General features: G+C 36.2%; 2 pseudogenes; one reads left to right on the top strand and one right to left on the bottom strand.

Annotated features, from left to right (window-relative positions):
* Positions 1–270: 270 nt before the first annotated feature.
* LOC149221471 ((+)-alpha-pinene synthase, chloroplastic-like) lies at positions 271–3,619 on the bottom strand (annotated as a pseudogene).
* A 15,515-nt stretch (positions 3,620–19,134) lies between these two features.
* LOC149221470 (alpha carbonic anhydrase 7-like) lies at positions 19,135–66,600 on the top strand (annotated as a pseudogene).
* Positions 66,601–72,089: the final 5,489 nt, after the last annotated feature.

Here is a 72,089-nt window from a genome sequence, read left to right as displayed (position 1 = left end):
GAGCACAACAAACTATTTTTGTTTATACTTCATAAAGAAAATGACACATTTACCAATTAAAAACTTGAGACTTCAACTCCATTAAAAACTTGAGACTTCAACTCCATTCTCGATTGTAAAATTCGATTTTTACTAAAAGTTTCTCCTCACAGTTTTTTGTGCAGTCATTGACTATTTTATGCACCCACCACTTTTTCCTCCACAATTTTCTTGAGGCTCGGGACCTTCTTAGCTATAAGAAAAACTCAAAACCTTTTCAACCTCTTTCCTCTAATGAAGAACACAAACAAAAATTCCGTAAATGTCAAACGCAGGCTTCATGTAAGAGATGGGAACACTGCCGTCAGGTGTAAGTAACTCCCAATTCAGTGCCTTGGTTAACTCATTGACCATAGCATTGATGTGATAGAAAGAAACTTCCTCTGTTATTCCAGGATTGTCTTTCATATAACACGATACAGAGGAAGCTTCCTCTCCACGCGCCCTATCCGCGTGCATTCACAATGCCAATGTCACTATCATATGCATTCCAAGTTTAAATTGGAATAAAGAATGAATAAATCCGCAACATATTCCATTTGATTTGCTTTTCTATAAAAGGTTATGAGGAATACCTTGTAGCATTGAGTGTCACTCTTGAGTTGAACGATGAACATATCAAGTCATTGAACTTCAAGGGAATTTTTATTTTCTGTAGGATGTGACGCAAAAGTGTTAGAAATTTATATATTACAGAGCAATGGAACACAAAAAATATATTGCAGAAATATAAACACAGAAAACACATAAAACAAGAGAGACACATATATATGTGGTTCACCAAATTTGGGCTACATCCACGGAGAAACAGTGAGTTCTTCCTTTTATATTATCCAACACATTGAAGAGATACAAACTACAACAAATCCATTGTAATTCCTTCTTCGCTATCACACAATCTCCTCTCTCTTTCTCGCTCAGAATACATATCTACATACATGCAATACAATTCCCTCATATATAGCGAGGGGTTGTTTTCTAACTCAAAAAACCATAAATTAAACATAACTTCTACCGTCAGATCTCCGCCTAATGAACGGCCCAGATTGACTATGAAATAACAAATATTACAGCGCAAATATTACGAGCAGCATTGCCGCCACATCACGAACTGGGCTCGAATGCAGTGATACCTATGAATAAAGAAGATAATTAGGCTCCACACCCAACAGAAAGAGGAAACCCCAACGTGAGCATGGGTCGCAGTGTCATTATGCTAGAACTGACACTGATTTTCCCATTCTCCAGGTACGTCGAACGTAGGAAGATAACCACTAGAAATCGACCGCTTCTACCATATACGAATCAATATAATCCTCCCACTAGACAGGCACATGAACAAGTGAAACCAAGTTAACTGATCATACTTGGTGAAATATTTCCCCAAGTTAAGGTTCTCACAAAGAAATATTTATTTGTATGACTTGTATGCTTAATCATAATTGTTCATACAAATTTTCGAACATAGGTGACTGTGTCTCGGCCTTGAATCTTTTGTGCCTCTCGTGCCATTTCGTTTATGTTGTTGTAAACCGCCATTTACACTCCTCTCATATAATCTGGAAGACGCTCTATTGACGCTGGGTCCCATCTGGTCATTATATACACAATTTATGCAAAGGTAATATTCGCTGACTCACTCGATTAGTAGAATGCATATTATTAATTTAAAAGTAAAGCTATTTATTTAAAATGGAGAAGGATTAGCATACTTTTTATTGATTTGAAGGTAAATTTATATATATATATAACAGCTCTCTCCTCGTACATGCAATTATCTCCTCTTAAATGTTGTGGTTAAGAGTTCTAACTCCTCGATTGTTCCGAATGTGTCGTACATATCGCCGAAAATCATGATCATATAACATATTTTGGCCAATCCAACTCGGAACGCAGAATGTTTAAGATCATTTTCAATGCAAGATGCTAAAGTGCAGTATTCCACGTGACAATGCCGTGTGAATGTTACTTGAGGTAACCCATAATCTTTCCACCATCTACACATAAACCTCACACTTTTACGTTCTTGAAATTTTCAGGATTCAAATTCAATTAATTTGGAGATGATATGCAATGACAACTCATCACCTCACCTCGAGAGAGATTGTAACTCTCTCTTGTATAGAGTGAAACATGTTGAATTCCACTTTTCACCTCACCTCGAGAGAGATTGTAACCCTCTCTGGTATAGAGTGAAAAATGTTGAATTCCACTTTTGAAAGTTCTAATAGTTTCTCTCTCATCAAATATGGTGTACTAAACCAAAAATTATGGCAGGATTAATCAATTCAATATTCTACATAGGTACTAACTTATGAAAAGAAATATTTCCGGGAAGACAAACAAACGTCACATGGCTTAGCACAGCTTTGTTTGTTCATGTATGTAATAAAATATTAACATATATTAGGATCCATCAATTCTCAGTTCGACCCTTATAATAAGATTTTGAATTTCTCTCAACAAATTCGAGTAGTATTTGTGCATGCAACTACACATAAATTAAAAAAGAAAACATTGTAATATTCAAGATATGGAAATAAAATTGACAAGCCTACTCAAATATAGTGTCCTCTATGAATACATTGATGTACATTCTTGTTTCCATTCTTTGAAGATTTGTGTGTTAACCATATTCCAAAATATACTCTACCTGCAATACACAAATATAAACTTATAAAACAAAGATCGCGACAAATAATGAAATAAAATGCTAATTAGCAGATCTAGTATTTGTATTACTTCCTTACCTCTTGTGAAAGACCAGAGACCATAATCTTTTGTAGGGTGACCTTTAAATACGTTATAGAGAAGATTTCAGCCCCCTCCATAGCTTTTTCCCTGAGAAAGGCAAGGAGACATGCCTGAAATAAATTTAGTATGCCTCTTATCTCTCCCTCTGTTTGAGTGGCAGAGTAGGTAAATTGCCCCTCATAATTTTTGAAGTTTTCCAAAACATCTCGTATCAATGTATCAAGTACCGTCAGCCAATGTATTATGGGATGTTTCCGCTGAGTTTGTTGCTAAAGAGGTATAAGAGGGACAGATTGGTTAACATACCAATAGAATCTAGTATGCTTCTCATAAGCCTATTGTCAGACATATCCAACGTCTAAAGAAAACACAATTATCCCATAGACAGAGGAATGGAGCCACTGAGCAGGTTGCCATGGAGATTGAGAGTAGTGAGGCTGCGGAGACTGGTTATAGAGGTGGGAATCTGACCTGTTAAATGGTTGTTGAAGAGATCCAAAATGCAAAGTTTCCTGAGACCTCTAAAAATGTTGGGAATGGTTCCGTTGAGCCTGTTCTGCAATAGGTACAATTCTTCTTGATTGTGGAGGTTTCCGAGAGATTGAGGAATAGAACCATTGAGCCCATTAGTTTTGAGAATCAACTTCTTCAACTAGTGGATCTTCCGGAGTGACGAGGGAATGGAACCAGTGATTTCTTTCAAGTCCTCCACGTTCAAAATTTCCAGAAACTGTAGATCTCCCAAGGACTCCGAGATTATGCCCTTCATCTGGGTATTCGATATGAAATCATCGCCGGATATGACCCCAAACTCATCCTGCTCCATGTCGAGTATGTTTTGAAAGAATGATCAAATATCACACTGTCTCATCTAAATAAAATGCATAATGCATGAATTTTCTTACATAAACTACCCTTGTGTGCCAAATGAAGTGTCGTGCATGTTTCTACATGGTTGTGCAAAATTTTAATTGCCTCTGAAAAGATTTGAAAGGTTCGTTTCATGTAATTTGGGTATATGCTCTCTCCGAAATATATCCCAAAGAGTGCCTCCAAATTCGGAACTTTCGGTTCCCATCTCCCCTAAAACCTATGGCAGCCCATCTTTTCTTTTGTATTCTTCTCTCAATTTCTCCATTTGCTTTTGTTGGAAATCTTAGAAGTTACTGGAAGCGCTGTAAGGTGCAGAGCCAATACATATCATAGATTTCGAAATCGTCTTGGGGGGTTAGTGGGTATCGTTTCTTCAAGAAATCGTTGTCAAACTCGGCGGCGCTCTTCCTATCCGTATCACTGCGCTTGGATCCTCAGCCTCCTTGTCCCTGGAGCTCCATCTTACGAGAGACAATGTATGCAATTTTTCCAAGCAGCTCAATGTCCCCTTTGAATTCGAGCTCCTACATATCGACCACATCAAGTCCCTGACGCTCCATGAGCGGGAGGCCGTGGTGGTTAATATTTCACTGTTGCCTTCTGCTTTCACTTCCCCGGACTCGATCTCATGACTTCTCTGCCTCATCAAGAACCTCGCGCCTAGGGTCATGTCGGTGGTGGACGCTGAAACCACTGCCACCGCCGATGCATCCTCCCCTGCAACCACTTCGTCTACCTCTTTTGTTCACCATTTCTTGGAAGTGCTGCAGATCAACCATTCGACGACCAGGTTCGCTTCGAGCTGGCCTTCTGGAGCCATGGGCTTCAAGGGAAATACACGCTTGGATGTCAAGAATAAGCCAAATGCATATCTGGTCCGTAATAAACTCACAATATTTGACACGTGTCTGGAAAAAGCATATTCATTGGACCGACGAATCTACTAGAGTGTCGTGAGGAGGACCTCATCATAAAAAGGCCATCGGTTTAATTATGTTGTTTAATTTTTCTTTATATAAATTGAAGTGAATTAATATTCATTTTATTGTATTTTGCAGGGTTATGATCAAAATGATAGACCTATCCAATCCTTAAATGGAAGAGTTGTTAGCATTTACAGTCAAGAATGAATTTTTTCTTCAATTGGAAAAATGTTGCATCTTTATAGGAATATATTATAGATATTTCCTAAATTAACAAAGCATGACAAAGTATAGTTAGTTACAGTAAATGTAATAGTTTTATTAAATAAGGTATATCAAGTATATGGGGTTGTATGAAGTCTTTTTTATGACGTGTGGAAGAGTATTATATTTGAAACTTGGTTTATTGAGTGGGCACTCAATTTTAAGAGGCAAGTGAAATGTATTTTTTATATGAAAATAGCATTGTATGGTATAAGAGCTTTTTATTTTATTTTATTTTATTATGGTGAGATAATGTTTTAATTTACTTTAATTTTTATTCTCTAAGTTTTCAAAGGAAAAAAAAATATGGCAAGTTAATATTTCAAGAGATCAATTGAAAATATGAGTTTCTATCATAGAAAAATATCCATATTAAAAAAAAAAAACATTAAAATTCAAATTTATAAAGTGAAAATATTGTTTATTTATGATCATTGATTTCATGATTTTTAATGAAAGTCATGTCGTGCATGTATCTTGGGGTAGAGTGCCAAGATTTATACCTAGTTTAGTGCCTATAGATGCCATGGCCATGGAGTTTCATAATTGTAGTTATAATCAAAATTTCAATAGATATTAAAGGAGTTTTTGTTATTTCAAATTTTTTGTCTCAAAACCCTATCTCTAATAATTAGAATTTCTTATATTTTCTTCCATGGATATATTAGCCATTATTAGTGAGGACTATATAGTGTTATATGTAGACTATGTGGAAGAAACAAATTCTTTTTACACATTTTCTTTAGCTTGTACATGATGAAATTAAGCGTTTGGAGCACCATTCTTAGCTATGTATTGAGATTAGGTATCTTCTATGGGGATTCAACATGAGCACTTTGACATGAGACATAGGGTTATGCATAATCTCCGTAGATTACTCCAACATTGTAATTAGTACTTAAGTGTAGTAGTCAACATGATCCAGGTGGATATTTGTGGCCACTCGCCAAGTCCACTTGGACCCCCACCATTGTTCCTTTCAGCTTTTCAGTTTTCTTAATTGTAGCACAATTTACTATTTTTAGCAGTTTTTCGGGTCCTGAACTTCCATAGCCGTTTTTAGGCCCTAAACGATGTTTTTTGGGAAAACTTGGAGCAACATGGGTCCATGGACCTATGTTTCTCTTCCCAAAGTTGTAGTTCTCAGATAGATCTTTCTAACGAGATATTGTGTGCGTCAAACGGAGAGCATATGCCAAAGTTACGACCCGAGGAAGTTAATGTACCAATTTACCCAAACGGGGTCCACAGTTTGGCGTTTCATCTTCTGGGGTTAGGTTTTTGGATTTTTAGGGTTTTCCATTGTTTCTCAATAATAACTAGGCCTTCGAGCCTCATTGTAACACAGTTCATAGGCATGTAGCCGCCACATCTCTTCTCAGAGATAAGCTACCATCGCCCTAGCTACCATATTTCCATTTCTGTTTGTAAGCATATTTCAGTAATGAAATGAAGTACTATTTCCGCTGCATCTCTATGTTTATGGTTATCTCTATAATTTGTTGTGTTCTTGTTTAAATCCAGATCAGTGGTATGAGAGCGGTATGCTTTTTCTCTGTTTTTCTTTGCACGTCTATAACGAGGTCGGGATATAAGGAGTTAGACCTTTAACTGGTCGAACCTTTGCCTCCCATGGCAGATGAAAGTAAAGAAGCCCTCGACCGACAAAGGAACGCGATGATGGACAACTTTTTCCAGATCCTACCTAGGGGCAACACATCGACTTCCAACAGCTACTCTGGAAACGCCACATCGTTTAAGGTACAAGTTAATTTTGAAATCCCCATATTCGAGGGTCAGATAGATGCAGATGTCATCGATAAATGGTTAAATATGCTAGAGGGTTATTTTTCTGTTCATGATTTTTCCAGTCCAGAAAAGATTGTTTTCGCTCTTCTCAAAGCAGCCCCCCATGTCAAGGATTGGTGGGAAACCTACTGCGAGCAGAAGGATGAAAGTACAGGCTCACTATTTTTATCTGCACCCACTTGGAGTTCATTCTGGGATGCCATCAAGGAGCAGTACTACCCTGTCGGAAGCTATGAGGATCAATACATAAAGTGGACCACGCTGCTGTAGGGAAGGGACCACGACATGCCGGAGTTTACCAATATTTTCCATACCCTTCGCACAAAGTTGGGTATCAAGGATTCAGAGTAGCATTTGGTACTCAAATACCACGGTTGTCTGTACAAGTACATCCAAGAAGAAATAGAATTCCTGAACATCTCCTCGCTCGGCACGGAATACTGATATGCCGTCAAGGTCGATCAAAAGTTTAAACAGAAGAAGCGAGACTTTGAATCGACGATGGGTTAGAACGTGGCTCTCCACCTTGGCACTTTGAATTGATTATCCTAGCTAGATGTACACTATATCAAGACTTCTTGTCAGTGTGCCACCATTGCCTCGTATGTGGTGTTAAACCTCCAGCTATCTTTGTGCTCTGACAACAGATCTTGGAGCCTATGTTAAGAGGAGTGTACATTGTTGATCTTCTGACCTCGCATCAGACGGTACTGAGATCATTTGGATCCATTAGGGTAACGAGACCTATCCCCACTATCGGAATTTCACTCATTTCCCTCGTTGTCTGGCCCAGATGTGCTCTGCAACATCTGCTTATTTGGTTTGGATTTTTTATTATTTCATTGGCACCCTTATGCTGTAAAATTGTTGTTCCTTATGGTCCACACGGTTGGCTACGTTTTGCACTCCCGGAAAGAGTTGGTTGGCAACGTTGTGCCTTCGAGAGTTGCTTTAAATTTTTTAGGTAAGATAATGAAACAACATGCTAGACTACAATTCTATTGTTCCAGTTTATTCTTTCTTATTTTCATGGTTAATTAATCAATTCTACCATTGATGTAGAGGTAGCTCTGCTAACACGACTTATAACGGGGTCTGGAGAGGTTGGAACCTCCACTGCTCGGTCAACTTTTTTCTAGGTTACTATTCTGCATTTTCTTGAAGAATGACTTGTCTGCGGTTTTATTTGCTTTAGCAAAAGTTCGTATCACCTGGTTGAGACACATGGGGTGTCTTGTTTATCAATTTCCCTACTTTAATTTATGGGATTTTCATCAATTTAATGTAAAGATTGTTTTTAAAGCTCGATAATTACTCTGGTTGAATATTACAGTCCTTTTGTTTAAATTTGTCGATTTGTACTGGACTATTAGCACCATTTACTTCCGAGCTAGGATATTTTGCTTCAAGGAAGTCGTTTCCTGTATATTGTCTCTATAGACTAAGGAAGTTTCGTCAAGAGAGTAAATAATCCTTTTTGCATTGTTAAACATTTTGTATTGATGGTTAAGAATTTTACTTAATTCGCATGTGAAATTTTGAAGAGGTTTCTTCCTAAAATAGGTAACGGGGTATTCTCTGAATTTAGTTTAGATGTCCTTCTTTTTAGCTTTTTAAGAGAGACTTATAGGTTTTGGGACTGTTCCGACAACGAGCCCTTGATCGACGTTGAAATTAACCCATTCCTAAGATGGTGGTCCTCTCGACTTACTATATCAATTCCTATTATCTTAACTACTACACGTATTTATTTAAAAGAGCCATCTTTGTTATTTTATTGCTGAGAGTGATTTTCGTACTGTTACACAACCTCCTTTAAACGTTATTGATTTATTATGGTTTACCTAAGATTCCTGTTATTTCTTTTAATGCACATAATTTGTACATTACTTCTTTTATTCATTCTCTTAAATTCCTATTCTAGTGAGAAGTTCTTCAAATTTCTACGTTGGCTCATTTCATTATTTTGAAAGGAACCTTACTATTGTAATGTGTTCAAGATTACTATTGCTTGTGAATAGAATTTCCATAACGATGGTGAAACACTGTTTTTATTTCTTCTTTGTAACGTGGTTAACAACAGGGTTATTGACAATGTTTAGTTTTCTTTTGGAATCATATTACTTTAGTCCATCATCTATATCACTACAAGGAAATGTTGTACATGAACCTATCAAAAATAGATTTCGCATTTGAGTTTTCATAATAAAGAATACAGTGCATGAACTTGTATAGATATTGCATTTAAATTTCAGAATAAAGAATACATTGCATAAACTTGTATAGATACTACATTTGGATTTTTAGAATAAAGAATTCTTGCTCATAATGAGCCTTTCCTGTTTCATAATTACCAGTTTAAACATATTAATAACTCACAACATTATACTCTATGTTAAAAATCAATACTGTAAAATCTATAATTCTAATCGTTCCAGTACTTATCTGCATTTTGTATATCTGTTGGGAAAAACTCCTCAGAAACTACCACACCTCCCTTCCAATGAGAATGGCCTTTGCATCCAGTTCTCCCGCCGAGCTCTCCCAACTTCTAGACAACAGGTACAATAGAGAGGTTTTCTTTCCATATTTTCTAATAGCATCAGGGTCTCACTTGACCTAGCCTGAACTCACAATAGTGATAGGGATCGAGCCTTCCACTAGTCCTTACCAACTTAGGAACTTGGCTCTTGGGTAGCATATTACCTTAGACCATGTCTCTGTTCTTACTTCTGTCTTTGTAAAAATTGCTAACTCCCTCCTTCTCCCAGATTTTCCGTTTTAAAATAAATCCTTTGGTTAAGGAATAACTGCTTTCTCCAGCTGCATGGAAGTTAAGAAATCTTTTGGTCATCCATGAGTTTTTCCTCTTCAGATAACAAAAGCATTATTTTAAATCATAACCATTTCTTTTAAATAAAAAGTCTTTCCAGCTCAATTAGCTTTTTAACTAACCTAAAAATTTGTCAACCTCTACCTAATGTAATTAATTAACAATTCTAACTTTTTTTACAATAAAACCAAAATAACTGGGCGTGTTACACACCATCATTAAAAGAAATTGATAAGAGAAAACCTCTATACCGCTAAGAAACAACACCACGACTATCAACCTAAGTTGACTCTACCAAAAAGCATAACCAACACAACTCACGAAAACACCGTAAAACCAAAAACGGGGTGAGGTGCAACTCCTCACCTCCACTGCAACAAATATCATAATTCCTCCACCACCCCACGCGCATGCATTTAAAACAAAAAGATATCAGGTATAAAACCCAATACCAACCTTCTCCATTGTGCCACACCATTCCAAACAATGGACATATGTACACCTCCATCTTACTCTCCAAGGGAATACTAAATATCACCAAATAAAGGAGTCATGATATATCAGGTCACTTCTTATTTATTGAACACATTACACTTTCTCAAACATTAGATCATGGTCACAAAAGACGAAATTCCTAAACTTTTACACATTAAAAAATAATTACTGATTATTAATCCTATTATTTTTTATGGAAAATTATATATTATTAATTTTAGTAAAATTTAACCATTCTTCATTCTTCAACCTACACGTGAAGTCTAGTGTCATTTTACACGTGCAGCACGTTCATAACCCTCTAGTGTTCATTCAACATACGTAAGTTGAAAATTCTTGATGAACATGGTGATTAAGATATGGTAATAAAAAATTATCCTATTAACGTAATACATGATGTGGAGTCATGTAGATAACGTTTGATATATATATATATGTATATTTATTTTTATTGGTTGTCTTTGAAAAAAATGGAAAATACCCTAAACGAAGAAAAACCCATAGAAAACTTGCAACCACAAAAAGTACGAGATTAAAAACATGTTAAATTGAATTGATGTGGCCTGTTCTACGTAGACGTAGGACTAAAATCATGTACAACTTATTATTATTTTATTGTTATTTTTCAAAAATAGTAGACTAGGTCACGGAGGAGAGGTTAATTTTAAATTGAATATAAGAGATTTTCTATACATTTTTTTGTGGTACATAATATAAAGTAATTATATAAATTAGTTGTCAATTTATAATAAATATTAAAATATTTAATAGATTTGGTAGATTTATTTTATTATAGAAATTATTTATCATGAATGTTTATATGTATTTTTTAACCCTATTTCTTAATATAGTTATTATGTTTTTATCATGAATGTTTATAAGTAATTTTTAATCATACTTTTTAGTGTAGTTGTACATTTGATTGATATATGTGTATGGGCGTATATCAACCATATTTATTAATATGGTTGTGTTAGTATATAAAGTAATTATACAAATTAGATATCAATATATAATAAACATTAAAATACTTAGTGTATAATATATGATACATTAAAACACTTACTATATAATATAAGATTCTTTTTTTTTTAACAAAAGCGATTAAGTTTTATTCATAAGAAGAGGTTGGCTGTGGCCAAACAACCTTGATGACATTCAGTTGTAAGATTTCTGTCTTTATAGAGGCTTCATATTCTGGCATTAGTGTCAGAGAAGAGCTGTTTCTTTTGACGCTTTTATCATGGCTTAGAGTTCCTTGGTTTGTTGATGGCATCTGAGTGGACTATCTTGCAGTCCATTTTCCTTCCTTTCTATGAAAATTTCCTGACTTAAGTTAATTCCATATTTACTTTAAGTTAAAACCCGCATATATTGCGCTGTTTTAATATATACCCTGTCCCCACCTTCGATATTGAGCTTCTCATCTGAACCCGACCCCACAACAAGGTTAAGACCCTGCCTTAATCAATGCGCGATGACTGTCAGATCTTTCTCTGCCCAGATCCGACGCATTTCATGTCCAACATTGACCGACCGATAATTCATCAGGGGTGCGCGATATGGGCGATTTTGACCTGCCATGCGTTAGCCCCTGAGTGGAGTCGCATTCATTTCATTCAAAACAGCCCAAGAGCCAGGAGTGGTGCGACGGATACCTCTTACCACTCCCAACATAATTAAATCCCCTCCACTTGCAATGCCTGCCCCTACCCGGATCCGACGCATATCGCGACCCTCCCTGTCTAGCCCTTAACTTGACCCCACCTCCGAAATTCCAAGCCTCCTCCATGCCCGACCCCTCATCAATGTTAAGACCCCTCAATAACCACTGCGTGATAGCCAACAGATCAAGCCCCACCCAGATCCTACGCTTATTGTGACCTTCTCTGACCAACCCTTAACTCCTCAAGAGCATGCAATAAGAGCAGTTTTTCCTTGCCACGCTTCTGACCCTGAGGTACATCGCATCCAATTCATGAAATATTACACAGGGACCTGAAGCGATTCGATGTATATCGGTTACCTCTCCCCATGTCATTAACTCCCCTCCTTTTCAAGCGTGCGATGACTGTCGGATCATCTCCCGCCTAGATCCTACACATCACATCTTTCATAACCTTCCTCCGAATGAAATCAGTTCTGCTCCATGCTAAACAACCCAAAACTGTTGTCCCATGCTTAAGACCAATTACCTGGCTACTCTGCACGAAGAAAGGCCAGTGAGGAGTTTCCCATTCTCTCGTCAGTGAAAGTCAACTTGTGCCAGCCTATGTTCTACAGAGTTTTTCCCTTGACCAGTTCTCCTTTACTGTTAAGGAATTGGTTGCCTTTTAGCTTCTTTGTCATTCTTTACCAACATACCTTGAACTAGAAGACATCCTTTGTTAGCCATTCTATCAGCTTCCTTATTGTGAGATCACATGACATGCTAGTATGAGCAGGATGTGAAGCTTTGAATAACCTTTCTTACTATTTCAAGGGTCTTGTTTAGAGCCGAGTTTTGAGTTGATTACTTGCATTGAGAGTTTTAATCAGGATTGCAGAATCCCCAATGATTTGAAGATTTTCCCCTCTGTTCCTTTGAGCTAGCTAACACGCTTTGAGCATTCCGAGGATCGTTGTCTGGTTGTTGGTGCTCTGACCTAGGCCCCAACTAAAGTTGTCCTGTTTTAGTCCATTTGTGCAGTAAATTATTCCTCCTGCCCTTGATGTCCCCGGGTTTCCTTTGGAGGCTCCGTCAAAGAAAATTGTGACTTTTCCCTAACTTTTCCACCATTTTTTAAAGTCCTCCTTAGAGATCCGCAGGTGCCACTCTGGATTGTGGCTGGACGAGGAAGTTTTCTTTTTTATACTAGCCCGTCTCTGGGAAACCCCTAACCAACTAAGCTCTTCAGGGAGGAAGGTATTGTCTGAGTTGTGAGGTCTATTCTCAAAAGTTTCCAACAATAGAGCTTTGGCCTTGGCATCCACTGTGTTGGAGGATTTTAGTCTGTTGTTGAAGATGGCTTCATTCCTAGCCAACCAGATTCCCAAACAGATATATTTTGGGATTGCATTCCAGATTTTAATCCATATTGATTTTCTTTTCAAAGAGTGAGGATAGAGTTCTTTCCAAGTTGCAAAAATACTAACAACTAATGTTTGCTGATGGATTTGGGCATTGAGTCCCATGATTGCTTTATTTCAGACCTCTTGAGAAAAGGGGCAGTCTATGAATAGATGAGCGATCATTTCCTGGTCCTTGCAGCAGAGAGGGCATTTATGTGGTCCAATGGTTCCTCTTTTCTCTAAGTTTTCCCCTGTGAGGGTCCTTTTGTTTATTAGAATCCAACAAAAGAAGTTGATTTTTGGGAGTCCAAATGGGTCCCAAACCTGTTGCCAAAGCTTTGTAGTATGGATTTGTTGTTGTTGTTCTTGAAGAGTTGCAAAGCCTAGTCGAGCTGAGTAAGCTCCGGTCTTCCCCTAGCCCCACTTGTCCCTCGAATGGATATGCATTGGGGTAAGACTAGTGAGTTTAGCTAATAGTTGATGGAGTTGAGGGAGCATCCAATCAGGGGGGTGATGGAGGGCCCAATTACTCCAATTCCCTTCTAAGTCCCATATGCATATGTCAGCAAGTTTGTGGATACCTTTTTGGATGAGCCAATTTCGCAAGTCTGCTATTTCCGGAGCAAGATTTAGGGGATTAAGACCCATGATCTTGTCCTCCCACAACCTAATTATTTTCCCATTTCTTGGAATTCTGTAGAGTTGAAATTTGAAGAAATTCCAGCCTTGGCTTCACAACTTCCACAGTGTGGTTCCTTTATGGGAGACTCCTTCTTCCATATTCTTTATTGTGAGTCTATGCATATATTTTTTAATTATAACTTGACTTATATGGTGTCTTTGGTTTGAGAATATTTTCCAGAGGATCTTCCCTCCCATTGCCAAATTGGCCAACTCAGGATCTCTCACCTGAAGACCACCTTCAGATATTGGTCTTTTCATTATGTCACAACTTAGTATATAATATTTTTTTGGTTCCCCTTTCCTCCTTGCCATAGAAAATTTTGAATCAACTTTGCTAACTGTTTAGTGATCATTTTTGGAGCTAAAAGGAATGAAGCCTGGTAGATAAGTAGGGATGAGAGAACTGACTTGACCAGAGTGAGCTTTCCGGCTGTGGTAAGCCACTGGCTGCCCCAAGCAGTCATTTTTGCCTTGATTTTGCTGATGATTTCCATCCAATGAGGGGCCTTTGTGGTACCCAAGGTTAAAGGCAAACCAAGATACTTGAATTTATCCCATGAGACATGACCGGTGAAACCCAAGGCTTGGGCTATCCTGAGTATAAATTGCTGGTCTGCCAACCAGCCACACATTACACTTTTTTTCTTGTTGAGCATAGCTCCCGAGACTCTGCAGAAGCTTTGCATAACTCCATTGAAGGCTCCTGAAATATTAACAGAGGCTCCTCCTATAAGAATAGAGTCATTGGCAAATAGGGCATGATTGATTGGGTTTGTTCCGGGTATCACCCTAATGTTAGGAAGTGTCCCATTGAGATTCTCATCTGAGAGCTTTCGGCTTAGAGACTTCGGCATCAGAATATACAGAAAGGGGGATAGAGGGCAACCTTTCTTGATTCCCCTCGAAGCTTTGAAGTAGTTTTTCAACCTACCATTTACTAGAGGGGGAATCCACGGTTCTCCAATGCATGTCTTAATCAATTTTACAAATTTAGAACTGAAACCAAATGCAAAAGGTACGTGGAGGAGGAAGAAGTGACTTACTCTATCGAAGGCGTTCGCCATATCCAGTTTGATGAGCATACCTTGCTCTTTGCGTTGATGGCTGGAATGGATGATTTCCTGCACCAATATCACATTGTCCAGGATATGCCTGCCTTTGACAAACCCTCCTTGATTGGGAGAGATGAGTTTGTCCAGCAGAGACTTTATTCTGTTTGCAAGTAACTTGGAGAGTATTTTGTAGGATGCATTGCAAAGCGATATTGGTCTGAATCTGTCAAGAGTCTCCGAGTTGGCTACTTTGGGAATTAGGGCTAGGAAGGTGGAGTTTATGCTTCCTCCCACTTTGGCTTTTCGAACGAAAACTTTGATCATTCGGAACAAGTCAGCCTTGACGATGTCCCAGCAGAGTTTATAGAAGTGTATTGAGAATCTGTCAGGTCCGGGGGCTTTGTCTGGTTCCATCTTCCATATGAAATTGTTATTTTCTTCTTCAGTGGATGGAATCAGGAGTGTTAAATTGTCCTCCCCGTTGTCCATCCTTGGAACATGCTTGAGGAAGTCATGTGCTTCCTCGTCATTGTCCTCCCCTTCTTCTCTGAATAGCTGCTGAAAATGAGAGGTTGCATCCTCTTTTATCAGAGTTAAGTCTTTGAGAACAGATCTATCAGGCAGGGTGATTTCAGCTATGTGGTTTCTAGAGAGGCGGGTTTGAATTTTCTTATGGCAGAAGGTTGTATTTTTGTCTCCAGACACAAACCAGAGGTTGCATGACTTGAGCCTCAAATATTCTTCCTCTTCTCTAAAATTCTGGAGGGTATTGATTTGGTGTTCTTCCTCTCTATGAATTTCTGCTCTGGTTATGTCTTGTATCTCCAGGCCCATTTGGAGATCCAACAGCTACTTTGTGCTCTATTTTCGAAGGGAAGTGGGAGTGGCTGTGGGATTTTTTATCCATTGCTTCAGGGTTGTTTTGGTGGCTTTTATCTTTTGCTCCCAAACATAGTTGGGTGATCCAAGAACGTGGTTGGACTAAGCTTTGTTCATTGTTTCCAAACACCCTTCTCTATTTTCCCATAATGGGCAGAACTGGAAGGGGATCGGTCCCAGGTTTTCTTTTTCTTCCAGCAAAAGGAGGATGGGTTTATGGTCAGAGTTCCACTTAGGCAGAATTTTTGTGGAGATAATGATCTTCTCGGAGAGGAATGAACTCTAGAGAAGGAATCTATCCAGCCTGTCTTAAATATGCTCCTCCCCTATTCTGTTGTTTGTCCATGTGTATAGCCCTTTTTTTGGCTTGAAATCCATTAAATCCCATTGTTGAATCAGATTTTCCACTAAGGGAAGGGAGCAATCCCTACTGCTGGTTCCTCCTCTTTTTTCCTTTGGTTCTAGGATTAGGTTGAAGTCTCTAGCAATAATTATGTTATTGAGGGAGTATGCGTCCAAAAAATCAGTTAGAGTTTACCGACATTGTTCCTTTTCTACATAGAGGACAGGTACATAGAGATTAAAGAGTGCAATGTTTATCTTACTTGGTAGGTGTCGAAGTTCCATGTAAATCTAGTGTTGCGTCGGAAAGGAGCTCTCTAGCTGGAATTTATCTGTCTCCCAAATAGTGGCTAATCCGCCACTTGTACCTCTTGCACTAAAAACTTTCCCAGTTTTTGTTTTCCATTTTTCTTTACTGAGTTCCAAAAGGGCTTCGCCTTCTATTTTAGTCTCTTGGAGCATGAGGATCTCATGCAGTTCTGATTTTATTAGGCTCTTGATTGCTTCAGCTTTTGACAAGTTCCCCAGTCCTCTGCAATTCCAAGATATTAATCGCATTATTTACTAGTGGGGGTTGGGGCAACACCTTCTTTTGGAGACCTGGTTCTATTATTTCTGTCGATAGGCATCTTTATAGTGGCCTGGATGGCCTATATTTTTTGTCTTTCTTCTTCTTCTTCCCTGGCCTATCTATGAGATTTCCTCCCCACTCTTTTCAAGGGCCTCTTAGATGTTTCATCTTCCGAGGATCTTGATATCTCAGTGGTCTTCTTTCTTATCATTTCTGCATAGGAAGGGGCCAGAGCCACCTTTTGGGGTTGATTTCTCTTGCCTTTTGACTTCTTCCATGTTTTTAGCTTGCTCTGCGTCCTCGTTATCTGTTGTATCTTGGAATTTTCCTCGTGTGATGAGAACTTCAAAGGGATTTGTTGATATGTCTACTATTGGTGGGACTGAGCTTCCTTCTGCTTGGGTTTCTCTAGGAGGAACCTTCCCAGTGGAGATGGCTTTCCCTTTGTTCCTGTTGCTCTGCTTAGTTGGTCCTGATTTCTATACCTGAGTCCATTGATCTCCTTTCTCCTTCTCTATTCCTTCCTCTGCTTTCTTTCTACAATGCTTGTCAAAATGCCCATAGCCATGGTAGTTCTAGCATTTAAATGGGAGTTTCTCATAGTCTAGTACTTGTATGTGTGTCCAATCAGCCACCATGAGTTTAATAGCTTCAGGGAGGCCTTCCTCTAGGTCTGATTCTACACAAATTCTCGCACAAGAGTATTGGTCTCTTATTTCTGCTCGATCGATGTATTTGCCTAGCTTGTTGCCTATGGTTTCTAAGGATTTAGGGTTCCAAAAGTGCAAAGGTAGATGGGGCAGTCGCACCCAGACCGGAATAGCCGAGGGCACATCTAGGGTCGGGTCGAAATCTGGAGTCCATTGATTCAGATAGAGACCGTCAGACCCCATGAAATACGGGCCATTTCTGAAAATGAGAATCCTATCTTCTGTTGCTTCAAATCCGAATACGAAGAAGCCTTTGCCGACGAAATGGCTTTTTATTCCTTCTTTGACCAGGGATCGCCAGTTCCTTTGCACTCAGGCTTCTACCGCTTTAGGTGAGGGCCATAAGCCTGTGAACTAGCCACTAAGCCCATGTAAGATTCTTAACTATGTACATTTATTCTTATTTTATTATAGAAATTCTTAATTTGTAAATATGTTTTGCTACAATATTAGGATTAATAGCATAGTTTATTAATAACATATGTACAAAATTCATAACTCATCTCAAGTGACACCATTTCACGTAACTCAGCTGTGTGACACTAAGAGAATTGAAGATGAAAAACACTTTCTCTTAGATTGTACGAGCTTGAGAATTGAAGATGAAAATCATTTTCTTGGATTGTATGAGCCTCACTCACATGTGTTCTCATTTCAAAAACATTTTCCAGACTTCCAACCTTCTTGACGTGTTCAACCAAGATAACTATAGTGATCATAGAAGGATCTTCCCTTCTATTTGATTATAGAAATAATATTTTAAAAGTATCGACTAATTTCTTTTCTTAATGTCTGATAGACCTCATCGGTCTCATGTTAATCATCATCATCATCATTATATATATGAAAATATTATTAAAAATATTTCTACATAATATAATAAAATATAATAAAATATATATATATATATATATATATATATATATATATTTTTAATCTAAACCTCATTCAAGTTAAAATTAAATAAACTTAAAAATATGTAAAAGGAATATATATATATATATATATATATATACACAAGCTTTCGGTTTTGTATGACATTTTTTCAAATTAATCAATTTAATTTATAAGGTAAAAAGAGCATAACTATTTAAATAAATCCTAACATTTTATTGATATATTATTGTGAATATTCTAAAATATTCCATAAAAAATAATTTTCTATTATCAACTAATAATTATTAATATTTTTTTTTTTCAAAAGAGTATTCTAAAATATTTTTTTTTTAAATTACTATCCACTATAATATAATTTATAGTGGATAATAAAAATATAAATATAAAAATTTAACAAAATTAATATCCACCCAAATTTATCCAAATTTTTATACAAAATTTAAAAACCAATTAAAATTCAAGGAATGCGTTAAAAGATGAATCAAATTTAAAACCTCAACAAGACCCCCACATTTATCAAAAAAGATTTTCCAATGGTCTCCCATAGACTAATTCACATGCCATTTATGGATTCCAATCACCTATAATTTCCAAACAAAACCCACTCCTTTCCTCTTCCTAGACCTATGTCCTTTCCACTTTCACGGTACAACTGATAATGACTTGAAGCTCTACCAATGCTCTCTTTCCTTCACAAACGTGTATTTCGTGAATCACCCATTTCACAATAAGACAACCGAGTCACAGATGAAAGTTGTAGGAAATTCTATAATTTTTTCCACTAAATCCCATTCCACACCCTACCAAATGAAGAAATAAATAGGGGGCGAGGCAATTGAGAAAGCCATCCCGGTACTAGGTAGGCCTCACTGTCTGAGTTTATATTACTTCATTTTGTATATCTCATCTCTTCCCCCAGACCTACTATTATCCCACTCCTTTCTTTCGTTTCCCAACTATGGTGCGAAATGTAATATAAGTATTCATTGCATTTGCCTTGATCTTCTTCATCGCCGGGGTTCGAATTCAGTAAGTTGGTAATTCATCTAGTGCCCTTTATAACTATGTTTTTTAAAATCTTCATATTGAAATTTGCAGAGATTAATCTGAAACTTCATTTTGTTTATGTGAACGAACAGAGGACGAGAAGGAGTTCAAGTACAAAGAGGGTCCCAAGGGGCCTGAGAATTGGTGGAAGCTCAAGAAATGGTGGGCCTGCGGGAACGAGATGCAGTAGTCTTCCATCGATATGGTGAAGAGCAACGCCATACTATCTCTAGATAAGGGCACACTCGACACAATCTATTACCGTGAAAATGCAATCCTTGTCAACAGGGGTCACGACATCATGGTGAGTAATGCAACCTTCTTTTAAAGCTTCTGCAGAAAGGTTTCAGGTTCGATTCCCTATTACTCCTATGGCTGCGTTGCATCAGGTGAACTGGGGTGAAGGCGTTGGCAGTCTTGAGATAGAAGGGAAAATATTCACACTGTATCAATGCCATTGGCATCACCCGGCCGAGCACACCATAAATCGAGAGCAGTAAAATCTCAAAACCCACTTTTCCGTTTTTGCTACACTAAATTATAGTGTGCTATTTTGCATTGAAATTACAGGCATCCATTAGAAATCCAGCTAGTCCACCAAGCGGAGGACAACGAAATTACCATGATTGGAATCATTTACAACGATGGCCCGTCTGACCCTTTCCTGGCAGAAATATATTTGTGAAATCTCATTTCACACACTCTCTTTATATATATAATTATGAAGCGATTATATTCTATTGACTATGTTGGAGTATAACGAACAGTTAATGGATGCAATCCATGCCATTGCGCATATTGAACCGCCAATGGAACCCCTGGGCCCTGTGAATCCGAATGACATAAAGGTCGATAACAGTAAATATTACAGGTACATGGGATCTCTCACCACCCCTGCTTGCACACAGGGAGTCATTTGGACCACGATTGACGAGGTATTTCTATGATCGCCCTTCTCATTATCGCCAAAACACAAATGTGCGTCCATGGCTATCGACCCTGTCACCTGAGATTTTTTGACTAATCGATGTTAAATTTGTAATTTTACAGCGCGCGGTGGTTTTTGGAAAACCGCCCAGTCTCCCCGCACCGCCATTCTCCAAACACTGTACGAACAGGAGGGGCTCCGAACACAGTCACTTGCCGCCACGCGTCCCCTGTACGAACGCCCCAAAACCACTTTCCCCGGACGGTAAAAGTCGTTTGGTTTACCGGAGGAGGGTGTGCGAACCACGTTGGATCGGCTCAGCGATTTGATCGCGTGATCTCCGCCGTTGACTTCCAGAATGTGCTGTCCACCCACGTCACATCAAATTTTTTCATTTTCTTGTTGACCGCCGTAGGTGAAAACTTATGATTTTAATGTGTTTGTCGTAGTTTTTGGTGAGGCTTTTAATATGTTATGGGCATACGTCCAATGCCTTTAATATTGTTGTGGGCATGTATTTAAAATAGTTATGGGCATACGTTTTTTTATATTTTTTTTATATAACACGTTGTCATATGTTGAATATAGTCTACGTGCTGTAGTAGTGGAGTTTAGTTTTTTTTGGTGAGTGGAGAGGCTACGCACGAGTGTGTGCATTTTCTTTTGGAGGCACAGCAGTGCTGTAATGTTTATCTGCAAATGAAAAACATAGGAATGTTTTGAAAAACTGTTTATGTAATATCCACAGCAGTGGAAAATCTGTGAGAGTAGCAGAGTTTTTTTTGTGATTCCCTCTTTGCACAGAGGAAGAAATATGTAACAGAATGTTTGTTTTAATTAATAGAAATGCTTTGTGACTGTGTAATGCTGTGTTCTGAGTGAGTTTTTTTTTTTAAGAGGTTGTCTGCAAAAGATCCTGGACAGAGTAAACAGAGCATTGTCTCTGTGGTGAATTTTTATTTGCTGGTTTTGGTATTTCTCCATTCAAAAATACCCAACAGTGGTATCGGAGCAAGGCTTAGGCTCTTTGTAGGAGACAAAGAAGCTGAAGGGAGAAGGTTGTTGCTGCAGCAAAACTTCTCAGGCAGACAGAAGACTCAGACAGCGAAGGATTCAGGTATTCCCCAAAAGCATTTCTCTTGTTATTGCTGAAGACAGTCAGTTTTTAAAAAAATCACAGTCAAGGATTTAAAACCATAGTTCAAGATGCAAGGAATGGCAAGCACAAGCATGGGTATGTTCAACACCCAGCTCCCACACTTTAATGGGAAGAACTATGACTACTGGTCTATAACCATGAGAGCTTTGTTCATCGCTCAAGATATATGGGAACTAGTAGAATATGGGTTTGAGGAACCAGCAGATGAAACTGAGTTCAATGCATTAACTCAGGGAGAGAAGGATCAGCTGAAGCTCAATAGGAAGAAGGATGCAAAGGCCATTGTCTTGTTGTATCAAGCAGTGGACCAGAGTATATTCCCAAGGATAGCAGCAGCTACAACATCACATGAAGCATGGCAAACTCTCAAGACAGCCTATCAAGGCATGGAGAGAGTGAAGACAGCAAAATTGCAAATGCTGAGAAAGGATTTTGAAAACTTGAACATGAAGGAGTCAGACAACATTGACTCATTCTTCACTCATGTGATTGGTGTAATCACACAAATGAGAACTCATGGAGAAACAATTGAAGATAGAAGAATAGTGGAGAAAATATTGAGGGTCTTACCCTCAAGGTTCGATGCCATAGTCACCACCATTGAAGAGACAAAGGATCTCTCAAAATATTCAGTTGATGAGCTACATGCATCACTGATAACTCATGAGCAGAGGTTGAGTAGGAATGAAAACTCATCCCTTGAGCAAGCCTTCAAGACCCAGATGTCCTTTGGAAGAGGAAGAGGTCAAGGAAGAGGAAACCGAAGAGGAAGAGGCAGAAGTCAGAACAGAGGTGGAAGGAACAGCCCATCAAATGCACAAGGAAGAGGCAGCAATCCAAATCAGAACCAAGGTCAAGGCAGCAGCCAACAAAGAGATCAGTATCATGCTCAAGGACAAAGGTATGATAAATCTAATGTTCAATACTATTATTGCAAAAAGTATGGACATTATGCTAGTGATTGTAGAAAGAAACAGCATGATATGAACAGCAGACAAAATGCAAATGTTACAAGAGAAAACAGCAGTCAAGAAAATGTCCTGTTAGCTTGTAACATGGCTGAAACACATAGTGAGGACATATGGTTTTTAGACTCAGGTTGCAGCAACCATATGACAGGGAATGTAGCCCTCTTTTCAGCCTTAAATCAGAATTTGAAATCAGAGGTCACACTAGGAACTGATTGTAAAGTGTCTGTTATGGGAAAAGGGGAGGTAAAAATATTTACAAAACAAGGAGAAAGGAAAACCATAGCAGATGTATACTATGTCCCCGGAATGAGATGTAACCTATTGAGTGTTGGACAGCTTATCCAAAAGGGCTACAATGTTTACTTTGTAAATGATGTGTGCACCATCATGGACATACCACCCAGCAAAAGATGCATTGCTGAAGTGAAGATGACAAGGAACAGGATGTTCCCTCTCCGGATCCGGGCAGACATGAAAAACAAAAGGGAAATGGCAGCAGTCACCCAAGAGGCCTTCCAAAGCGTGCCAAAGGATGAGAACTGGTTATGGCACTTGAGATTCGGGCATCTAAATTTTGGAGGTCTAAACTTATTGAGCAGAAAAGGAATGGTAAGAGGATTACCATTAATAGAGAAACCGGACAGCCTATGTGAAGGCTGCATTTTGGGAAAACAACACAGAGAAAGTTTTCCATCAGGGAAAAGTATAAGGGCAAAGGCACCCTTAGAGATTATCCACCCAGATTTGTGTGGACCAATGCAAGCTCCATCATTAGCTGGCAGCCTATATTTCTTGACATTCATTGATGATTTTACAAGAAAGACTTGGATATATTTCCTCAAGAACAAAAGTGAAGTCTTTGAGAAATTCCAAAACTTCAAAGCACTTGTGGAGAACCAAAGCGGGCTGCACATAAAAGTATTGAGAACTGATAGAGGAGGTGAGTACATCTCAAATGAATTCCTAAAGTTTTGTAGAGAAAATGGAATACATAAACAGTTCACAACTCGGTACACCCCACAACAAAATGGAGTTGCTGAAAGGAAGAACAGAACCATCATGGAGATGGCAAGGAGCATGTTGAAGGCAAAGCATTTGCCAAATGAGTATTGGGCTGAAGCTGTACATTGTGCAGTTTATATTTTGAACAGGTGTCCTACAAAGGCAGTCATGAACAAAGTGCCAGAAGAGGCATGGAGTGGGAGAAAGCAAGTAGTCACCCACATGAGAGTTTTTGGGTGTGTGGCCTATGCACACATTCCAGATAAACTAAGGAGGAAGTTGGACAGCAAAGGGGAGAAATGCATCTTCATTGGATACAGTGATGAATCCAAAGCCTACAGGCTGTACATTCCATCTACCAAGAAGTTCTTTGTAAGCAGGGATGTTCAATTCATTGAAGAGGAAGCTTGGGATGGAAGCATAGAGAAAAAAGTGAACATTAAAAGCTGTTTGCCTCATGATGAAGATGAAGAAGAGGTGGCTGAAATGAATCCCCAAACAGCAGCACCAACACAAGGACAGCAAGGGACACCATTGAGGATCAATGAGAGTGCTTCTCCAAGCACACCACAAGGAGGAAATTCAAGTGCATCTTCAAGCACTTGCACACCAAGTGAAAGAGGTAAAAAGTTTAGAAATCTAAGTGACATTTATGATGAAGGAATGAATTCCTTATTTGCCTTGTATTGTCATGTTGATGATCCTATTCATTTTGAAGAAGCTATTAAAGATAGGAAATGGATAGAAGCTATGGATGAAGAGATGAATGCCATAGAGAGAAACAAAACATGGGATTTGGTTGAGCTACCGAAAGGCAAAGAAGTCATTGGTGTGAAATGGGTCTACAAGACCAAGAGCAATGCTGAAGGCAAGATTGAAAGGCATAAAGCAAGGTTGGTTGTCAAAGGCTACAAGCAGCAGTATGGGAGAGATTATGTGGAGACTTTCGCCCCGGTTGCAAGAATGGAAACCGTGAGAGCAGTGCTGTCCATAGCAGCTCAAAACAAATGGAAAGTCTACCAAATGGATGTGAAATCAGCATTCCTAAATGGAGTGTTAATGGAAGAGGTCTATGTGGAACAGCCTCTCGGATATGAGAAGAAAGGAGAAGAGCACAAAGTGTGCAAATTGAAGAAAGCTCTTTATGGGCTGAAGCAAGCGCCAAGAGCATGGTACAGCAGGATAGATTCATATCTATTGGAGAATGAATTTGACAAATGTGAAGGAGAACCCACAGTCTACATCAAGGAAAATGATGGTAAAATTTTAATTGTTGTCTTGTATGTAGATGATGTTATTTTCACTGGAAATGATATTTATCTTATTGAGAATTTTAAATCAGTCATGAAGAATGAATTTGAAATGACTGACTTGGGTTTCTTGAGATACTTCTTAGGCATAGAAGTAGATCAAAATGAAAAAGGAATTTTTATATCTCAAGCAAGATATGTAAATCAAGTTTTGGGCAGATTTAAGATGCAAGAATGCAAGGCAGCCATCACTCCCACAGTGATGGGATTAAAACTCAGCAGAGAGGACAGCAGCAAGGATTTTGATCCTAGCCTGTACAAAAGCATTGTGGGCAGCCTTATGTATTTAACAGCAACTAGGCCTGATATTATGTATGCTGTTAGTTTGATTTCCAGGTTCATGGAGAGGCCAAAGGAGGCACATTGGCAGGCAGCAAAGAGAATTTTGAGGTATGTCCACTAAAATGTTTGGAATTTTATATCATGCCTCAGAACATTCAGATTTGATTGGGTACACAGATAGCGATTGGGCTGGAAGTGTAGATGATCGGAAAAACACTTCCGGTTATGTTTTCAATATGGGTTCAGGAGCCATTTCATGGGCTTCTAAGAAGCAGTCCATTGTAGCATTGTCTACAGCAGAGGCTGAATATGTGGCAGCGACAGCAACAGCTTGTCAGGCAGTTTGGATGAGAAGGATGTTGAGAAGCTTAGGCCAAGAGCAGGCAAAAGCAACAGTGGTCTTTTGTGACAATAGCTCAGCTATTGCCTTGTCAAAGAATTCAGTGTTTCATAAGAGAACGAAACACATCGACACAAGGTTTCACTACATCAGAGAGCTAGTGAACAATGGAGAAATTGTCCTAGAACATTGCAGGACCCAAGAACAGGTTGCGGACATCTTGACAAAGCCACTGGTTCAGAAGAGTTTCGAATTTTTGAGAAAGTGTTTGGGAATGACTGAACGCGCGGCTGTTAAAATTAAAGGGGAGTGTTAAATTTGTAATTTTACAGCGCGCGGTGGTTTTTGGAAAACCGCCCGGTCTCCCCGCACCGCCATTCTCCAAACACTGTACGAACAGGAGGGGCTCCGAACACAGTCACTTGCCGCCACGCGTCCCCTGTACGAATGCCCCAAAACCACTTTCCCCGGACGGTAAAAGTCGTTTGGTTTGCCGGAGGAGGGTGTGCGAACCACGTTGGATCGGCTCAGCGATTTGATCGCGTGATCTCCGCCGTTGACTTCCAGAATGTGCTGTCCGCCCACGTCACATCAAATTTTTTCATTTTCTTGTTGACCGCCGTAGGTGAAAACTTATGATTTTAATGTGTTTGTCGTAGTTTTTGGTGAGGCTTTTAATATGTTATGGGCATACGTCCAATGCCTTTAATATTGTTGTGGGCATGTATTTAAAATAGTTATGGGCATACGTTTTTTTATATTTTTTTATATAACACGTTGTCATATGTTGAATATAGTCTACGTGCTGTAGTAGTGGAGTTTAGTTTTTTTTGGTGAGTGGAGAGGCTACGCACGAGTGTGTGCATTTTCTTTTGGAGGCACAACAGTGCTGTAATGTTTATCTGCAAATGAAAAACATAGGAATGTTTTGAAAAACTGTTTATGTAATATCCACAGCAGTGGAAAATCTGTGAGAGTAGCAGAGTTTTTTTTGTGATTCCCTCTTTGCACAGAGGAAGAAATATGTAACAGAATGTTTGTTTTAATTAATAGAAATGCTTTGTGACTGTGTAATGCTGTGTTCTGAGTGAGTTTTTTTTTTAAGAGGTTGTCTGCAAAAGATCCTGGACAGAGTAAACAGAGCATTGTCTCTGTGGTGAATTTTTATTTGCTGGTTTTGGTATTTCTCCATTCAAAAATACCCAACAATCGATGTGCAGATAAAGACAGTGTCGGAAGACCAAGTGAAGGCCCTGCAAGCAGCTGTCCATGGTGTAAGTACTCGGTACTGGCTTCTTTTTAATTTATGGCCAAATACAATTAACTGTATAATATTATTGTTTGTGTTATCACTGCCGCTCAGATTTATTAATGTTTACACAGATTTAATATTTGACATATTTATTGTTTAAAAATAGTAAGTTTAAAATCATGCATTTATGAGATAAATATATTAGCATGTGTACTAAGACGCCCATGCGGACTATGAATTCATCACTGTTTTGATATCAGTGGTTTTAACCCGACATGCGTCCAATATGCGTCACAAATATGTGATATTAGGTAAAGTTAAATTGTTGGGAATGGCCCGCTAGTGTTAATGTGTTGGGATGGGCGATAACAAATTAACAAAAGATTTGTGTGTAAACCGAAAGAAGATAGGGTATTTTCTTTCTCCTCCCAAAGAGAGGCGAGGTAGTAAAACATTGTATCCAATAAGAGACACTGCCAATGGCATGTCAACAAGGTTGATATATGGAAGATGGATTCGGTAGTTTCAAACTTCACAATAAGCCAAAAACCGGTAACACATGGCATTACTCAGAAGGTGACAGGTGGCAGATACTTGGAAACAATGGCTTCATGTATGGGATATCAGAGATCAGAGGTTGAGGCATATTGTGCATCGAAGTGAAACCTCCGATTGATAACCTCCAATTGAAGGGTTCCGATATGGGAGCTAGACTGTAGTCACGTGAAGATCTATAAGACCAAGGGCCAAATGCAGAAGGTGATCGGCAATCAACATATTGACATGTTGTCCACGAAGGTTACACCTCCGAATGGAAATGCGAGATGGAGAGGGGTCCAATTTGGGGGCTAGCACAATGATCACAAAGAGTTTAAAGGATGCAAGGGCTATTGGCATATCACAATCTGAGATCGGTAAATGAAGCGAAGGATTCATTCCAAAAGTTGCGATGAACGACGGATGCGATATTATATTAAAGATGATTTGATAATATAAATCGGTTCTAGAGATAGACGAGATCGCAAGTTTTTCTAAGACAACCATCTTATGTTTCCAATAAAAATATTTAGTAAAGTTGACGCGTACAGTTAGACATATCACAATAGGAGGTCGGCGGTTCTAAGCAAATGTTTGATTCGATAAGTTGTGATGAAGGGCGAATGCGATTTTATATTAAAGATGTTCTCATAAAAGTAATCATCCCTAGAGACAGAGGAAATTGTAAGTTTTGCTAGGACAACAATGTGATTTCTCTGATAAAAGTGTTCGTTAAAGTTGACGTGTGTCGAAGGCCACGTGGATTCATGATAAACAGAATTCGCGAGAAATGTCTCGACTGGATAAACTCAGAAGGAAAATTCTCGTTCAACAATAGCCAATTGGTCCTCCTCCTAAGGTCATAGAAATCCCTGGGCTATTTTTCAACATGACATGCATGACATGCACCCCTGATGCAGGGGTCTGTCTTTGGGAGGCCATGTATAAGCTTTTTGAAGATGAAGGGCCAAAAGTCAAGTTGTTGAACTCACCTCTTCTGGTGTTTTGACCGTGCTTGCAATTAAAGTGACTCACATAGTCGAATTTAATGGAAGAACTATTGGGACTATCTCGACCATCAGCTTTGTGCTAGTTCCCGCCATTTTAGACACTGGAACAATTCCAATAATGGTTTCATCAAAAAGACCGCTTGGTTGCAAAGTGTTCCAAATCCTTGAAGAGTAAAATTCTTCCGAGATCTGAACCCTAAATATTTTGATGTATAAAAATTCATTTTCAACACACTTGTTAATTAAATTGTCTCAAAAGAAAATAATAATGTTAATATTATTATTTTTTTAGTAAAAATATTAATTATGCATTTAATTTGATACAGAGATTATTGAATTTCATTTTGATTAAAAAAATTTAAATCATTTTAATTTTAATTTTTTTTATTAAATTTTTTATAAATATAATAAAGTCAAAAATTAAAAATAAAATTATGTAATATAATTTTAATTATATTTATTAAAAATAAAATTGCTCCGCAAAATTATACATACAAATCAGAGAGAAATCAAAATTTTCGTAAAGTATATATCCAACAATTTTTCATAAGACATATATATGATGGTCGAATATGTATCATTGCATACTGGACGGAATTTCATTCATATATATATATATTTCAATGTAATTCAAATTTATTTTAAATTTTTTTAAAATTAAAACATTTTAAATGCTAGACATCCTTATTTTTTTAAATGTACACATCTTTATTAGTTTTTAATTTTTCTCTTTATTAATTATTGATTGCTTATTTATTTTCTATTTCCCCTATTAGTTCTTAATCTTTCTCTTTATTAGTTATTGATTGTTTTTTTATTTTTTATTTTTTATTTTTTATTTCAATAAAATTTACATCAATGGGGTAAAGTTACCCATTTTTTATCCATTTTACACTATTTTGTAGTAGATGTTTGACCAATTTTACTATGTCCTTTTATTCATTGATTATCTTTAAAATGGATCTTTCTTGTTACAAATTTATAAGTTTATTTATTTCCAGCGTATACGGACATGAGTAGGTAATTTTGGAAAAACATTTTTATATCCATGAGGAGAGGGATAAAGGTATGTAATGATAGTGTTAGGAAATTGGGCAAAATAATATTTCTCTTCTGCTCTGTAATGGAAGACTTTAAAAGTTTTGTTTTAGTTTTTTTTTTCGCTTGATATAATATGTATTTTTTTCCTTTTTACTAGAATGGGCCAATATAATATTTGGTTAAGATTAAATTTTAGTTCAATTTGATTGTTTCCACTGGATTGTTTATTTTTGAAACACAAATCCTTACTTTTTGGAAAAGGTTTTCGTTCACTAAATATTATAGTGCATTTCAACACCATTTCAGTGACTATTTTGTTTTTGTACTATCCAAAACTTATGAGGTTGGTCAACTCTCATCCAAAAGCCACGTGTCATTTCATATCAACTATCAGAATTTTTAAATATATTGTCATGCCAAAATCCCGATAACCCGATATCATCCAACCCGATATATCATACAATCCAATTAATACTAATATTAGATCCATTCAACTATCGGGATTTTTGTAACAAATACAATTCCGATAAGGTCCACACCCGATTTGTTTCAAAAGTCTTATACACACAAATCACAATGTAATGATATTTCTCTTAATTATTTATTTCTTCTTGTTATCCCTATAATGCCAAACCTCACATTATAAATACAAGTAATTTCATTATATTTTGTTTTTCCTAAAACATTGTATCATTTGATATTAATAAATATAATTTAATCGGTATCCAACAAATTTTCATAAAATATATATCTATTTTTTTTTATAAAGTATATATATGATGGTTGAATATATCTATGCATATGTAGCGCCCCAAAAATAGCATTTAAAATTACTCAGAATTATTAAGTAAATCTTTACTAGATGTGTAAATGAAGTGTTAATTCATTTTGATATTTAACATTAAATGATTGAGGTTGAAAGATCAGGAAACATCTATTATGGTTATTTGGTGATTACTTAAATTATTGGTAACATTATTTTAACATAATAAAATTGTTTTGATTTAGTTAAAAGAAATGGTTACCAAGAAACAATTAACCCTCTACTTAAAAAAAAGGGAAATATAGAGGGAAAAAAAGGGAAAATCTCTCTTAGAGTTGGATGAAATAAACCAGTAGCAAGATTACCTAAGACAGTGAACACAGAGTACTGAGATGGACGCTGACCAGTAATCCCGAGGCCCTTAGTAATGACTGTAACTGAATATAATCTAGCCTGAAAAAGAGAAAGTGCTCAGGGGAAGTATTGCCAGATTCGTGGATGGGAGGAGAGACTTTTTGAAAAGTATTATTTTTATCATTATTATTTGCAGGATAATAGGTAAGTAATATAAGGAACCTCTAAGATCTAGTGCTAGCATGTATATTTTATTTTAGACATGCAAGGTCATAAATGTGTAGTATGCAATTTTGTCAAGAATGTTAGATGGCAGACGGTATAATTAACTTATCGGTTAGATAAATTAATCAAACAATAAAATGTTATTAGAGATGATAGATCTCATATTTATAGCTAGCTTATAGGTTAGGCAATTAAATAAAAAACATAAGATTCACCTCTGTGTCAAAATCCTAAGTTATATGATGAACATAAGGGAAGTCATTACGAGCCTGAAAATAGGAGATGAGTTCTACGTAGCATTACTGAATATAGCCTAAAAGGTAAACAAGAGATATGCAAACATATTTCTTAACATATTCCGGAATAAGGATAGATGTTATCGAAACAGTGGTTTGAAAAACTGAATACATGTCAGGATTTTCCTTTACACTGAGTCAAATAAGAGCAAATCAATATATATATATATACCTTCACTGTAAAAACCCTCGAGATAAGATTTCCCGATAAAACTCTATTTAATGAATGAAATGCATGTTTACGCAGCAAACTTCCAAGAAACTTAGCTGGAACATTGCATCCTGATATGATGTATCTATTCACAATCAAATGAATATACTATATATTGTGCATATAGGAATAAGGTCGCAAGACCTCAAATTTGGTAATAATAAAACGAAATGCATGTATCCCAATAACCAGTGCGTAAATAACAATCCATATGAATTACCAATTTAGAGTAATTTTAACAAGTATCAAATGCTAACCATTGCATATAGCAGCTTTCCATAAAAATTATCAGTTCAGAATAACTTAGCAATGTATTAAAGGCTACCCAGAGGCACTGTTTAATCTTGTGCGCCATTAAGAAGAAAACCTCATAACCAATCATACCTTGATACATTTAAAATTGATAAACAAAATAAGAGTAGAGTATTCGACAGTCGAACTTGTGGAGGGATTAACTTAAAATCAACATCAGGCATGCATGACTTAACCTAAAAACCCTAAGGAGTAAAACCCTCCATGCAACTCTGTAAAGACAGGTCAAAACAGTCTATCAAGATCGTGGCACCAACCTGTGAAATGACCGAGAGATTGTAACCCCTTATGAACTCAAAGGCCGCAGACCCAAACTTTAGATTTCTCAAAAGATGGCTTACTTGTAAAAGAAGGCCATGACTTTAGTAATAGTCAGCTCAGGGGAAAACACTTCTGGCATAACAATAAATAATCAGTTAATGCATTAGAGTTTCTTACTTGGTATAGCAGCGTCCCCACGCTAAAGAGAAAACCTGGAAGAACGAAAATGGTTTATTGACAATCTGGAGGCGAGGTGATAAATCATAAACCAATAGAAAATCATAATAAACAGAGATTGTAACAGGTAATATGGCCGTGGCAAGCAATCTACCTTTTCTCAGTATGTCAAAGAGCTGGCTATCGTCTGCTATCTCTTCCTCCTCCAAGTTCATACCTGTGAAACAGTGTTAAACTTCAGAACAATTTTATAATTGAAAACTCTGCGGTAATGCTAAAACCCTAAGGGTCGAGCCATTAAACATTCAAAACTTAATATTTTTGTCATACCTGTGCTCGAAAGCGCCCCTTTCAGCCTCTTTCAAGCCAGGGCACACCTTGTGTCGGAATGAATACATAAAAGAACCTTAGCCACCATAGATTAGTGCAAAAGGTCCAAGCACCAGCGACAATGAGCCACCCGAGGTTTGAAGGCGCGAAATCGATTAGAGGATCAGACCCTAGAATTTTCTCCCCGTCAGATCGATGGCAGAAACAAGAATCATTGCAAAAGTCCCGAGGTCATGTGCGGACACGATGTCTTAATACAAGGCAGTTAAATTTATGCACACTAAGAACAAATAGTAAAATAGAGTAAATATAGTATATAGTAAAATAGAGTAAATATAGTATTTGCGTGATAAGGTAAGCAAACTAAATTTTCGTGTGAGCGCAGGAAAATATTTTGGATTATACTCCATACATTTACCAATCCTACTCAAATAAAATTGACAATCCTACTCAAATATTGTGTCCTCTCTGGAGTCCGAATACGTCGATGTACATTCTTGTTTCCATTCTTGGCATATTTGTGTGCCAACCATATTCGAGAAGATACTCTACCTGTGATATACAAATTTGGACTTATAAAACACAGATCGCGACAAATAATGAAATAAAATTCTAATTAGCAGATCTGGTATTTGTATTACTGCCTTACGTCTTGTGAAAGACCAGAGACGGGAATGTTTTGTAGGGTGGCCTTTAAATCCATTATAGAGAACATTTTAGTCCCCTCCATTCCATAACTTTTTTGTTGGGAAAGGTAATGGGACATGCCCCCTCCATTCCATCTGTTTGTTTGGATGGCAGAGCATCTAAACTTCCCCTTATCGTTTTTGAAGTTTTCCAAAACATCTCGTATCAATGTATCAAGTACTGCCAGCCAATGTATTATGGGATGTTTCCATTAAGTTTGTTGCTAAAGAGGTACAAAAGGGACACATTGGTTAACATACAAACTGAATGGTATGCTTCCTGCGAGCCTATTGTCGGACATATCCAACATTTACTAAAAAAACACAATTCTCCCAGAGACAGAGGAATGGCGCCACTGAGCAGGTTGCCATGGAGATCGAGAGTAGTGAGGTTGCAGAGACCAGTTATGGAGGTGGGAATCTGGCCCGTGAACTAGTTGGTGAAGTGATCCAATATTCGAAATTTTTGAGACCTCTAAAAATGTCGGGAATGCTTCCATTGAGCCCATTCTGCGACAGCTACAATTCTTCCAGATTGTGGAGGTTTCTGAGAGACCAAGGAATAGAACCATTGAGCTCTTTAGTGTCGATAATTGGCTTCTTCAACCGGTGGAGCTTCCCGAGTGACGAGGGAATGGAACCAGTGATTTCTTTCAAGTCCTCCAGGTTCAAAATTTCCGGAAACTGCAAATCTCCCAAGGACTCCGAGATTGTGCCCTTCATCTAGGTATCTGATATGAAATCATCACCAAATATGAGCCCCGACAACAGAAGCCCCACAACTTGTCCTGCTCCATGTCGAGTATGTTTTGAAAGAATGATCGAATATCACTCTGTCTCATCTAAGTAAAACACATAATGCATGAAATTTCTTACATAAACTACCCTTGTGTGCCAAATGAAGTGTTGTGCATGTTTCTACATGGTTGTGCAAAATTTTAGTTGCCTCTGAAAATCTTTGAAAGGTTCGTTTCATGTAATTTGAGTATATCCTCTCTCTAAAATATATTCCAAAGAGCGCCTCCAAAGTCAGAGCTTTCGTTTCCCATCTCCCCTGAAACCTGTGGTAGCCCATCTTTTCTTCTGTATTCTGGTTTCAATTTCTCCATTTGCTTTTGTTGGATTTCGGACAAGTTCCTAGAAGCGTTGGAAGGTGCAGAGGCAATACATATCATAGATTCCGAAATCGGCTTGGGGGGTCAGTGGGCATCGTTTCTTCAAGAAATCACTGTCATCTTACCAGAGACAATATATGTAATTTCGCGAAGCAACTCAATGCCCCAATGTATTATGGGATGTTTCCGCTAAGTTTGTTGCTAAAGAGCTATAAGAGGGACAGATTGTTTAACATACCAAAAGAATATAGTATGCTTCTCGTGAGCCTATTGTCAGACATATCCAACGTCTAAAGAAAACACAATTCTCCCAGAGACAGAGGAATGGAGCCACTGAGCAGGTTTCCCTGGAGATTGAGAGTAGTGAGGCTGCGGAAACCGGTTATAGAGGTGGGAATCTGACCTCTTAAATGGTTGTTGAAGAAATCCAAAATGCGAAGTTTCCTGAGACCTCTAAAAATGTCGGGAATGCTTCCGTTGAACCTGTTCTGCAATAGGTACAATTCTTCTAGATTGTGGAGGTTTTCGAGAGACTGAGGAATAGAACCATTGAGTCCATTAGTTTCGAGAATCAACTTCTTCAACTAGTGGAGCTTCCAGAGTGACGAGGGAATGGAACCAGTGATTTCTTTCAAGCCCTCCAGGTTCAAAATTTCCAGAAACTGTAAATCTCCCAAGGACTCCGAGATTGTGCCCTTCGTCTGGGTATCCGATATGAAATCATCACCGGATATGAGCCCGAGCAGTTGAAGTTCCACAACTCATCCTGCTCCATGTCGAGTATTTTTTGAAATAATGATCGAATATCACACTGTCTCATCTAAGTAAAATTCATAATGCATGAATTTTCTTACATAAACTACCCTTGTTAGCATTTACAGTCAAGAATGGATTTCTTCTTGAATTGGATAAATGTTGCATCTTTAGAGGAATATAGTATAAATATTTTCTTAAATTAGCAAAGCTTAAGAAAGTATAGTTAGTTATAGTAAATGTAATAGTAGTTATAGTAAATGTAATAGTTTTATTAAATAAGGTATATTAGGTATATGGGAGGTTGTTATGATTATCGTTTTCATATTACTTTGAAAGATGAAGTCTTTTTTATGACGTGCGGAAGAGTATTATATTTGAAACTTGGTTTATTGAGTGGGCACTCAATTTTAAGAGGCAAGTGAAGTGTATTTTTTATATGAAAATAACATTGTATGGTATGAGAGCTTTTTATTTTATTTTATTTTGGTGAGAGAATGTTTAATTTTTTTTTTTTTTTATTCTCTAAACTTTCAAAGGAAAAAAAAAAGGATGACAACACTCAAACTAGTATTTCAAGAGATCAATTGAAAATATGACTTTTTCTCAAAGAAAAGTATCCATATTGAAAAAAAAAATATTAAAATTCAAATTTAGAAAGTGAAGATATCGTTTATTTACAGTCATTGATTTGATGGTTTTCAATGAAAGTCATGTTGTGCATGTATCTTGTTGTAGAGTGCCAAGATTTATACCTAGTTTAGTGCCTATAGCTGCCATGGCCATGGAGTTTCATAATTGTAGTTATAATCAAAATTTCAATAGATATTGAAGGAATTTTTCTTATTTCAAATTTCTTGTCTCAAAACTCTATCTCTAATAATTAGAATTTCTTATATTTTCTTACATGGATATATTAGCCCTTATTAGTGAGGACTATATAGTGTTGTATGTATACTATGTGGAAGAAACAAATACTTTTTACACATTTTCTTGAGCTTCACATGATGAAATTAAGCATTTGGAGAACCATTCTTAGCTATATATTGAGATTAGGTATCTTCTATGGGGATTCAACATGAACACTTTGACATGGGACATAGGGTTATGCATAATCTCCTTAGATTACTCCAACATTGTAATTAGTACTTAAGTGTAGTAGTCAACACTTGTACATGGAATCTAGTTTATGATGGAGCTCCTTAGACCACTTCAACATGACAACTAACCACTGTACATGGGACACTAGTTCCTAGGATTGCTTCAACATTATGATCAACATGTATTCATTTGACTTTGATTTTTGGTGGTATTTCATAATGAACATTGAGGACAATTGAAGGTGTGATTTAGGGGTGTGATACGGCATTGCAGGGAATTTTTAGATTAATAATAGTGAATATCATTCAATGTAATATTAACTAAGTATAATTTTCTTATTAGTAAGAGATAAGGACCAACATGATAATTGATATTGAATAATGTAATAAGACCTTATTAAAAATATTCCATTAAGTAATTTTAAGGCTTTTGTGATTATGATATTCAAATCAATCCATGGACGACATGGTTTGGTAGTCCTCTATGAGACCTTTCCATCTCTATATCATACATGCTCAAACTCTTCTCGAATAAGAATTTATGATTTTTTAAAGTTCATGGTGGGCAAAAAGGCCTAATCAGGAGGTCAAGACCCTCAAACCCCAAATTAGTTGAACCTCGTGCAATTTTCTGACTAGATCAAGGTTCTTTGGTAGATAAAAAAAGTAATGCTCCAACATGCACAATGTTTCTTTTGTTGAATGTCATGAATATTTGTGTAGATCTAATGTATCGCATGGCCATATGAAGGAATGGGTGGAAAATAGTGTTTCAACATGCATGATTGTTAATTAAGGGAGTGCCCTACCACACAGGCATACTCTAGCCAATCAGAATTCAACACATCAATAGAGTGACATGGTAGTGTCACAAGGAGCACATGTGGCAATATAAAATTGGTTGTCGATGATACATTGAAATGAGACTTTTGGGATAATGTGGCAGATGCCATGTGGCATGTTTACTGTGAAGTTTGGTTCGCAAATTGGATAGATTCTAAGGGACATGTGGCCCACTTAGGGCACACTATGTGTCAAGGATGACATCAAAATTATTTTTTCAATGTACCCTAGGATCGGGTCACATGGAGAGGGTACATGAGATTCTTTAATTCGTGTCGACCACCAAATTTCAAAGTTAGGGAAACCCTAATCAATTTCATGCCCACTCACATTTATGTATACGTATGTGGCTAGTTTGTTTAGAGAGTGTGTTCATTCATCAAAACATCTGCCTGGTTCATAGACATCAAAGGGTGGATCATTTTCTTGAAGGAATTAGGTTTGTTGTTTTAGAATGCTAAATCATTCATAGTGTTGGAATGCAGATGCAAGAGCTTTGTGTGTATTGGCCCACGTCATGAGCTTTGTTGTGTTTTGTTGCATTGAACCAAAGACGAGGGTTATGAGATTTGGTATTTTATGTTGGCCCGAAAGCACAGGTCATGAGATTTGGTGTGTTATGTTGGATCGAAGGAACATGTCATGAACTATGTTGTGTTGGCCCAAAGGTGCAGGTCATGAACTCTGTGTGTTGTATTGATCTGAGGGGATTCAACAAGTCCTAAAAATCAAAGTTCTCAAACTTTTATGGAAATAGTGCCATGTAGAAGAGGTTGATGAGATGATTACAACACAACTTGAATCACGTCGACTAGATTTTATATGCAAAAGTTATGGCAGTTTGAAGTTCGTGTTAAAAAAAATAGCTTGCAAGTTTGCCATGTGGTAGCACTAGGAGGTGACATGTTGCTGTATAGACAAGGTGACGTGGCATTCATGCAAATGACATGGAAAATGTGGACATGGACATGTGACACTTATATGGCATGTGATAAGTATTGATGCTGTGAATAGGTGGTTGTTGAGTGGTCACAACCTGGACCAATGGTAGCATGCCACATGGCACCTTGAAATGCCAAAATTTGGGTTGGTTCAATAAACTGACACTAGCAGGGTTCAAACATGTGACCTAGAGGTTGCAAGGTGGGTACCCAACCAATGGGCTACATGAGGCAGTTATTATTTCAATGGTAGGGACATATATCATTTTGGTTTGTTATATGGTTAGAACAAGCCAATGCTAACTAAATCACAATGCATCAATCAAATGTGCACGTGGTTCGTTATGGTCACACCATGTCATGTGGACCAAGTATGTTGATTGGATCACTTGTATATGTTTTTGGGGATAGTTCATATCAATTTAATTATTAATAATTACTGCCACAACCATATCATTTAAATTACTAGTAAATACTGATAGACATCATTTCATAATAAGCATCAAAACACTTACTTCATCATACATCTCAAGTTGCTAAAATTAAACTAATTAAATTAAAAACTTATTTAATAGAAGCATGGAGCTTCGACCCCACTTTATCATACAGATTCTTAATTTGTAGATATGCTTTGTTACAATACCATAGCTTATCAATACTACATGCCCAAAAACCAATAACTCATTTCATATGGCACATATTTATATGATATTTTTTTAAGTAATGAATTTAATTAAAAAGACAAAAAGACATAAGTACTTTGGGAATAAATCTCAATCGAGTTGATTTCTGGATAATACTAAAAATATTATAAAATAATTTATGGTGCTTAAATCCCTACCATCCACCTAATAATTACAAATAAAGTTTTGTAAAAAAATTAATACATTAAAATTAGTTTTCTAAAAATTAAAATTAAAATTGTTTTTAATTTTTTAGAAATTCCAAAAAAGCTCTATTTTTTGATTAGTTGAAACCATTAAACTATTTTTATGGACGTAGTCTTTAACGCGACTTTTTGAAAGCCTTTCCGGCGATTTTTTCCGGTGAAAATCCGGCAGTGATTTATTGGAATCCAAGTTTGATAGCTAATTTTTGCACAATGAAACCGTCCCAGGGGTTTTTCAGGGTGCTGAATCCGAATATGCAGTTAAAAAACTATTTTAACTGCAACAAATCATGATTCCATCTCAATTTCTTCCGCCGGATTCCGTCACCGGAATCTCAAAAAGTCGCATTATAGACAACTCCATTTTTATGTGATTTAATTTTGAATAATAAATTATAAGGTATAAAAATCATATAAAAAATATATATTTTAAAAAAATATCGAATTGAAACTTGTACCAACCCTCTTCATGCAATGTACCATCAAAACTTTACGTAATGCTCAATGTACCTCGACATTAACTTCATTAATTCAATAATGAAATAAAGCAATTAATTTCTGATTAAAATCTTTTATTGGCTTGACGAATAGTTGTTTCAAAGGATGTTAAATTTAGAGGGTTATGATCTCCTTAAATTTGTCATTTTCCACCCATGCAATTGGACATAAGTTAAGTCTTTTCATATGCATGGAAACACTTACACTCTAATATATTTAGAAAATATGTTATACCTTATATCTAATATAAAGCAGATTTAATATATAAAAGCAATTAAATATATATAAAAAAATATCATAATTTTCATCTAATACGTTTTAATTATACTTTTAATGGTGTTAATAATTGAACATTCCAATTATTCTTTTCATCTATTTTAATAGTTGTTTGAATTCATCTTTAATGGTAGTTTTGATTTTTAATAACCTTTAGTTGAGGCTTTGGGAATATGAGCTTCTACACTAAAATTAATATATATAAACATCTTATTACATTAAAAAAAATTATAAAACATTTTAATATATATATCTATATATATATATATATATAATTTGTTATAAAATTAAAAGAAGTAGATTTAATAGTTAGTATTTTTAATTAACAATGTTTTCTTTCACAAGTTGTATTATGAGTAATTTATGTTTGACAAAAAATAACACAGAGAAATAAATTTATATATAGTTAAAATTTTTAAAAAAATTGAAGGAAAAGATATAATAGTTAGTATTTTTAATTACCAATATTTTTTTCTTCACATATTACAAGTACTTTATGATGGATAAAAAAAACACCAGGAGAAATAACTTCATTGTCTATTAACACATTTGCAATAGATCTTCAAAGAAATATATAAAGTATAAAATCTTAAACAATGCTAAATGCTAACAAGAAGCCCCTAATCATTAATCTAGAATCATCTAATAACACTATCATACTCATTCACAATATTTTTGTGCATAGAATTGATATAAAATTTTATTTCTTCTCATTCCATTTAAGGTAGCATGCATTGAAGTAAGTTTGTTACTCAACATAGTAATCTACCTAGAAAAACATGTTAAAAAGTCACTCTAAATATAGAAAAATTTTAAGTCGATAGGCATACCTATTTAAACCTATGGATGTGGCCTTGGGGATACCTATTTATTTAAGTCATCTATGCTGGATATTCTTCATCTTATAAGTGGTTCGATAGTTGTGATTTAGCACTTTCATTTCCTCTTTTATGTTACAAACTAATACATATTTTAATAATAAATTTGGCAATGTGTGTTAGGTGGTAGGCGAGTTAGTTGTGTTCACCATCATCTGTATGCTTGAATTCTAAAATGATTCAATATTACAACACTAGAATTCTATCGACTGGTTTGTTGGAACGCTAGAATGTCATGTTAATGAGTTCCTACAGAGGAAACCATCATCCATATTCATTCTCATGCTTGATTCATTCACCCAAATTACGCAACTCATATCTTGAGTGTTGATTATGAGATCTGGATCCCTTCCTAGACACACTAGTTTGGAAATACGTGAGATTATTTTGTGATTACTCTTATGTTTTGATTTTTCCTAGTGGAATTGGAAATCGAAGCAATAAGCTCCTCTTCGGTGGAAAAAAAAAAACTTATGTATCCCTATAGGTGCTTCAATCTAGAAACACCCCATATGTGTTAGAGACAATGTAGTTGCTGGATCTATTGGCACATATAACCATAGGAACTAGAGGAATGAAACATACATGGATTTCGATTTCTTTAATGCAACATAAAAGAAGAAAGATATAATAACCACATCCATGTTGCCTGAGTAGAGAATCCAACCATTGAAAATCCATAACTCCAACGGTAAGAAAACAAATTATATTTTATTGGTTTGTATAATCAGCTATGTTGCAGGTTACAAAGCCCTAATTGTTGTCCAAGGAGAAATTGTTCTGCTTTGAGCTGTGATTCTCCTTGAGATCTTCATAAGTTTATTTTTTTCTTGAGTTCTTCGATGAATAAGTGTTTTTCAATATGTGGATGATCTCACCCTTAGAATGGCCATGGAGAAAGAATGCTTCCAGGTGGTTGTTGACGAAAGTTAAGTTTGTGATGGTGTCAATGTGAAGTTCTCTTGATCGCCCTGTGCCGAACGAGTACCAGAAATGTTCTCGTATGAGATGGCGTTGAGTCTGCTACCCATTTGTTCCATTCCTGCCACATCCACATTTTCATATAACTTATTTTGCATCAAAACTTCTAAATCAATTCTTGTGGTGAGATTTTGCTTGTATTTAGCTCAAAATGACTCAAATTTGGCTCTGAAACATTGAAATGTGCTTGGTTTGGGTGGTATTGTAACATCCCCCAAAGAATTACTCTTCATAAATACATTCAGATGCTAGAGGAAATGATTTTTTTTTTTCACAAGAGAAATTTCACAATACAAACTACTTCTGGTTGAGAAGACCAAAATTGTACCTGTCGTAATCATACAACTTTGCAGATTAAGGTAAAATAAACCACAAGTTTACCTTGATCTCATTAGATACTCACTGTTCATTTTTCACTAACTATAATTTAACCTGATTTTTATACTTATTTACATATATGTATAGGCATCTCTTTTCTTTCCCTTTCAATTATATTGTTCCATTACATAAGTATATGTTCATAGTCCTTCTTACGTACCTCCTTTGTATGGAAAATATTATAATCATGTAATGGATAAATTTTTATTTAAAATAAAGTGTTACCTTCCTAGAAACATATGATACGATCCTCAACCTTTATTCCACCCATTGATAACTTAGGCAATACCAATATAACGATGTTACAGATGGATTTTTAGCTTGTTTTTATATTTAGATTTGTCATTCGTAATATCGCTATGAATCCACAGCGGAGTTCATTTTCTTGTGACCTTTATCTTATGGCATAAACATTACCATTCATCTAGCATATGACAAGGTGGATGTGTGTGTTTACATTGATATTATCACCACGTTGGAAACTAGTAATTATTATGTTTTAATGCTAGAAGAGTCTAGACCTTCGCAAGATGTAAACCACACGTATTTCACATGGAAACCTATGAATACCATGACATAATTTATGGTACACACAACATATTCGAATATCAATGATACATGCACTCTAAGGTTTGAATTGATGAGTGGAAGGGATCAAGATCATTTTTGGTGTAACTACCCACACCCATTCTGCCATTTTGGTCTCATTTTCTCCTCCACTTTCTCAAGAGTGATATCTGCAACTACAAGACTTATTTTAACCCTTATTCTTCTTGTTTGACCTCTACAGGTTTGATTTTTCCTTTGCTCGGGCTTTCAGGCTTGTAGACTCTCGATGAAAGGTTATTGTTAGCAGTAAAGAGTCACAAATATTCTCCTAGTTAGGTTTTCATTTCTCCCCTTTTATAACCTTCGAGTCGTGGCTCTTTTTCCATTTAGTTTCATTTTCTTTTATGCTTATACTCTCATATATAATTTTGGTACTTACATATTTGGGCAATTACCTGTATTCGCAGTTGCAGTGCTTCGAAGTTTCGCACTAACCTGAGGTTTCATCCAGCTAGTTGTTCTTGATTCTAAGTGCAACATGGGCTCTTGTTATTCTTCCAAACCCCTTTCTAGGTAAACACTAATGTCAAAACCTAAAACAGTTTTAATTCCATTGTAAATACTTTAACCTTTTTTCTTATATTGATGTTCCTCTATTTCATTATTGTTACAAGATGACGAGTTCAAGATCCCTTCTAACTTAAGGTATGCTTAATACTTAGAATAAAATCAATCCAAAATTTCTTATGGGTGTTCTGTGTTTCTTATTTTTTTCAATGGCTTCATTTATCCGAGTATTCTCATTTAAAATTCCTCTTGTCCCTTATAGGTTCGTCCCTCTCCCTCGAAAATCAACTCTCTTTTTTCACCATATTAATAAATATTATTTCTTATCGAGCTATTCTTCAACTTACCACTCTTCATGTTCTTACAAAGTATTTATCTTTATCTAGGGTTCTTTGACCATGAGGCCAATACCCTTTCTTGGGTTTTCTTATAGTCATTATGGTTCGAATGACTGGAGTTCCTTTAACTTGTTATTTCGAGCCTCCCTCTCAGTAGGTTGTTTAACAAGTTTTTTGAATATTTTTTAAATATATTTATTTATACATTGTATTATTACGTGAGTATGGTTAGTTAAACAAATGAATTTTCTTTCCAAGAAACCCTGAAGCTTGTCTCGACTTTTGAATTGGAGTTTCTCTTACAGTCGGAACTCTTACACTTATTATAAACTGTCTCTTTAGACTTTGATTATGGTTCTATTTAAGGGCTATCAACACACAACCTTTCCTCTATGGTGTGAAGATGACATTATTGTTTATTCCCTTATGTTTATATAAATTATTACATAACCATTTCTTTCCTTAGAGGAATTTTCTTTCTACAATTAATATTTGATGTTGCATGTTGAGGTCAATGTATATGTTATGCAAATTAAAGAAAAACACTTTTGTATTTCTACTTATAGTTCTTCCAATTTATCCATAACAATATAATTATTTTTATTTCATTTTAAGCATATCAACCTACTTTTAAAGATTTCTTTCTAGTAAGAGAGATAGCTAATGTATATCCATTTATTTATTTTCAAAAGGATCTATACTCTTTCTTTCACTGTACTTTTGTGTAAACTAGTATCTATTCTTTCTATGTACATTGTAAAATTTAATTATCTAGAGAAATAGCTTATACATGTATAAGATATGTACATATTTATGGCTATAAGATATAGGCTAGGATATTTAGAAGGACCTATAAAGGGACCTGTGTTTTCCTCCTTTGAGCTATTTATTTAGAACCTAGGACTATTACCCAATTAAAAAAATGGGTGTTTAACGTATCCACCCACCTTTATGGTAACTACCCTATTTCATTTTCTAGTCTTTATAATATATATATATATATATATATATATATATATATATATATATATATATATATATATATATATATATATATATATATATATATATATATGTATATATATATATATATATGTATATATATGTATATATATATGTATATACATATATATGAAACCCTAATTGATATCTTAATTAAGAGAACTATTTTATTACCCTTCTTTAACCAGAACCTTTACCTATATAGACACACATTTCTAGAATTCTCTGTGGCTATTTACCTTTTTCATATTGTAGTATTCAAGCTCACTAATCTAGCCTCACCTATTACAAGTTAGAACTATATAATTCTATGGCTTATTAAAAGACCTTAATTTACCATAGTCACCCACATTTCTACTCATTAACTCTTCTACTCTTTTTGTCAAAATCATTCAATAATAAATAGAGTCTATAATATACTTATTTATTCTCCTCTTGGGAATGTATAAAGAGCTACCATGGTCCTCCCAACTATAAGCTATTTTTTCTCAACCAGCTACCCCCGAGCTCTACTCCTTTCTGTAAGAGAAAAAATATCGGGAATTCTTATTTTATTTTCAGAAAATTATTTATTCTAAACCCTTAAAGAAAGTCATCCTTCTTTCTTTCTTAGGTTTCAACTAATCTTTCTCGCCCACTAGTTACAATTAGGATTCACTATCTTTCTCTCCTACATAGTTCTTGAACATATCCAACTTCGTGGCATTTATCTCTAGTCATGACATTCTTTTCTCTCTCTCTCTAGTTTGTCTTGCTTATTCTTCTGAATAATTCCAAAATAGAGAAAATTTTCTTCTTTTGTTTCTATCCTCTTCTCGTAAAATAAATAATTCCAACTATTTCCCTAATAGTTAGTAGTTAAGTTCCATCTAGCGACCCTTAATACTTTCTCAAGTGTGTTAAAAATGCACATAACATTTTGTTTTCTCTACAACAAATGTGAATATTTATATCGAAAATATGAGTATTTACATCAATATACTTCCCTATACTTTTTTAAACTTTTCATTCATAATAAAAGAAATAAAGTTCTGAGTAATTAATGAGGGGTGTTACATCTCCCCTCCCCTAAAAGGGACACCATCCTTGGTGTTTTCATATTCCATTATTCCTTGGAATAACATAGCAAAACCTTCTCTCATGTATTTTTCCAATTCCAAAGTGGTCGCTTCAGGCCCAAAGTGATTTCATTACACTTGTACTTGAGAAATGGTTATGTTTAGGAGAGTGTTTTCCCTATGATCCAAAATTTGTATCGGTCCAACTTGGAAATCTCCTTCTGGTTCGACTTGTATAAGATTCCAATTAATTACATGATTATGATCAAATATATATTTATTCAATAAGGATATTTGAAATACACTGTGAGTCTTAATATGAGCTGGTTAAGCTAATTGATAAGCTACTAGCCCCACTCTAGCCAGTATTTTGAATGGACCACAATACCGAGGAGCCAATTTAGAACAACTCCCTAACTTTAGTGAACTTTTATTTAGTTGCATTTTAAAATAGACATGCTCCCCTGGTTGGAAATCTTTAGGTGTTGTTTTCATACCAACATAGATATTTTGTCTATCATGTGCCTCTTTCAAATTCTACTTGTTTTTATTTACAATTTTCTCCATTTCTTAAAGTAGGCCTAGTCCCAACACCAACCTATCTTCTATCCATATGCAACTTAAGGTTACTTGACACTACCTCCCATATAATGCTTCAAAGGGACTCTTTTTAAATGAGGCCTGATATCCATTGTTATATGCAAATTTCACCAGGTTTAGGTAACCCTCTCATTTTTTAAGTTGGTTCATAACGTACATTTACAACATGTGGACCTCACGAATTTGATTAATTCTCTCATTCTTCCCATCCGTCCGTGGTTGATATGTAGTACTTAAATTTATTTGTGTACCTAATCTGGTAAATAAGGATTTCCAAAATTTCAAGATGAATTTTGGATACTTGTTCGATATGAATACCTGGGTATGCCATGCAACTTAAAATTTTCTCTCATAAAAATATCAGCCACTTGTGCAGTCTTATATGTGGACTACACGGTAGCATCTTTTGTTAGTTTGTCAACCACTACCATTATGACATCATATTGTTTCCGTGTTCGAGGAAATCTGGTAATAAATTCTATGGATATCAGTGCCAACTTCCTCTGTGCTATGGTTAAGGGGTTTAATAGTCCATCTGGGTGCTAATGTTCTATTTTTACTTTTTGGTATTCTTGGAACCTGGCCAAATATTTATCCACTTCCTTCTTCATTCTGGGCAAAAGAACTCGTTTTTTAGGGTTGCAACCATATTTTGGTATCTCGGGTGGTTCAAAAAAGGTTTCTTATTGTGTTCATCCAGGATTAATTGCTTGATTTTCTCCTGATCTGATATACAAAGTCTGTTTTTATGAATTAACAACATATTATTTCCGATTTCATAATGAAACCATTTATCTAAATCAGATTTAGTTTCAATTTTTTATTTATTTGATTATATTTTTGATTTGTTAATGCTTCCTCTTTGACCTTTTCCAACAAGTATGTTTCACTTTGATAGATAGAAACCTCATATATCTATTTAGGCTTTGGATTAATGCATATTCCACCTTATTCTCTTTTCCTTTAATGTGTCTAATGTCAAAGTCGTACTCGCTCAAGAAAGCCATCCACTTGGATTTCTTAGCATTCATATTAGGTTGGTTAAAGAAGTAATTCAGAATTACATGATCCTTAATTAGAGTGAATTTCCTTCGAATCAAATAATTCCTCCACATTTTAAGAGCGTTAATTACAAGTGCTAACTCCAGGTCATAGTCTGCATATTTTTTCGCGTTATTTTAATTTTCGTGACTTATAGACCACAACATGCCCCTCCTACAAAAGCACACCTCCTAAAGCTTCTAGGCATGCATCTCTACACAATTCAAAATCCTTTTCTGGATATGTTACTTTGAGCACCAGAGCAACAATAAGTAGTTATTTTAGCTTTTCAAAGTTTTCTTGACACTGTTTTGTCCATAAAAAAATTACCCCCTTTTTCTACACGGAGGTTATAAGATGTGACAACTTGGAAAATACTTCTTTAAACTTGTAGTAGTAATTGGTTATTCCCATAAAGGATCTTATATCATCCATGTCCTTCGGTATTGGCCATTCAAGGATGGCCTTCATTTCTCACGACGTACTGAAATCCCTTGTTTTGAAATTAAGTTGCCTAAATATTGTAATATCTTAACTTGAAAAAGTCACATTTATTGAATTTTTCATATAACTGGTTTTCCTGCAAGGTTTGTAGCACTATTTCTAAATTTTGTTTGTGTTCTTCCAGTGTTTTAAAGTATACTAACATGTCATCAATAAAAAATAATACAAATTTCTCTAAATATTTGTTGAACACACTATTCATTAAGAACATGAAAGTGGCAGGTGCATTTGTGAGCCCGAAAGGTAACACTGTGAATTCATAGTGTCCATATTGGGTTTTAAACATTTTTTTAGTATGTCTTCTTCTTTGATCATTAATTGATGGTAACTAGACCAAAGTTCTATCTTGGAAAACATGACTCCCCCCTTAACTTGATAAAAAAGATCATCGATTCAGGGAAAATAATGTTTATTCTTTACTGCTAACTTATTTAGCTGTCGATAATTAATGCAAAGTCTGAAAGTTCCATTCTTCTCCTTAATGAAAAGGACTAGTGCACCCCATGGGGATGAGATGGGCCTAATATATTCTTTACTCAACATCTCCTGTAGTTCAATTTTTAATTCCATGAGTTTTGGTACCGTCACTCGGTAAAGGGATGTGGATATTGGTGAAGCTCGGGGTATCAACTCTATAGAGAAATATATTTCCCTCATGGGAGGAAATCCTAGAATCTCATCCAAAATATATCTTTCAAATCTATCACCACCTCTAATTTTTCTAACAATTTTTTTGACTTGTCAGATGATTGATTTTCTTTTTTAATGGCAAAGAGTTGTCATCCTTTACTAGCTACTATCCTCAACTATAATGTTGATAATTCACAAATCAGAACTTGCCTAGGTATGCCCCTTATAACTTGTGTTCCACCACTGTCTATTATGCAAGTGAATGTTTTCTCAAGGCAGTTAACATGTGATTTATGACTTTCTATCCAATCTATCCCCATCATGACATCATAAGAGCCTAATGGAAATATGTTTAAATTTACTGTATTATGTTTTCCATCCAAAAAAATCAAGAAAGCTTTAACCCATCTAGTGACTCATTTTTTTTCCACCCGTAGATAGTTGATCCATCCAGGGATTTTTATATTTTCATCCACTAATTTACAATTTTCTATGATTTTAAGGCTAACATAGCTAATATTAGCACCAGGATCAGTCAGTATCGAAAATATTGGTGAAGAATAATACTTTCTACTTCCACTATAGTGGATTGGTGCTCTTCTTGTCATTCCTCCAAAGAGGCGCTAATGCGTGAAATATTCCTAGCTATGTCATTGACATTGAAGGCCTCTTAGATATTTTGAAAGTGTTAAATTGATTTCGTGTTGTAGTAGAAATTTCATAAAAGGTTGGGTTCCCTGCAGCCCCAATGTTTTAATGGCTCCTATTCCTTCCCATTAGGTCCCATATTGAGTTCAGACCTCTTAGACCCAAGCTGGGTCTACACTTGTGATTTTTTGGATTGACCATTACTCTTGTTGAAGTTGTCATTCTGCCCTGCTTTACCACCTTGCCTAGATTTTCCACCTTTTCCCCCTTTATTGTTTCATATGACTCATTCTTTCTTTTTATTAATGATTTGGAGTTATCATTATTATGTTTCTCTTACTGGTAGCAGATCCTTACATTTCAAATAACCTCATTCATATTCTTGAGGTTATCATACTCGATTTGTTCTTTAAAGGAGGGTAGGAGGTAACATGTGAACACTTGATTTTTTTCTTTTTCTTCTTTAATGAAAGGTACATAATGCAACAAATGTGTAAATAAGGTTATCAATTCATCCATGGACATCTCTCCTAAGATTAAGTCATGAAATTCCTTTGCTCGGTCATCAAAATATCATTCTGAGGGGTATGTTTCCTTGAACAATCACTGGAATTCATCCCAATTAACTTCCTTTCCGTCCAAATTGTGAAATTGTTCAAACTTCCTCCCACAACAGGCATGTTTTCCATTGAAATTGGTAAGTGTCTAACTTAGCTTTCAGTTCACTAGTATAATTATAAACTTTCAAATACTGGTTTATGTTCAACAACCATGTTTCTACCACCTCCTTAGATTCCCCATCATATGTTGGGGGTCTAATTTTTATTAATTATCCATGCAACTCTACGTTGGGTTTCTTTTCTAGTCTACTTTGATCCTTGGACAAACTATGTTCTACTCCTTTAGCTTTTCTCCCTTGACTTTCATCTTATTCTTCCATTGTTTTACGTTTTTATATTTCTCCCTTATTTTCTCCCCATTTCATTGCCTCGAGAGAGTTACAATTAGGTATATATGTCAAATTATTAATTATTTGCTCTTGTTCCATAGTAGCTTTTAGCTTTCATGATCAAGATAGAGGTTTAATATTTCGTTTTTCAATTCCTTCATCATGTTTAACAGTTCCCTAGTTGGAACTTGGGCCTGCTTGCCCAAATGCATGTAAATTTCATCTTCACCAATGTGGGTTCCCTCAGTAGGTTCCACCATAAGGTCCTTCTTTATTATATTCTCCTCCTCTGTATTAACTCTATAAAATCTGATTTTATTTTTATTTTTTATGTTAAACTAAAATGGAATTCATGATTGGTCCAATGCCTCATTTTTTAAACTTGGGATCTAATGACCACTTGTAAGATACGCCATATAATTATTGTTCATTAATACATTCATATGTTGAAGGAAACATTTTTGTTTATGAACCCAATTAATGCACAATAAAAACAAGTTATGCTTGAGAAGTCCAAAATTGTACCCATCATAATCATATAAACTTAGTGGTTTAAGTTCAAATAGGCCACAATTTTATCTTGATCTCATTAGATACTCACTGTTCATTTTTCACTAACTGCAGTTTAAATTGATTTATATAACTATTTACATATATTTATAGGCCTCTCCATTTTTTTTATTTGACCTTTAAATTTTATTCTTCTCTTACATAAGTATATGTTCATAGTCCTTCTTACATACCTCCTTTGTATGGAAAATATTATAATCATGTAATGGATATATTTTTGTTTAAAAGAAAGTGTTACCTTCCTAACAACAAATGATACGATCCTTGACCTTAACATTCCACCCATTTATAACTTAGGTAATAACAATACGACCATGTTAGGGATGGGTTTTGGGTTTGTTTCTATATTTAGATATGTCATTTGTAATATAGCTATGAATCCATAGCGAAGTTTATGATATTGTGACCTTTATTGTATGGAATAAACATTAACATTCATCCAACATGTGACAAGGCGTATTTATATGTTTATATTGATATTATCACCGTGTTGGAAACTGGTAACTATTATGTTTTAATGTTGGGAGTCTAGACCATCGCAAGCTATAACCCACATGTATTTCATGTGGCAACCTGTGGAGACCATGAAATATTTTATGATACACCCAACATGTCTGAATATCAATGGTACATGGAATCTAGGGCTTGGATCGATGACTAGAAGGGATATGGATTATTTTTGGTGTAACTACCCACACCCATTCCATCATTCTGGTATTAATTGCACCTTGACTTGCTCCAAAGTGAGCTTTGCAACTAGAAGACTTATTCTAACCCTCTACGGATTTTTCCTCTACTCAAGTTTCTATGCTTGTAGACTCTCGATAAAAGGTTCTCATTGGTAGTAAAGATTCATGGAAATTCTATAGGTTAGGTTTTTGTTTCTCCCCTTTTTCAAGTTTCTAGTTATGGCTCTTTTTCCATTAAGTTTCAGTCTCCTTGATGCTTCTACTCTCGTCGGTAGTTGCAGTATTTATATATTTGTGCAATTACTTGTATTCATAGTCGTAGTACTTTGAATGCTCGCATTTAACCGAGGGTTCATCGATCTATTTGTTCTTGATTATAAGGGTCACCAAGGTTCCTATTATTATGCCAATCTCCCTTCAAGGTAAACCCTAATGTCAAATCCTGAAATGGTTTTACTTCCATTGTCAATACTTTAGATTTCATTCTTATATTAATGTTCCTCTTTGTGATTACAGGTATAGGATGGTGAGTTCGGGATCCCTTCTAACTTAAGGTATGCTTAAAACTTAGAACTAATATTGTGCTGAAATTTCTTAGGGTTGTTTTGTGTTTCTTCTTTTGTTCAATGGCTTCATTTATCAGAGTATTCTCATTTGAATTTCCTCATGCACCTTACAAGTTTGGGCCTCTCCCGTGAAGGGAATCAACTCTCTTTTTCAACCATATTAATAAAGATTCTTTCTTATGGAGATATTCTTTGACCTACCACTCTTCAGGTTCTTACGAAGTCTTTATATTTTTCTAGGGTTCTTTGACCACAAGGCCAAGACCCTTTCTTGGATTTTTTTTATAGTCATTAGGATCTGAATGATTGGAGTCACTTTAAATTATTATTTTTAGCCTCCCTCTCGCATGTTGATTAATAAGTTTTTCGAACAATTTTTACTATAGTTATTTATACAATGTATTAGAAGTGAGTATGGCTAGTTGTCCGAATGACTTTGCTTTCTAAGAAACACTGAAGCTTTTCTAAACTTTTGGCTTGGGGTTTCTCTTACAGTCGGAACTCTCACACTTATTGTAAATTGTCTCTTTAGATTTTGGCTCTATTTAAGGACTATCATCACACAATAGTTCCTCTATGGTGTGAAGATGACATTATCGTTTATTCCCTTATGTCTATATAAATTATTTCATAATTGTTCCTTTCCTCCGAGGAATTTTCTTTCTATAGTAAATATTTGATGTTGCATGTGGAATTCATTGTATATATTATACAAATCAAAGAAAAATGCTTTTGCGTTTTTTGTTACAGTTCTTTAAATTTTATGCATAAAAACATATTGATGTTTCCTTCATTTGTAACCATATTGGCTTTCTTTTAAAGTTTTCTTTCCAATAATAGAGATAGTTAATTTATAACAAGTTATTTCTTTTCAAAAAGATCTACACTCTTTGTTTCATTGTACTTTAATTTAAACTGACATTTATTATTTCTCTGTACATTGTAATATTTAATTACCTAGAGAAACAACTTATACATGTATAAGATATGTATATATTTATGGCTATAAGATATAGTCAAGGAGATTTGGCAAGACATGTAATGGGACTTTCTTTTCTTCATGTGACCTATTTATTTAGAACCTAGGTTATCAAGTTGAACAAAAAAAGTGTTTAACTTATCCACCCACTTATGCAGTAACTAACCCACTTGCTATTTTTTAACATTTTGGACACACACACAGACACACACACACACATTTTTATTTATTTATTTTTATTTGCATGTTTCCCTTGAAATACTTCACGTCTTTGCTAACTTAAGCATGATAACCAAGAAACGCTGACTGGAATTTTAATTAAGAGAACTAATTGATTACCCTTTTGTAACCAAAAAATTTACCTATATAGGCATGCATTTCTAGAATTCTCTATAACTATTTACCTTGTTCATATTGTAGTCTTTAGGCTCACTAATGCAGCCACACCTGTTACAAGTTAGAATTATACAATTCTATGGCTCATTAAAATACTCTAATTTAACATAATCACACAGATTCCTACTCATTAACTCTTATACTATTTCTATAAAAATCATTCAATAATATCTAGAGTCTACAAGAAACTTATCCATTCTCCACTTGGGAATGCATAAAGAGATCTACTCCTTTGTGTTAGAGAAACAATATCAAGATTTTTTCTTTTCTTTGCAGAAAAGCATTTCTCCTAAACCCTTAAAGCAACGTCCTGGTTTCTTTCTCAGTTCCAACCCATCTTTCTCTCCCACTAGTTACAACTAGGAATCATTGTCTTTCTCTTCCACATGATTCCTGAATAGAGCCAATTTCATGGCATTTATCTCCAACCATGACATTATTTTCTCTCTTTGGTTTGTCTTGCTTATTCTTATGAAGAATGCCAAAATGGAGAAATTTTGCTTTTGATCTTCTTGGGCATAACTAATTCCAATTATTTGTATGACGCTTAGGAGTTAAGTTCCACTTGACAACCCTTAACGCATTCTAAAGAGCAACACATAACTTTTTTTATTCTTTTATCTACAACAAAATGTGAATATTTATATCGAAAATATGTATATTTATATCAATAACCTTTCCTAGACCTTTTTAACTTTTCAATCATAATAAAATAAATAAAATTCATAAGTAATTAACTCGGAGTTTTACATGCATAATTTGATGTTAAACCAATTTTAAAATCAATTGATAAAATAATACCATGATTTACTTTATGCAATCAGTCGAAACTTCACTGAAGACTAACTTTACCATCCACTGCACCACACAACTTCTCCATGTGTTGTGTTTTCCTTCATTTACAAACATGTATTCCAAAGGGTTTATAATATTAATATGAGGGTTTATAATATTAATATTAGGATTTATAATTCTAGGGTTTAATATATGATTTTTAGGATTTAGAATATTGATTTTTATAATGTTTGTGTTTATAATATTTGGTTTGATATTAGGGTTTAGTATTGTGACGTTGGAATGATATAGAAATCTTTGCAACTTCACATTATTACAAACATTCTCTCAATCCAATAATGTATCCAATAATCATTGTTGCAATGTTACATTGCAATTTATTCGACATTGCATTGTGAAATTACAAAATTGGGGTTTAATATTATGTTTATAGTAGTTGGTTTTATAATATCATGGTTTAATATTGGGTTTATAGTAATATAGTTAAATATAAATGTTTATATCAAACTTAGAGTTTAATGTATTAAAATTAAGGTTTATAATATTAATCGTAGGGTTTATAATCTTTGGGTTTAAGATATTAACTTAGGATTTATAATATTAATCCTAGGATTTATAATTGAAAATTTTAATATATTAATCTTCTGGTTTATAACATTAATCTTATATATGACAATTATAATATAATGATATTAATTATTATAATAATTGTTGTAGTTATATTATAATAATAACAAATCCTAGGGGTTTATATTATTGTTATATTGAAATTAATAGTATAAACCGTAATATGTATAATAATATATTAGCGTTAATAATATTAGTATTAGGATTAATATTATCATAATATTATAATATGATTATAATAATTATTAAGCTAAGAGCATATGTTTCCTCCTAAAAGGTCACAAGTTTAAAACTAGAGCGGGGTAGAGCATGTATGCCTTGGTAGACTTAGCAATGAAATCGTTGCATGGAGGTGGGTCCCTTGTCCCACAAACAAGGGAGTCTCATACACCAATTTTGTGTCTTGCTTGACTGTGACCTTAAAATTGGATAATAGTAATAATAATTAGATTTTAATAATAATAATAATATTATTATTATTATTATTAAAAGTTTACCATACAAGTTGACTTAAATTTACCAATTTGGTTGTGCATGTGATTGACATACTCCATATACATCAACCACATTTATTAATATAATTATGCTAATTTAGATAATAATAGTATTTTTTTTATTCTAATTACAATAACTATGGCTATCAATTACTTTTCACATACTCATATTAAACAACAACATTATATATTACACTTATTTTCATAATATCATTACTAATTAACCAATTAATAAAAAAATCTAATAATTACTAATCCTATTATTTTTATTAAAAATTATATAGTTATTAATCTTATTCAAATTTAACCATTCTTCAACCTCCACGTGACGTTGTGTACCATTTTACACATGCACCACGTTAATTCGTTGTGTACCATTTTACACATGCACCACGTTAATTCTTTCAACTTAACTAAGTTGAAAATTCTTGGTGATCAACATATGGTAATAAAGAATTATCCTATTACATCGTGTATAATATATATATATATAGTGATTAAAAAAATAATTAAAAATACTTTAAAATAAAAAATAAAAAACATAAAAAGCGTGCAAGTCCAAAAGGTACCAGATTAAAAACATTAAAAACAAAATTGAATTGACGTGGCTGCACTCGACAGACCTTCATGGTAATTTGAATTCACATTCTTTATTTGTTTATTTATTTAATATTTTTTTAAATAGTAGATATTGATATACTTAATTATTATTATTTTTCCAAAATAGTAGACTTGTTAAGTTATAGAGGAGAGGTTCATTTTAGGTTGAATATAAGAGACATTTCCATATACTTATTGGGTCTAGTATCCTAATCATATAAATTAGGTATTAATTTATACTACATATTAAAATATTTATTTGATGTTGGTTTTAGAATAAATATAAGAATTTTTTTTGTTTATATTTACAGGTTAATATAAATCGTAAATATTTTATTTTATTTTTTTTATTTTTTATTTTATTAGACTTTAATATAAATTGGGTATTAATTTATATTAAATATTAAAATATTTATAGGAATTACATAATGATTGAGTCATTGGCTTGCCTACAAGGGATGACTTCTATTCATTTGGTGAAGTAATCTGTGGCAGTTAAAATCCACTTATGTTGGCTACAAGAGGAAGGGTGAATTTCTCTAATAAAATCTAAACCTCATTGTTGAAATGGGTTTTAGGGGTAAATGTAACAATTTTCTCTTGCCTTCAAAGATTTGACATTTATGACAAGAAATTACAAATTTCTTTACATCAGCAAACAGGGAGGGCCAATAAAAACCAGCTCTTAGGATTTTATCAGCTGTTGACTTCCAATACAAATGTCCACCACAGTCCCCTGCATGAAATTCCTTGAGTACTTTGTCAGTTTCATCCTGTGTTAGGCAATTCAGCAAAATACCTTCATGATTTTTCCAAAATAAAACATTGTCTATAATACAAAACTTTGAAGCTTTCATTTTCAAGAATCTCTTTTTAGTTCTGGATAACCCTGGAGGAGCTTGCAGGTTTAACAATACATAAATTATATCAGCATACCAAGGTGATTGTAAGAAGGCTTGATTGATCTGTGGAGTCGCCATCTCCTGTTCGTTATCCAGTTCATTGATGTGAAGGGCTTGAAAATTGGTTTCAGTCATCAATTTGGCTAATCCTTGTCCTTTTATCAGTTTTGTTTGCTTGATTTCAAGGTCATATTCCAAAATATTAGCTATCCATTTGCCTCTTTTTCCTTCAATTCCTTCTTGAGTGAGAATGTCTTTGACCACGACATTTGGGACATAAGCTATCACATGAGAGTACAAGATATAAACTATGAAATCCTTGATGGCTTTTACAAGGGCATAAGCTTGTTTTTCCATGATTTGATATTTGAGTGGAGCATCTCTAAGTGCTTTGCTGAAAAAAGCAATGGGCTTCTCACATCCTTGGTCATCCTTTTGTAATAGGACAACAGCGATAGTATGCTCAGATGCAAAGGAAAAGACTATGAAGTCTCTATCAAACTTTGGGCTTGTGAGGACAGGTGTTTTGGTTAAAGCTATTTTGATTTCCTTAAAGGCTTGTTTAGCTTCTATTGTCCATTTGACTTTGGAATCTTTTTTTAGCATGTTATTCAACAATCTTATTAGTTTAGCCAAGTTGGGTATGAATCTTCTTAGGAAATTGATCTTTCCTAGAAAAACTTGCAATTCTTTGATGTTTCTTGGGTGAGGCACTTGGAGAATAGCTTGTATTCTGTCCAGGTCAATTCTAATGCCATCTTTCGAGATTATGTGACCTAAGAGTTTGCCTTCTTCTAGGCCAAACAATGATTTCTTTGGGTTCAATGATATGCCATATTTTCTGCAAATTAGGAACACTTGTCTGAGATGTTCTAAATGTTCTTGATCTGATTTGGAAAAAGCAGTGAGGTCATCAAGATATATGACTAAAAAATCATGAATCTCTTTTGCAAAGGCTATATCCATTGCTCGTTGAAATGTGGCCCCTGCATTTTTAAGTCCAAAAGGAATTTTTACATACTTGAAGGTTCCCCAAGGTGTTGTAAAGGTAGTTTTATCTTGATCATCCGGGTGAACTAAGATCTGATTAAATCCTGAGAATATATCTAACAGTGAGATCCTAGAAGCTCCTACTAGCCTTTGCAAAATGTGATCCATCTTGGGTAAGGGGTAGTGGTCTTTGAGAGAAACTTTATTCAGGTTTCTTAAGTCAACACACAGTCTTATTTCTCCTGTTTTCTTCCTAGTAGGTACTAGATTTGAAATCCATTTTGAAAATCTAATAGGAGCGATTATTCCAGCTTGGTACATTCTTTTGACTTCCTTTTCAATGAGAGGAAGGAGGACTGGATTAACCCTTCTAAGTTTTTGTTTAAAAGGCTTTTGATTTTCTTTTAAAGGTATTGTGTGTTGGATGACCGAAGTATCATAGGACTTGAGGTCCTCATAGCTCCATGCAAAGACATCTTGAAACTCTTTAAACAGCTCAATGTATTTCAGTTTTTGGTTGGGAGGCAAGGCTTTGGACAATTTTATCATTTTAGGGTCATCTGCAGTTCCTATATTACAGTCCTCAATTTCTGCATTTAAAGGCTGCATTTTTGGCTTTCTTGGTATATCATTTGAATAAAAAATATCCTCCAAAGGAGTCAAGCCTGTGGGCAGAAAATTATCCTTCAACTCAATTACTTCAGATTCTTCCGCAGCAATTTCATCAAGGTCCATTTGCTTAAGATCTTGTAAATTTTGCTAGTAAAGATTGTTGGATGCAAAATGTGATTTGTTGGTTTAGCTGATATATTTTTCTCAATTTTATCTATTTGTTGTTCATCACAAATGGTGCTAGTGTCTCTGTTTGTGCTTGAGAATTCCTCTTTCAAAGTCAAGAAATTATTGATTTGTGTATCATTTTCAAACTCTTGCCAGTTTTTGACATTGTCTGGGACAACAGGTCTATGTTTAATCTCTGCATTAAAGTGATGGTTGGGCTCAAATGGCAGCTTGCAAGTGCTGGCAAAAGTTGCCAAACTATGCGCATGTAGATTATGGTTTCTTGGAATTTTGGTGAGCTGAAACTCTAAGAAGGTGTTAAGTATTTCAATTGTTGTCCCTCTATAAACCCTTAGCCTGAGATCATTTGTAACAAAGTTTCCCTTTATCTGTTGGATAATCAAATCTGAGTCCCCTAGAATTGAAACTTTAGTTGCCCCTAGATTTCTAATCAGTTTGAGACCTAGCAACAGGGCCTCATATTCGGCCATATTGTTTGTACATCTAAAATTCAGCCTATATGCATGTCCTTCAGCATGGTCATTTTGTATATTGTGTATCCAAATCCCTGCCCTTGCTCCTAACTTATTCACTGATGCATCAAACTCTAAGTACCATAAGTTTTCTTGATTGTAACTAGCCTTAGGAGTTTTGGAAACTATCTTAATGGGCAGATTTGGATTTTGTAACTCATATGGTATGTCTTGTTTGTTTATTGCATCAATCACTTCAACGATTTTTTGATCCTGAGCAGTAGATTCTTCATTTATGTCTCTTGCTTGTGAAAATTCTAGAAATTTGTCATAAGTTTTGGGGCTCATTTTAGCATTGAATAAGATAAACGAATCCATATCTGAATGCATGGAGTAAATGGGAAAGTTTTGAGGTTTCTCTTGACTGCTGATCACATAATTCATCAATGTTTCCCGGTACAATCTCTTTGGCTGGCCAAAGACTGAAATGGTGGCATCGGACATGTCTAGCTGCAAAGATCCTTGGAGTTTTGCACCCCAAGATCTGGAGAAAATCATTCCATACTTTGGTGGGATATCAGCTACCACTACATCCATTAAAATAGTCTTGGTAGGGTATTGCACTAGAGATACACAATTTTTTTTGATTAGGCCTAGACACCTGACTTGGTTGGAATCAAATGAAAACAGGTCTTTATATGGTCGTGTGATATCTAGGTCCAATCTTTCCATCACAGATTTAGGCATCAGATTATGGGAAGCTCCCGAATCAAACATTGCATTATGTAGCACTTTATCATGAATGTTTAAGCTTACATAGAATGGAGGGACTCCTCCATCTACTCTTTTTCCATTTACCTCAGGACCAAAAATCAACTCTGGTTGGTCATCTAAAACATTCACTGCATCTCTATTCTCTGATATTTGAAGTGACCTGCTGATTTGTTCCCTATAAACCTCATGTTTAGCCAATTCGGATAGTGGAATGGCTATTTTCAGTTTGCCTATTTCAGTTTCTAGGTTGAAAGGTTTTTCCACTTGAATTTTTGTATTCCGGGCAGCAAGGTTTTCCTTTTCTGCTGTGTTTTCAGTGATCTTTTCTTCATCATGAGTGTTGTTATGAACTAAATCTTCTTTGAAATTGTTTTTAGGAGAGCTGTTTACATTTTCTTTTGGAGGAAAGGAGGTGGATGGCTGATTTTTTGAGGGCTGCAAGTCTGTTATGTCCTCAACCGTGGGTTCTTTTGGATTGAGGTCTGTTTTAGCAGGGAGTTCTGTCAGGGCAGTTTTATCCTTTGCTTTCTTAGGCTGCTTGGTATCTTTCAGCTTGCTAGGTTCAGGCACATCTACCATTCTGCTTCTTAATTTGTATTGTTTATGGACTTCATAGACAGCTGCATCATACCCCTCTCTAAAATCAAATGATTCTCTGGATTTGGTTTGAAATTGGTTGAAATTATGAGCTTCTTGGTCATCTTGGGTTAAAAAGATTTGTTGTTCATTGTTCAAACCCATTAGGTTGATTTGAGTATCCTCTGTTGGCTCACTAGAGGTTGAAGCTTTGGCATAGTTCTTTTGAAATGTAGGTCTGATATTTTGATTAGGGCCAGCCTTCCCGGTATTAGGATTTTGATTTTTTCTAAAGTTTGGATTTCTAGTGGTGTTACTTAGTTGACCTTCCCACGAAGATTTTCTTTCAATGGTTTCCACTCTATCACCCAATCTATCCATTCCTTTAATGATTGCATCTAGTTTTTGCTTAAATGCAGAAGGCTCTTCTTTGAAGGGAGTTCTTCTTTCAGCTCTAGCTCGGGCTCTTTTAGAGATCAGATTGGCCTCTACACTAACAGCTATGCTCTGCATGTCTTCTAAGCTTGGAGGAGCTCTTTCCCTTAGCTGATATGCCATGTCAGAGTCAAATCCATCAGGGAATTTGGTTAAGGCTAAGTCAAGTGGAGGTCTAAGATTCTGAGCGATAGAATTGTATACATTGTTGAATCTAGTGCAGTAATCTTGAACACTCTCTTGTGGACCCCTTTTCAAATTTTCATACTCTGTTAAGATGTGTAAAGGGTCCTTCTTCTTTTCCCATTTGTTAAAAAAGGTTTGAAAAGGGCATTCGGATCAACAATTGTATTTGCAGTAAGTGCCCTAAACCAGGTCCTTACATCACCGGTTAAGCTTTGAACAAAAATTTTCATTCTGACATCATTATCATCAATTTCATAGTTCTCAAAATAGTCCATCATTTTCTTAGTGTGTTGTTGGGCTTTGTAGGAGCCAGTACCATCAAAATATGTAATTTTGCTCTGATAATCTTGAGGCATGGCGCCTGGGTTTGCAGGCAACTGCAAAGGAGCATATCGGTTTGCAATATTTATAGGTATAAATGGGACAGTTGGAAGCACAGGGATAACAACTGAGATAAACAGAGTGGATGGAGGAGTGGAAGAGGTTCTTTGAAGTGATGATGGTGAACTAGAAGAAGCTACAGCAACAGTAGAAAAGACTGCTGCTTTTGTGGGAGTAAGCTCAGATTTGGTAAAGTTTTGCTGATGTGTACCAAGGTTTAAGTCAGCGGAATCTTCTAGACTTTCTTGTCTTTTGAGATTTTTAGGGATTAAGTTGGGATTTTCAAAAATAACTGGAGGATTGGGATCTAGATTTGATCTAGTATAACGAGTTTTCTTCTTTGGAGCCAGCTTCTAAGTCTGTTTTTAGTATTTTCTAGAGATATTTGAAGAATGATGCTTTTGAAAATATCTTCCTAGGAAAATATAAATTATGAGGGTCTTGAATTTTCCTAAAGATCTGTTGAAAATAAGAGGAATTTGATCAAATTTTTGAGACAGCTGTATAAAGCCTAATGCTAGGTTGGAGATTGACTGAAGCATCTTTTATTTACTCCTGTAAATGCACAACAAAAATAGTTTCAAAGGCTATCTGGCTAACTTCAGGCTCCATCTGTAGCTTTAGAAAATAGACAGCAGTAACAAATACAATCATTCAGTATCCCCAGTGGATTCGCCAATGATGTTATCACTCAGGTTGTTCCCCAAAAGCAGTGGAAAAGGGAATACAGCTGAGGTAACCACTAACCAATCTTTTAGCTGCAGATTCTAGCCAATCTGCAACCAGAGAGGGCTCTCTCTTTATGTTTTAGCTTTTTTTGCTATATGTTAGGCTAGTTATGAAGCACAAGTATTTGTTTGGTGTTTGGATGGTGACATTCAATAAAACAGGGCTGCAAAGTATGAGAAGTTCGGGCCATTGGGTTAATGGAGTCAAATGAAAATAAACTTCTGGGCGTGGTTTCTTTGGCAAAGGAGGAACTACAGAGCAAGATAATTAGACATGGAACAATGTTCAAGCTAGAATAAGATGAAATGGAGTCAGGGAATGAAAGGCAGTTAAGAATCTTTCATTATGCTAACAGTGAGAATGTGTATGAATATTACCAAGGAGCAGTTAAGAATTCCTTAATTGTATTCAGGGTGTAAGAACCAGGGAGATAGAAGTAGTCAAGAATTCCTGCCTATGCTAGTCCTGCAGAAAACATGAAAAATGACAGGAATTGAACACAAAGTACAACAAAGTAAATTATGGGCTATTCTTTTTTCCTGCAATTTAGAACATGGTATCTAGATGATATATAAACATAGGAACAATAAAAATGAGTTAGAAAAGACTTATTGATCCATGAGGTAATATGAGAATTCTGTAACATATTATTCTGCCATTGATTCCACAACCAGTAAGTTCATCAGCAAAGCATTCAAACAATCTTTATTCAAAAGAGTTCTCAAAATTTACAGCGCAGGTCCAGAATGATACTCACCAACCAACCCCCAATACATCTCTAGGGGAGGTATTTATACAAAAAGAGTTACAAAATATCTCATAGAGAAAATATCAAGCAATAAATTTATCCATCTACTTCTTCAAAGGAAGTAAATGACATTGAAAACATAGTGTAATTAATGTAGGAGTAACTACGCTGTACTGGTTGCCTTAGGTGGTCTGATATATTTGACTTTTTAAACTCAACAAGTCGGCTGGTAGCTATCTCTTTAATTTGCGTTCCTGCGTTGCTGTCCCGGCCCTGTCATCTGTGCCTGATTCTGCTTTAACGCATTTTAGCGTGAATTCCTTCCTTTGTTATTTTGATTTTTCTAATATGTGACACGTGCATTTGAATTTGATTATATGCAGATGATCAAAAAGAAAAAAGAACCAAAAACTACCTTGGTAGGACCTCCAACATGCTCTGCCACCATTGGTCTGTTGGCAATTGGTGTCCTTGTAGTTTTATCAATATTTCATTAGCTTCAGTATACCTGTAGAAAGTGGGTTATACCTCAAAAAGATGTGTTATTTCATGCTCAATATAGAACATATTTTCTAACTTGTCATATAAGCTTTGTCCAGAGGGAGGCACTGTGTCTTCTGAAGTGCTTGATGATGCTGTGATCTGATTTGCAACATATGTATTCACCCTGTGAACATATTGTTCATGTGTCAACAGCCTCTGATTGCTGGTTAACAAACTGGGTAGACCCTTTTGCTGCAGGACTGTAAACTTTTTTGTAAAATCATTTATTTCTACCTGCATTTCTTAACATTTTCTCTCCAGATTTTGTACAAAATTCTTCATAGTCAGCACCTTTTTAATTGTCAAAATTGTACCTTTCCTGTCTCCGATATCTAGAGATGCTAGTTTCTCTCTGGTATGAGTATTCAAAAAATGAATTAGCCTGCTCAGGCATGTTTCTCAATAATGCTCTGGCCTTTTGAATCTCCACTCGAGCTATTTCTATCAGTTCGATTTGCTCATGGATAGTCTGTATTGATCTCCATTGATCAGTGATGGACTGGCCAATCTTAGTCCACAAAATCGTTTTGATTTCTGACAGAGTTTTATGAAGAGTCATATCTTTCTCCAAAGATTTTACCTTATTTTCCAAGGCCTTTACCTCTCTTGTTTTCTCAGCCACAGTTATTTTTGATTTATCATAGCTCACCTCCAACTTGGCTAGTTTTTCTTTGGCTTCCTTTAGATTTGCCATTTGGAGTTCTAAGGCCTTTATTTCCTCCATCATCTTTTCCATGCTCATGCTGGTATCTGGCACTATTGTTGTTGCTACTGATGAATTATTTGTGGTTGATGTACTTGTTGTTGATGCTGGGGCAGTGGGAGGGACTGATGTTGTTGTTGTAGGAGGAGTAGTTGTAGCTATTGGGGTTGTTTGAGCTGGCTGAGAGGCCAACTCTCCCTGTTTTTCCTGCAATGCTTTCTCCAAATCATGCTCTGTTTCACTTAGCCTTTGATTCGTTTTTATTAACAGCTCCATCATATCTTCTTCTTCTTTTTCTTTCACCATCTCTGTGGCCTGCGGATGCATAGTAACTGGCAGTTTTAACTGTTTCTTGAGGGCAACTATGTCATCCTCCTTTTTCTTTATCAGTGCTTTTATTGCCTTGGGATCTTTGGGATTATTTCCTAGCTCAATGATGATTTCTTCTAATGACTTTATCCTGTTGTCCTTGGCTAGAGAGGATACCTTTTCCAACTCTAATTGAGGAGATGTATTGTTTAGTGAATTCTGCAATTGCCGAGTTAGTATGGCTTTATCTACTAAAGTAGAATAAACCATTTCACCGGTTTGTTTGTGCAGCTCAACCTGGTCCAAAGGGTGAATGTCTTTGGCCAGAGCCTCTAGATTTGTTCTAATATAATCGGCAGCTGACTGTGGCTGCTGCACTGTGGGCTTGAAATGACTCAAGATCAATTTTCCTTCCTTAATATCATATGCAGACATCAATCTCTGCTTCTTGGCCGGAGTCATTTTGATGAACTAATCGTAAAGCTGCATTATTATTGGCTCATTTTGTGCCTTGATCTCCATGAATGGCCTCTTAATATCAGAGCTTTGTTTGCTTTGTGGCCGTGCTGATGAAATTTCCATAATATGATGTTTTCCAAATTGCTGTCCATAAGAATTGGTAGGTGATTCTGTCACTGGGGAAGTCAGTGGGCTGGCTGCCCTTTCACTCCTTGGACTTTCAATGATCTCCTCAATAACTTCCTCTTCAAGTAGAGGATCCACTCTCTGCCTTTTTGCTTCTGGCTGTTTTGTTGGCCCACTTATGGGTGTGGCCTCTTCCCAGTCCCTTTTTCTGCCCTTCTCCTCATTGAGAGGAGTCTGTAATGCTGGTATCTCTGGTGCATTGGTCTGGGCAGGAGGAATTTGCCCTTGGCCTTGCTGCTGTGATGATGTAGGCTGATTTGTGACTTCTTGTTGTTCTGAATGCAGCACTTCTTTGCCTTTGGATGTGCCTGCAGGAGGAGTATCTTCTTGTGCAGGTTGTTGTGAAGTTGTAGCAGATGATGTGCCCACTCCAATGTGTTGAGGCAATTTGAAAGAGACTTGTCCAAAAGAGTCTAGGTCAAGAGTTTTTTCAAGGTATTTCATTACCTACTCCATTTTCTCTTCCTCAGTAATCTGTTCTACCAATGTGCCCTCTACCCATTCATCTTGATTAGCATACCGTTCTATATCAGGGATTCTACAATGTTCATAGCCTGATAGCCTATATTTTGTCTTTCTATCACTGATAAATCCTTTTGGGTCATAGGGTACCCACCAAAAGCTTCTTTTTAGCTTGAGCTTCTCACTTAATATCTTTTCAGCATCTTTCCACCCTTCCTTTTTGTTAATGATGAGGGGGCCTAGTTGGTTTCTTAGCTTCAGCTGAGCCTTTTTCTTGGCTTCATAAAAATGAGTCAAATCTGAGCTAATAAACTAACTAAAGTATTCAAGGGCAAACAATCTCATAGGCACATATCTTGGAAGCTTGTAGGGGCACAATTCACAGCCATAAATCCTGATCTCTGTGTGATTTTGGTAAAAGTACCAATCACCTATTTTATAGCTTTTGGACAGCTGCAAGATTTTCTGCATTTCAGCTGAGAGTCTGGGAGGGAGACTTCTCATCAGTAAAGATGAGACTGGATATATGAATAGGTCAATGAAATCACAATAAGTATAAGGAGAATTATGGACTATATGGAAGATTGGGGTCCAAAATATGACATATCTACTTTCTCCTTTTGCATCCAATTTCTTGACAGGGAACTGAAAACTATCTATTTGATAGTATAAGAACAAATGATATATATAGGTTGTATACTTGAAAACTCCTTCCCTATTTAGGCTCATGAATTATTCATGGATTTTGTTGCCAATGAAGGTAGCAAAGTCAAACTTGATGGTAGGAGGATGTCCTGGAACAAATATAGACATCAGAGCTAGAATGGTTTCTTCAACATACTCACTTGTTCTAAAACCCAGGACATAGGATATCATGTCAATAACAGTTCTCCCAACTTCATTGAAATAGACCTGATGAAAAGGAGGTGAGTCTCTGGGCTGTGAATCGGGGTTCATGAATAACCTGTCAATTTGGCCTATTTCTACAGAGGATAGTTTGGAGCCTTGGTCCAGTAAATGTTTCATAGACAGAGGAGCCAGAGGCTGATTATGCTTGAAATGCAACATCTCATTGATTGAGTCAGGAGTGATATGGAATAGGATAGTTCCATTTGGAGACATGACTGCTCTTTGAGTGGGCTCATAGTTAGCACAGCACAAGCGGATTATATCTGGAAATACATTGACTGATGGAAGATAATATATGGGCAGGTTGGACTCCCATATGCCATAGAGATCAGTCTTGTTTAGGTAGTTGTTTCTAATTTCACAAAAGGTTTGTAGATGGTTTTTGATACCCATTAGGTCTTGTATTTGGAAGTCCCTATCAGCTAAGGGCAACCATTCCAGCTCCTTATGTGGTGCATTCAAAGGGGCAACATTGAGGGCTACTAGAGGTTCCATTCTTCAACCCTCTGTGATTTTTTAACTTGAAATTTTGAGTTTTCACAGCAACAGCAGGTAAAATATCAGTTTCTGGGGCTTTCTGTGGAAATTGTAGGCGAAAATAAGCTTAATTTCAGCTCGATGGGCGAATTTGTAGAGGGAAACACAGTCCACAGGTTTTGTTTGGAAAAAATGGGCTGAACAGAGGTTTAAATGCAGAGGTTCGGGGCAGCACTGTGTTTTTAATTCAAAATTTGGTTCTACGGGCAATTTTTGGAGAAAAACTCGGAAAAACAGGGTTTGGGAGAAGAATTTGGGTAAATACCTGTTTTATGGATGCCTGTTGCACAATCTGGGTGGCAGACCGAGTTGAGGGACCGAGTAGCGGAGTTGATTTCCCTGGGTGGTGGAATGTGCAGCGAAAATGGCGTTTTGGACATTGAAAATCATGCAAACATCGCGTAGAAGAAACAAGGTGAAATGGACAAAAAACAACGTTTAACGGCTTTTTGACAAAAATTTTGATTTTGGCGCGCTTTGGTCAGGTGACGTCAGCATGACGTCATGATTTTGTCGTATAGCAGGGGTACGGAGGCTGACTTGGCAGTGACGTGGCAGACACGGCAGATGATACAGAGGCGTGGTGGTGAATGACGTGTCTGATGACGTGAGGGTGACGAGCGGGTGATGTCAGCAGGGCTGGGGAATAGGCGGTAAGCAGTTTGGCCCCCGCACTGCCTTTGGGCCATAGTGGTTTTGTCAGAGGGGGCAGCGATCACGCCGGGCACCTGACACCTGTCCTCTGTACGGCGGCAATACCACCCATCCCCCGGACGCTATCGTTCGGCGTATAAGGGCTAGCGATATGCATGAGGGCCGTCCGATCTGGGGGATCGGATCCAACGGCTGGCAGCATGTTAAACAGGCGGAGGTGTAATATATGGGACCCGCCATAACATTTTATTGTTTTGTAAGGTTTTGCGGAGTATCACAATGTATTTCAATTTTGGGTTTGCGGGTTGGTTATTTAATCAACCAAGTGTTAATTAAATCCCAAGGTTATACGTGCGCGGGGGGGTTATTATAAGGTTCCAAGTGAACCTATAATTCCTGAAATGCCATGTTTTATGGCTATAATTGCCGGGGGTTGGGATATTTAGATTTTTAGGGACTTTTATGTTATTTTATGTATAATAGGGGCGGGGAAAACTTTAAATAGGAGCTATATAATAGAGTTAAAGCGTTAATATGGTTTTGTGAATAGAAAACTCTAAGTTTATAAGGTAAAGACTTAGGTTTTTAGGGAAATGAAAGGGAAATGGAAGGATCATTTTACACAAGAAATGTGGCTTGTTTTGGCTAAGTAAACACAGAGTTCCACTTAGTATTTTTCATGAAATGAAGCGAGCTAGGACCCCTGAGCAGATCTCACTGTCCTTAAAGGGATGTTAGTAAGTATTCTTGGGGAAATGAGAGGGGAAATTAGTCATGCTCCACCTGAACTGCAACCACCTTGCTTATGGTATTTGTGATATTCATGAGATAAAACATATTCAACAAGACAAAACTGATCAGAAACCTGCTTTTGCAACATCCAACTGCCTACCCAGCCTAATACACCTAACATTTGTTCTTCCTTTTGATTGGGTGCATTTGGACTAGCACACTTTTCTGGTCTTTTCTTTGGGGTTCATTTTCTTTCTTTCTTGACCAATTCATTCTTTTGCCCTTTGATTTTTCTTTTAGGGCATACCCTCTTTACATTTTTTAAACTTTTTGGTTTTCTAAAAATATGGAACCTTTGTAGCATGGAGAGGATGATCATATTTGGCATTTCCACAGTCAATCATGAAATATGACAACTATTGGTATAGGAACCTAACAGTAACAGAACCTCTGCTTGGAGTTGCAAAGCTTGAAAAATGAAAATGTGGCTGGACTGAAGGTGCGTGAAGAAGTTTGGTGCCTGAAGTGTAAAAGTCAGGGGCATGATAAGGACCATTGCCATGTCTTTTCGAATTATACCACAGGTGGAGGGCCAATGCCTCTGAGGCAAGAAGTTCTCGCAGGACCAAGTATAGGGCTTGGGCTATGGTGTGTTATCTGTGAGGTAGATGGAAAACATGTAACACACAATTGTCACTTGCTGAAAAAATTTGTACAGATGTCACAACAGTTATTATGAAATTTCTATAAATCAATAGGCCACAATGAGCGTAACTGTCATAGCTATGAATTGATGATGGAAAGAACGCCCGAGTATCTTATGCAAATAGAGACTCAGCCTCTGGATCAGGGCCCTGAGGGAGCACGTGGAGGATATCAGGGACGCAGACGAGGCTAAGGAGGAGGAGGCCCCAGAAGAGGCCAATGACAAGTTATTTTCTATAATTACGGAGTACCAGGACACTATGCGCGAAAGTGTACAAGCTAGACATGCCCATCATGTCGGTATTGTACTCAGTTTGACCATGCAAAAGAAGAATGCGCTATCTTAATAACTAAAATGTAGGAGAAGAAGATGCAGCCTCAAAAACCTACCCAAAACCTATAGATGATGAGAGTCGATCCTTGCGAAGAGGATCCCAATGTGAATATTGTGTTGCGAAGCGATATGACGATTGGTGTCAATAAGGGAACACAACCTCAAGAAGGTGGATGGGTCTCCAAGGCTCCAGAAAAATAAGTTGGCTTTGATCTCAATCACGCGAAGGAAATTTTCATGGAAGCAAAGAAAAGCTTCGATGAAGCCTCTACCTCAGGAAGCTAGGATAGGTTATTTGAAGAGGTTGACCCCTCCATGCTTGCTACTTTCTTGGAAACTTGTATGAAGCTATTGCATGATAGTAGGGATGTGAAAGGACTACAGGAGTTGATAAAAAATTGTGTTGGTAGGGATAATTCTTCTGATGGGCACTGCGTGGTCAGAAAGATCGACATACATAAGATGAGAACAGGGCTCGAGATGAGGCTCACCGCACAAATAGGAGAGTATGAGATGGATCAAGTTATTTTGGATCTAGGGCTAGATGCAAATGTTTTTCCTAAACAAACTTGGGAAAAATGGGGAGGTTGCACTACAGTGGTCTTCGATTCAATTGAGAATGGAAAATCAACAGAAGATTATCCCTATGGGGAGATTACATGGGGTGACCATAGATATAGGAGGTGTGAGCGCGTTGGCTGATTTTGAAGTGATAGAGATTGTTGATGACAACAATACATATCGCACACTCTTGGGAATTGATTGGGCTATCGAATTGAATGGGGTCATCAACCTGAAGAAGTGAACAATGTCGTTTGAAAGGAAAATGCTCTGCATTGTAGTCCCATTGGACCCTATAGAGGGACTGAGGAAAGCGATGATGATTTGGATCAGATCTATAAGATAATAGCACGAGAACAAGATTGGGTAAATCCAATGGCTTATGGATGAATTACATGGGACCGCAAAAGTTCCTATACATCAGATTTAGATGAAGAATTGGAGTACTGGTAGAATAGGTTGCATGAAGTATCTACGTTACGTTGTAATATGATGACTAAATCGTTGCACTGTGTATCATCCGAGGTAAGACGTTTTCCTTATTATGATGGTGTAACTGATGTAGATAAATTTATGGATGCATTTGAAACAGAAGTGCCTGAGAAGCATCGCATCCAAGCGTTATATTTGGTGCTATGTGCAACACCCGCATAATGGTGAGGTACACATAAAGATAGCTTTGAAGAATGGCGCGACTATAGGAGGATGATGAGGATGTGATTTACTTGCCCCAAGGTACGGTTGGCTAAGAAGTACGATGGGAGAAATGATCCGCACGATCATTTGGCAAAGTGGACTAAGGTTTATGGAACGAAGCCACAATGAGAGTGGTTGCATTTATTTTGTCACACTCTGGATATAATCCCTATGAACTGTATTTAGAAAGGGAGCTCCGCCATGACACTATGGAATGGGAGATTTTAAGACAAGGGTTTGTGAGGACATTCATCTTTGAAGACGAATTTGAAAGTATTGATGAAGCATTGCAGGAGGTTAAGGCAACAATCTTTAGAGTTTTGTAGGATCCCTTGGAATTGATTCAACCGAATTGGAGCACCTAGCTGCACCTTGCGCTAGAATTCTATAATATGATTGCTAAAGGAGAGGATGAGGATCCAAGGAATATTAACATCCCTGAAGTAGAAGGTCACCACGAAGTAGAGGGAACACACATAGAGAACCCCAACATCACCGCACCACTGAAAACTAAGCAAGTGAACATTGGTACAGAAGCGGTGCCAAAGTTTGCGAAGATTGGGGATTACTGGGATGATGATACAGTAGGTAAAGTTGCTGAGTTTCTCTGCAAATATCAGGATTTATTTCCTACCAAATTTTCAAACTTGAAAGGCGTCATAGGCGATTTGAAAGTAATAAAAATAGCTTTGAAACTGGAAGCAAAGCCCGTTAAGTAGAGACCATATCGCCTTAATCCCAAATATAAGGAAAAGGTTCACCTAGAGTTGGACAAGATGCTTGCAATAGGTATTATTGAACCAGTGGAGGAATCTGATTGGGTGAGTCCAGTGGTAGTTTAGGAAAAGAAGTAGAAAGATGAAATAAGGATTTGTGTAGATCTCAGAAAGCTTAATGATGCATGTGTCCATGATCCCTTTTCGACACCATTTACTGACGAAGTCCTGGACAATGTTGTAGGGAAGGAGGCCTATTCATTCACTGATGGGTTCACTGGGGTGCCAGAAGATAGGAGTAAGATCACCTTCAGGATAGAATGGGGATGTTTCCAGTATATAGTGATGCCTTTCGGACTTAATAATGCTCTAACGATATTCTCGCGCGTAGTAATCACGATGTTCAAAGAGTTTATTCACAAATTATTGGAGGTCTATTTCGATGACTGGACAGTGTTTAGGCTAGTCAAGCGCCATGTAGACAGTCTGTTCTTAATGTTGGATAAGTGCCGAAGGTATCAGATTGCGCTAAACTTGAAGAAATGCTTATTTTGTGTCCCTTTTGGGATCTTTCTAGGTCATGTGGTATGCAAGTAAGGACTTATGGTGGACCCTGCTAAGATCGCAGTAATAATCAATTTTGAAGCCCCAAGGAGTGTTAAATAGCTATGCGTGATGCTGGGCCATACTGGATACTACAAGAAGTTAATCAAAAGTTATTCTCAGATTATCGTGCCCATGGAAAAGCTACTGAAAGGGGATGCTACATTCTGTTGGTATGAATAATGTCAGCGCAACCTAGATGTACTAAAGGAGAAAATGGTCACTGCACCAATCCTAGTCTTCCCTAATTGGAAGAAGGAATTTCATGTGCATGTGGATGCCTCATGTATTGTGCTAGGATCAGTGCTGACAAAGGTTGGTGAAGGAGAACTAGGTCATGCTATAGCTTTTGTGAGCAGGAAGTTGTCAAAGGCTGAAAAGTATTATTCGACGATAGAGCGTGCAGGTTTGGCTATGGTGTATGAGCTCTAGAAGTTCAGATATTACCTGCTAGGCGGACATTTCAAGATGTACACAGACCATTTTGCATTGAAATATATAGTTAATAAGCCTGCGCTGGGGGGAGAAATATGCAGATCATTGTTGCTATTTCAAGAATATGATTTTAAGGTGATTGTGAAACTAGGGAGGTTGAATGCAGGGCTATACCATCTGTCGTGCATTTAAATAGCAGAGGAGCCTACCAATTTGGAGGAAGGGCTACATGACGCGCAACTCTTCACAGTGAACATAGCGGATAATCACTTTGCGGACATTATCCAATTTCTGACAATAGGGACAGCTCCAGAGGGATACACTAATCAACAGAAGAAAGAATTGGTGGTGCGCGCGACAGACATTTTAGTTATTATAGGCCATTTGTATAATATGGGATTAGACGAAATACTTCGATGTTATGTGCTCGAGTTTGAAAGAAACATTATCCTTGTTGAAGCTTATGGAGGAGCTACGAGAGGGCATTATGTAGGAAAAGAAACAACACAGAATATTTTGTGCGCTGAGTTGTGGTGGCCAACGTTGCATAAGGATTCTAAAGCATATTGTAGGGCATGCGATGCATGTCAGCGAATGGGCAGGCCATCACAGAGGATGAGCCTCTTTTGAATCCACAGATGTCATTG

Source organism: Pinus tabuliformis, chromosome Q (assembly GCF_031772625.1).
Source record: "Pinus tabuliformis cultivar Carrire ecotype Pingquan chromosome Q, CPIR1, whole genome shotgun sequence".
NCBI lineage: Eukaryota > Viridiplantae > Streptophyta > Pinopsida > Pinales > Pinaceae > Pinus > Pinus tabuliformis.
The sequence above is the reverse complement of the archived record's forward strand: the minus strand, read 5'-3'. Positions and strand labels throughout refer to the sequence as shown.